This window comes from Grus americana, chromosome 4 (genome assembly GCF_028858705.1).
Source record: "Grus americana isolate bGruAme1 chromosome 4, bGruAme1.mat, whole genome shotgun sequence".
Taxonomy (NCBI): Eukaryota; Metazoa; Chordata; class Aves; order Gruiformes; family Gruidae; genus Grus; species Grus americana.
This window is the reverse complement of record NC_072855.1, coordinates 35,504,380-35,574,527: the sequence shown is the minus strand read 5'-3', so window position 1 is coordinate 35,574,527 and position 70,148 is coordinate 35,504,380. Positions and strand designations below refer to the sequence as shown.

The 70,148-nt window shown below is 39.5% G+C and overlaps 5 protein-coding genes across 22 annotated transcripts in view; 3 read left to right on the top strand and 2 right to left on the bottom strand.

Annotated features, from left to right (window-relative positions):
- Positions 1-15,075, top strand: part of SNX25 (sorting nexin 25) — an 89,327-nt gene extending 74,252 nt beyond the window's left edge. Inside the window, exons 12-19 of the mRNA XM_054824497.1 lie at positions 2,489-2,629; positions 2,858-2,971; positions 3,521-3,685; positions 8,517-8,634; positions 9,846-9,912; positions 11,428-11,609; positions 13,125-13,225; positions 14,070-15,075. Of these exons, the coding sequence (XP_054680472.1) occupies positions 2,489-2,629; positions 2,858-2,971; positions 3,521-3,685; positions 8,517-8,634; positions 9,846-9,912; positions 11,428-11,609; positions 13,125-13,225; positions 14,070-14,144 (963 nt within the window). The 3' untranslated portion in view covers positions 14,145-15,075. The remainder of the gene's footprint in view (positions 1-2,488; positions 2,630-2,857; positions 2,972-3,520; positions 3,686-8,516; positions 8,635-9,845; positions 9,913-11,427; positions 11,610-13,124; positions 13,226-14,069) is intronic.
- A 144-nt stretch (positions 15,076-15,219) lies between these two features.
- On the bottom strand, positions 15,220-25,667 carry LRP2BP (LRP2 binding protein). 2 transcript variants are annotated; one of them, XM_054824498.1, is made up of 8 exons: positions 25,426-25,667; positions 25,064-25,179; positions 23,432-23,545; positions 21,773-21,915; positions 21,590-21,695; positions 20,907-21,130; positions 17,722-17,887; positions 15,220-16,250 (listed from the first exon to the last, which is right to left on the bottom strand). In XM_054824498.1, exons 1-8 carry the CDS (start codon positions 25,613-25,615, stop codon positions 16,185-16,187), a joined length of 1,125 nt encoding a protein of 374 aa, XP_054680473.1. In that variant the 5' UTR covers positions 25,616-25,667; the 3' UTR covers positions 15,220-16,184. The 2 variants fall into 2 exon arrangements, with proteins under 2 accessions (XP_054680473.1, XP_054680474.1); XM_054824499.1 differs by having other exon boundaries at positions 25,064-25,176.
- Positions 25,668-30,565: 4,898 nt separating this feature from the next.
- ANKRD37 (ankyrin repeat domain 37) lies at positions 30,566-33,448 on the top strand. Its single transcript, XM_054824414.1, has 5 exons — positions 30,566-30,899; positions 31,243-31,395; positions 32,111-32,202; positions 32,754-32,983; positions 33,311-33,448. The coding sequence occupies exons 1-5, from the start codon at positions 30,870-30,872 to the stop codon at positions 33,328-33,330; spliced, it is 525 nt and encodes a 174-aa protein (XP_054680389.1). The 5' UTR covers positions 30,566-30,869; the 3' UTR covers positions 33,331-33,448.
- On the bottom strand, positions 31,927-49,926 carry UFSP2 (UFM1 specific peptidase 2). Of its 15 annotated transcripts, none has more exons than XM_054824399.1 (12): positions 49,290-49,441; positions 47,697-47,775; positions 44,584-44,764; positions 44,438-44,504; positions 43,959-44,116; positions 42,970-43,162; positions 41,353-41,499; positions 40,731-40,895; positions 39,269-39,393; positions 37,123-37,199; positions 35,541-35,665; positions 31,927-34,125 (listed from the first exon to the last, which is right to left on the bottom strand). In XM_054824399.1, the coding sequence occupies exons 1-12, from the start codon at positions 49,329-49,331 to the stop codon at positions 34,039-34,041; spliced, it is 1,446 nt and encodes a 481-aa protein (XP_054680374.1). In that variant the 5' UTR covers positions 49,332-49,441; the 3' UTR covers positions 31,927-34,038. The 15 variants fall into 15 exon arrangements, 9 of the variants coding, with proteins under 9 accessions (XP_054680374.1, XP_054680377.1, XP_054680372.1 ...); XM_054824402.1 differs by lacking the exon at positions 49,290-49,441 and adding an exon at positions 49,808-49,926 and having other exon boundaries at positions 33,753-34,125; XM_054824397.1 differs by having other exon boundaries at positions 33,753-34,125; positions 49,260-49,437.
- C4H4orf47 (chromosome 4 C4orf47 homolog) lies at positions 48,879-63,766 on the top strand. 3 transcript variants are annotated; one of them, XM_054824413.1, is made up of 9 exons: positions 49,609-49,743; positions 51,649-51,836; positions 52,887-53,106; positions 55,212-55,349; positions 55,438-55,513; positions 56,741-56,920; positions 60,716-60,888; positions 62,726-62,774; positions 63,729-63,748. In XM_054824413.1, the coding sequence occupies exons 2-8, from the start codon at positions 51,740-51,742 to the stop codon at positions 62,772-62,774; spliced, it is 933 nt and encodes a 310-aa protein (XP_054680388.1). In that variant the 5' UTR covers positions 49,609-49,743; positions 51,649-51,739; the 3' UTR covers positions 63,729-63,748. The 3 variants fall into 3 exon arrangements, with proteins under 3 accessions (XP_054680387.1, XP_054680388.1, XP_054680386.1); XM_054824412.1 differs by lacking the exon at positions 49,609-49,743 and adding an exon at positions 48,879-49,168 and having other exon boundaries at positions 62,726-63,766; XM_054824411.1 differs by lacking the exon at positions 49,609-49,743 and adding an exon at positions 50,006-50,105 and having other exon boundaries at positions 62,726-63,766.
- Positions 63,767-70,148: the final 6,382 nt, after the last annotated feature.

Here is a 70,148-nt window from a genome sequence, read left to right as displayed (position 1 = left end):
CCCTCCCTGGAAGTGTTCAAGGCCAGGCTGGATGGGGCTTTGGGCAATGTGGTCTAGGGGAGGGTGTCCCTGCCCATGGCAGGGGGGTTGGAACTAGATGATCTTTAAGGTCCCTTCCAACCCAAACCATTCTATGAGTCTATGGTTACAGTCGTTCTGCAGGTGCTGGGCCATTGTGTTTGAGAAGGATGGAATCGAACGGATTAAATGAGGAACTTCTCCCATGAGAAGTGATTGTGAAAGCACTTTCGTTTGCTTAGCTTAGCAAAAGGGAGACTCAGAGGAATAAGACTGTCTATAAAAACACATCAATAAGGGTAAGCATAAGGGAGGGGTGAAGAGGTGGTGGAACAAATGGGAAATGAGTTTGGAAATTGAAAGGAAACTTCCAATGACCAGGGTGAGGGTCTAGAGCAGACTTCTAGTTTAACAGGGAGGGGAAAAAAAATTGTTTCACAAGTTTGAATTCATTCATGGTAGCAGTTGTATGAGATGGTACCTGTTACAGCAAAGGACGAGATCTCCTCATTTAGAAGACACCCTAAGATCCCATTTTTCTGTGTGTTTTCCAGTTGGCTCATTGATTGCGAAAAACAAATGCACAAGCACTTAAGTTGGTCAAAAATTTTGCTTTCTTAAGAAGATCCTGAAGACTTTCAGGTATTTTTATGAGGGTATTTGAAGGAAGTTGTGATGCATCTCCATCTAGTAATTAGAATTTAAATGATTTTGCCCATGGATCCTAACTTGAAAGCAGGAGGAGTACTAAGTCCTCCCATTTGAAAAAGTCCTTCCAGAGGGATGACTCTCTCCTGACAATTACAGTTCAGATGACCCTACACACGTGCAAATCCCTGCCCTGGGGACAAATGTGTACTGGAGAATGATAGGCATGACTCAAATCAGCATTTTCAGCACTGATCTCCTAGTTTTCAAAAGCTGCTGCCGGGAGGTGTTTGTGAGTTGTCTACAAACAAGTCCAATCTAGCTCAGGGGTAGACAGGGCAGGGTCTGTCCCAGGAGATCCCAGTCCTTCTGTGCCAGCTCCCTCTGACCTACATTTTGGAGGCTATTCAAGCATCTCTTTCTGTAGTAGTCTGGCAAGAGCAAGGCAGTTCCCCAAATAGCTGTGCTGGGAACCAGGCACGTTTTCAGACGTTCAAGGTGGTGCTCTGTATTCTGTCCAGGTGCTGCTGCAGCTTTTTTGTACAGAGAGATGTGAAACCTAGGCCTCAGATTGGGTTTCCCAGTGGTCCATGTGCAGCTTTAGGAGTAGTGCATCACAGGGAATATTCTCCATGAACAGCTCTGAACAGCCGTAAAATACGAAGATATGTTTTAGGTGCATGTCTTTTACAGTGGTGATGTAGCTGCTCGTCAAATTATCTGTCGCTAACATTAAGTGTTGTCAGACTTTTTCAGGCTTCTCAGAAAATGTGTCATAATTATATGAATTTTAAAGTTTATTCTTATCCGAATTGGATTAGTTAAATATTCTTTAAAAAAAAGCCCAAAAAGCTTAAAAATTATTACTCTCCTCAAAAAGATTGTGTGAGAGTGGTATTTTATAATTACCTTTCTGTTATTTGCATGTATATTAAGACAAGCATTTGAGAGTTTGGCTTGGCCAAAAAAAGCTGTATATTTCATGCTTTTCCCTTATTTGCCTTTCATAATCTATTTAACTGTCTCCTAAAAATAAGTAAACAAAAATGTGTTACCATTAGGACATAAGGGTGAAATTCTGGATGGTTCATCAAATTAAGAAATAATATGGTCACGCTGCTGCTGTTTTCTCAAGAAAAATCATTTAACTTCTTTACTGTAGTTGTCCCATTTGCACAATGTGGTTAATCACTGCTCCTTCCTCTGGCTGTCGTACAGCTTGATTCATGAGTATTTTTGTCAAGTTGTGAGCCCTTTGGAAATAAACACCCGGATACCACATGTTCTATGCATGCAGAATAGCTCAAGTGAGCAGGGAAGTCGCCCTGAGACAGCACGAGTTGCCGCAGGGCCCAGCTGCGGAGCCGCTGTGTCTGGCGTGTGGGGGAGCCTTGGCATGAGCACTGGGAAAGAAGGGTGGGAATAATGGGAAAACAGTCAGGAAAACGCAGATGGAAGGGATGGAGTATTGGTAAGCTATCAGAAAGCCTTGTGGTAGGTACCTTAAAAACTGAACTAATACATGCAGCTCTTTGAAGACGACATTTCGGGGAGATTTGATTGCTGATGGACAGCATTGCAAAGCTGTATGTGAAGTATAATAATGGCTAGCTGGAGGACTGATTCAGGACTGACATAGCATTTTGGGTAAAGTTTAGTCCATTTCAGGGGATTGCTCCATGTGTAGCCTTCAAACTGCAAGAGAAGCAGTGATGGGGCAGTGATGACAACTGAATTTGCAAGCCAGTCATCTGGCAGCCCAGATGTTCCACTCTCTGCTTTCAAGGCAGTATACCTTATGTGTTGGTTTCCTCCCTGCAAGGTTTTAGAAGAGAATGGAGAACAAGTGCCCTGTTACTCTGTCATGGTGAGTTTACAAGAAGTTGGTGGAGCTGAAACTAAGAACTGGACTGTTCCCAGGAAGCTCAGTGAGTTTCAGAACCTACACCGGAAACTCAGTGAGGTATGAATCTCAGTTAGGGGAGGGAGAAGATGCAAATTGCTAAAATTTGTCAGAATGATGCTTGGAGGGGGGAAAACCAGATAAAAAATGTAATATTGCCAGTTTTTATGCCAGCCTTTTGGCTTTTAGCCTTTTAGAGCTAGTTTTTTATCTGCATATTTTCTGTTCTGAACCATCTGTGTTTTTCTGCACATATATGTTAAGTGAGCTCTCCTTTCTCCTGCACAGTGTTTTCCATCTTTAAAGAAAGTTCAGTTGCCTTCCCTCAGCAAGCTGCCCTTCAAATCTGTAGACCAGAAATTCATGGAGAAATCCAAGAACCAGCTTAATAACTTTCTGCAGGTAAGAAAACAAAGACAAAACCAACAGATGTCTAAGCAGGAGAATTGAATCCTGCCTCTGGAGTGGATGTTGCCTCTCTATTGACTAAAGAGAGAGCCTAGAACAAATAGGTCAGATGTAAAGTTTGACGCTGTAAATGTCAAAGTTGTCTAAAATGCCTGAAGTTGAGATGAGTTTGGCTGATAGTCACCATTCCTGTAGTGGTAAGTTAATTTAAACTTTGATTAATTAAGAAATAGTAAATAATGAATCCTGTAATTGCCACTTTTAACTAAAACATTCCACAACAAATTTCTTACAAATTAGAACATTTTTTTATTTAAAAAGAATGAAAGTTGTAAGATTAAAAACTTCAATCTTACTAGTTCTAATCCGTTAGAACTAGCTTCTTCAGGTGTCTTTGAAGTATCTTTGTGAGGCATGGATTTTTTTCTCACTCTACCTCTGAGCCATGTCTTAATCAGTCTTATTGGATGGCCTGGCATATCTTGTTCTTAACAAGAAATATTTAATTGATGTGTTGTTTCTGTCATTAATTTTCTTTCATAGAAATTGCTCTCTGATGAAAGACTCTGCCAGAGTGAAGCACTTTACGCCTTCTTGAGCCCTTCCCCAGAGCACCTCAAAGTTATTGATGTGCAAGGAAAGAAGTCATCTTTTTCACTCTCCTCGTTTCTAGAACGACTTCCTGGTGATTTGTTTTCTCATCAGGAGGTAAGTGGTAGAAAAGTAATCTTCCCAAATTTAATTACTTATCCAAAGTAAACAGGGAGAGCCATTAATATAGTGCATTTGAATGGCAGGTAATATTGGAATGCATATCCAAAGGTCATTTTTTAATTTACCGTAAGTGAGCAAAGAGTCAAAAATATATATATATATATATATATATAGGCATACATGTAACCTATCCCAAATAAACAGATTGCAGTCCATGTGGGATTGTTTATTTTTTATAGCAGAATTTTCCACTTTTGTGCTCTTGACATGCATATGTCAGAGGGGTTTTGACAGGTTAAAATAATTCTCTGTTAGGAAGCTTCTCTTGGCAGGGAACAGCTGTGTGTCCTTAATAATTTCTGGACAACTTCTGAAGCAAAGCTAGTTTTGACAAAGAATTTTGGCAAATGGTACAGGCTCACTGAGTGAATTTGCAAATAGAGGCGGGAGCCCATGTGTGCAAACCAGTTGGAGAATTTGATACTAAGCCATAAAAACCCCATTGTCTTTCAAAATGCAATGAAGAATAGATTAGTGACTAAAATAGCTCGCTCGTTGACTAAAATGACCGTAATTCCATGGCACTGTATTCTGGGTGGTTCATGTTGCAGATATGCAGCCTCCAAGGAGCTGTTTCTATTCCCCTTTTCACTTATATGAAATAACTCTTCCCTTACGTGCTGTAGTTGTCTGCAGTGGATGGACCTTCTGCAGGATAAATAGAGGTTTGGGGAACTTGTCCAGTTCTAGCCTGTTAATAGGCAAAAAGGTGGTCTTGCATCTCTCAGGTGTAAGAAAATTCTATGTATTTTCATTTTTCAAAATTGCACTGTATTTGCACCTAGATGCTGAACGCCTATGTCTTGTTTCAGAGTAATAAATATAAAGAAAAATTGAGAAACTAATTTTATACTTCGATAGAAGTACTGCAGTTCTAAAAAAACCAAAAGTGTGTTCACTGAAATGACTGTTAGGTAGAGGTAGCATAAAAGCATAGAAGCATGAAGCTATTTGTATTTCACTATTTAATTTAAAAACGTCCTCAAGAAAAAAGCCAGACTGCACGTATATTGTATTACGTGAGTGTGTAGGAGGAGATAGTTAGGAAATATGGGAGAAGGAAAGGGAGTTTGTAATGAGAGTGTGTGAGAGAGGAGAGAGAACAAAGAAATGAAGGAACTGGTTCGGAAAAACTGAAGTAGAGCAAAAAATGCCCAGAGAATGTGGCAACAGAGGAGTTGGAACATAACTTCTTACTCAGTTTAAATTTAATACTATTTCTTACTTGCCGGACTAGGAGCTTATATTTGGCTGGACTGTATTATGCCAGGCACTCTGCAAATGCAGACGAAGACCATCTCGCTTCACATCCACCTTCCCTCTCCTCTCCTTTCCTAAGCCTAAATATAAGATGAGACAACAGGATACAGATAGAGGGAGTATAGGAAACTGTTAGACTCTGAATCAGTATGGCAAACATTTGTCCTAGTTTAAAAATAATGATAAAATTAAGTGGAGGGAGGGGAATTGTGAAGCTCTAATTTTTCTTGGACACCCCTGTTTCTCAGTGTGAGCTTTAGATCAGCTCAGTCTTGTCCAGTGATAGCATTTTGAATAATTTACTAAAGCAGTTAAACTGGGGTTAAATCATTTGGTACAAAGTCATTAATGAAGTTAGTTGTGTTAAACCACACATGACAAAGCTGTTACAGTTGTGTTCTCTTTGTAATTAAAAATCCTGGTTTAGTTTGTATTTTGGGCTTTGTAGAAGAGAATGCTCTCATACAGTTCTCTGCCTTTTACATTTTGTCTCACATTTTTCAAGTATGTGTTACAGCAACAATATTACCTCTTGAGTGTTGTTTTCAGGATTAGATATTGCAGCAATTTCAGGTCTTTTATATATATAGCTCCTTGGACAGGGCTAGCTTTAGAGTGTGTTTCTTAGCTCTCAAGAACAAAACAAAACTAGAGGGAAAAAATGCAGTTGATATCTTCTAGAAGAAGGGCTTTTAGGTTTATGAAGGGTTAATGGATAGAAAATGCACTGTGGTATAAGAATTTACACTTCTCATTGCGTTTTTCTAAATGATAGGGGAGTCTGAACAGCAGAAAAACAAAGCAGAGACCTGGGGGAGGTGATCAGGTTTACCCTCCTGCTCCAAGCACACTCAACTGTACTGGCAAAATTCTGGGCACGTGTTTGTGTAACATATTTTTAAACCTCTGATAACTGATGTTCTCTAGCCAAGCAAGGCAGCTTATCCCAGTTCTCATCTCTCTTCATGGTTAGAAACCTTGTTTTTTTCTTCACTGTCTAACCTAAATCTCCTGTCTTTAGCCAACTAGCTCTTGTCCTGTGTGCAGCAAACACAGAACACTTTAGGTTAGGATCATCTCAGTTATCAGGAGTTACTACTTTTCTTTTGTCTTTTATTCTTTTATTTCTTAGACTGAGCAGCCCCAATTTCACCTAGTTTTTGCTAGGTTATGTTTTATTTAGTTCCTGTGGTTTTGCTCTGGACTTATCCGATTATTTTTCTTGGAAATGTGGTGACTAAAATTTGAAACACAATGCTCAAAAATAATTTTTATGTCTATGTGTGTATGTATGTCATACAAACGATGTTTAAGCTTAAACATCATGGTATCACACTTGCCTTTTCCAGAGCAGTATGGCCCTGGGATCTTTTTCTGTAGTCTTATCAATGTCAATTGTTTTGTTTTCCTGCATTAACACAGTGAGTTATTGCTGCTTTGCATCTGTCTTTATCAAACTGCACCCTGTGGGCTCAGCTACCAATTCAGTAAGCTCACCTGCAAATTCAGTAAGCTTATTTGCTGTTCTGTTGCCCAAGTGCTTAATGAAAATATGGAATGATGTCTACTATGAAAAATTAAATAAAACATAATTTCTTGAATAATTAAAATAACAAGGGGCCAAGAAGCCTGTTGACCAGAGGAAGATAGTGAGCAGGACTGGAGTTTGCTCCAGATTGTGTCCCTGGAGAAAATGCTGTTCATCATCAGTGAGTTTGTGTGCGTGTGTGGTAAGATGGGTAATGATTTGTGGTTTCCTTGTGTGGCATTTCTTGTTCCTTGCCCTCAGTCACAGCTTGGCCTAACGTTAGCAGAAAGCTTTAAAAGCTTGGGACTCCTCAAGCTGTAGAAGTCCATAAACGGGGGAGTCCTCGTGGACATTTACAGTGCACTTCATTGACAGTTCTGTGGGGTTTTTTCTTTTTCTGGTTATGCGGAGAGAAGCAGCATCTCCAGCAGTGCTAGAGAAAATGCCAAATGTGACACAGGAAGTGAAGGGTCCAGGATATATTGGAATACGCATCACTGGAGTTGTTACAGACTACTCTGCAGTGCCATACCTGGAGAAGGTTCAGAGACTGGAAATGTACCTGAAGTCAATGATGGGCTTTAGATGGGATTTGAAGGGTGTGAGGAAGGAGTAAGACAAACTGATATACAGCTGAGACAAGATAGGATACTCTCGGTATAGCAGGGTTCAAATGACAGGCAAGGGATGACTGAAAAATTGTGACGATAAGAATAAGGCCAAGAAGTACACCAAAATAATGCAAGAGAAATAGAGCCATGAAGCAGGTTTTCCAGACTAGATGGTGGCAGGGAGCAGTATTAGATGATGGAATGGTAAGGAAGAAAGGAAGGCAGAGGAAGAGATGACAGATTTCTTTGAAAACCAGGGCTGAAGAAAGTTTGTCAGCACACCATGCAGACCAGTCCTGAACCAGAGACTGGGGCACTGCACCAGCCTCCGTGGGGGTCGGGTCTACCTCCCTGTGGCTTTGCTCCAAGCATAGGTGGGCAGGGGAAGATCTAGCAAAGCAAAGGGATGTGCCGGCTGCCACGAGTAATGGTACGTGGTGTACTCCTGATGCTGAAGCAGATCTTCATAACACTGAGAAACCACCTGCTGTCTGCTCTGCATTCTTGAATAAATGTACTGCCTAAACCGAGGTGGTTGAATCCATGCTTCTCCTGCAAGTCTGTTCTGAATAACTCAACCGCCTTTGATACCCTGAGCTTGGGTATCCTCAGGCTCAGGTCACTAAGTATCACCATATTACATTTCTGCCTGGGACTGGTACTTGTTAATGGTGCTTGTCTTTGCAGTGGCCAGTTCCTCTTCCACTGCCAGGTTTGGTTCCCCGCTTGCTGCAAGGACAACTTGCAGGTGCTTGATCCCACTGAGTAGCTTCAGCTGTGCAAGGTGCTGCCTGCTCTCCAGAGGAGCCAGCTACCTGCTGCTCTCTGGGCAATAACGAGATTCTCCCCCTTTCTTCCTATCTGCTTGCCTTGCAAACAACTGCAGCTGGCTAGCTCCCCATCCTGGATGTCCTTCTTGGGTGTTGTGTCAGAGGGGGCTTTGCAATCACAAACACCTGAGTGGATCTCCTCCTGACACCTCTCACCTGCTTCTTAGCAGTACATGGCGCTCACATCACCTGCTTTCTCTTAGCCAGCTAGTGACCCTGCAAATCTGGGCAGGTTCACCCAACATGGGGGTGCTCACTGGGGCAAGGCTGCAGGCAGAAGACCTAGCAGTGGTGATGATTGCAGCAGTGCAGAGTGTCCTCATCACTCTTGACTGGTGGGAAGTGCAACCCCTTTTCAAACTCCCTGGTGAGGTTCCTGTTTGCCAGAATCTGCCAGCGGCAGAGTTGGCGGCTCTAATGCCCTTTCTTAGGAGAGCTGGCTGTGCTTCTTCCCCAGAGTGTGGCCGAAACCAAATCCATTTGGGAAGAAGGATGGGGATCTGCAGTGCATCCCCATATTGTGTCTCTCTTCCTAGGAAGAAACAGAAGAGGATAGTGACCTGTCGGACTACGGAGAGGAGATCGATGGGAAAAGGGACTCTCTTGCTGAGCCATGTTTCATGCTGATTGGAGAGATTTTCGAGCTGCGAGGAAGTAAGCTGTAAACCTGCTTATTTGCTAGAGGAATCTGTTGGCCAAGAAATCTGGCGCACTTTGTAATTTGGATTTTTTTGCTGTTTCAATAAGTGGAAATGTTCTTGCAATCTATGTAGCCAGTTTGGGAACAGAGCTGATCTCCAGTAGTTCATAACTTTGGTGCTTTCATTCAAAAGTGAAATTCCAGTATAACTTGACAGTAAAAATGTAACTGGTAGGGGAGAGCATTTGCATTCAATATTAAGTTTTTCATTTAAAAAAAAAAAAATCTGGAAAAGACAGAAAAGTACAAAAGTGTGTTTTCTGCATATTAGAATGTATAAATTACGAGGAGGGAAAGATGCCTTTATTACAGAACATGTCACTGACAAAACAACATAATTTTAATGTTCATTTTAAGTATACTATGTGTGCGTTTTAGTTCTACAATTTGTATAGTGGAAAAGATGCTAGAATTGTGGCATCTTTCAGTACCAGATTTTTTGGTCCTCCTTTATGTAACTGAATGATGGTAATAAAGAAAACTACTTCTGTTTCTATTTGAATGTACAGCCATACTTGAGGCTCTATAAAATTATTTATGGAGTAACTATTACAAAATGCAGCACCTTCCAAAAATGGCAGATGTACCTTCCAAATATAGACTTTCTTGTACTGATGGTGAACAGCACGAAAGAAAGATTAACCAGTAATTACTAGGAAGCACTCACATTTTTTTCCTTTATTTGTAATGAAAAGCTAACTGCTTGGTTTATGTGAGTGAAAATGTTTTCAGCATTCTAATGCTGCTGCTGTGTGTACAACATTATTCAAGCAGATATGAAAAGGGTGTGAATTTTGAGGGATTTTCCTTTTTCTAGTAGAAAAAAGGGTTTGGATAGTTGTATGGCTCAATAAACTTGAAATATTCTTAAACATAAAAGTTTATGGTATAAGGTACAAATGCATATTACAGATATGTTCATGTAATCTGCAAGATTTAAAAACCGTATAGCAAACAGTACAGGGAAAGCAGTCAAGAAAAATGAGACCCATGTACAACTAGTGAAACCTTATAAAGGATTGTAACAGATGAGTTTACTTTAGGGGTGAGTTTTTGGTTTTTGGGAGTGGGGAGAGGCAAGGGGGAAGGCTTTGGACATGGTCTTGGGTTCCCTAATGTTACTCACTTCTTGATCTTTATTTTCTGTTATTTTTCATTCTTCTAGTGTTCAAGTGGGTCAGAAAAACATTAATTGCACTAGTACAAGTCACTTTTGGAAGAACTATCAACAAGTAAGTAGCTGTTACTTTAACTGAACCTGCATCATTGTTCCAGGAAAAAAAATCTGAGAGCAGAATTGTTAAAAAAAAAAAAAATCTGGACATTATGTTGTATATGATAATCTGCATTTGTTTTCCACAGCTCAATTTACAAATATGTTATGTTGATTAGAGAAGACAGATTTTTTTCCCCTACACAGGGTTTTGCTTTTAGTAAAACAGTATTTCATGGGATTTCAGCTCTGAATGGCTTTTATTAGTTTGTGCTTTATCTTAGTCCCATGAAGATTTTTGCCAGATCTGAAACCAGGTTTCGATTTTAAATAATTTCTTTCAAATCACGTATTTCTCTGAAGTGACTGAAACAATGTTTATACATGATGAGAACCATTAATTTATAATATGAAACCTGTACACCTGCAACAGTGATGTGTGTCCATTTTTCTGTATCATTTGAAGACATGTCTGCCAAGTGAGGCCTGGGCGAGGCTATGAAGTAAGCGTGTGTGTCTGTACACACCTTTCATGTGGAAAGCTATATCATTGGTCAGAAAAAATGTGGAAGATAATTCCTTTTCTTGTCAGATACAAAGGCCTAGAGTACAACTTGATTCCATAGAGTGGGTGATTGATACAAACACATTTTCCATGATTCCTTTGATCAGTACTGACGCCCTTACGCATGATGGATTTTCTTGTGAAAGTCTGTGAATCTGTGATTTCTGTAGGACATTCACATGGGCAAAGGGCCACTGGGAATCTGATGAAATGCATTGTTTTGCTTTGGTGTAGCAGTGGGGCTGTTACTCAGGTTAAGCGTCACAGCCCAGAAATCTACCAGCAGAACAGGCGGTTCCTTCGTCCAGTCAGTGACTAAATTTGCACGTGCCAGCATGGCTTTTAAAACCTCTCACGTATGTTATGTAGCAGTAAATTGGAGAAGTGATGGGAAGTCACGCAGTTGACTCCCTCTGAACTGGTCTCTGACAGTATCCATTCACTGAGTTTTCAGTTGATCGGTTCATTTCTTCACACACTGCTGATAACTAGCGTGAAAGACACCTGAGAGAGGACAGAGAGAGAGTGTGTGTGAGCACAGCATGCATGCAAAGTTGCTGTATGTCTGTTTTTATCCCACCAGGCACGTCTGTGCATGCAACTCGTTTGGATTTTGCTACAATTATTTAGCTGATTTTTATGTCTTTACCCAGTGGAGCCTTTGTACTGCCCATCCTTGAAATATATACACATTTCAGTGTAGTACTTGTAAGTTGTAATACATGTTTGTGGATGACATTGAAATGTAGCCTTCTCCACATCTCAGTCAAGTATCTGGAGTGATCTAGATCCGAGAGCACCCAGAGCTGAATACAACTTGCTGTGTTGCTGGTGAAATCAGCTCTGATAAATTGGGATAATTACATGAAAATGAGCATTGCTTCCACTACTTTTGGGAGTACAAATAATAAATCTGCATAAAACGTGAGAGACCAACTCTGATGTGCTCCCTTCTACACTTCTTTACAGGCAAATCCGTGACACTGTACACTGGATGTTCAGTGAACCAATGCTTGTTTACTACATTGGTGTGTTTCGAGATGCTTTTTGGCCAAATGGAAAGTTAGCGCCACCACCGAGAGCCAAGAGTGATGAACAAAAGCAAGAGACAAAACAGAGAGCACAGCAAAAACTACTAGAAAACATTCCAGGTGAGATCACTTCCATTCTGCTTGATCACGGATTTAATAACTAGTAAGGAAACTGGTTAATCAAATACTGTTCTGCTGCATTTTAGTTTTTTTTTCCTGTAGAGTTGTAAGTTATGGTTATTTGCATAAATAACGATAATTTTGGCCTTACTTTTTGTCTGGTAAAGGGCATGGATTCGGGTATTACTGGTGGATGCAAAATCTAGTATCTCCGCACTTCGGTATGTAATATTCATCAAGGAACCTAAGTTATGTCAAGGCTTTCTCCACTGGTCCTCTATGAGCAAATACCAGGTGGTTCTTGACAAACAGGGAGAGTGGCACCACCCACCCCACTTACTACTTCCTCTATTTCAAAATTGAAGTGGGAGATCTACCCATGCTGTTAGTGTTGTGTGTTGCTGTCTATTTCTGATAAGAGGTTTCCAGGCACTGAACGTCAGAGGGACCTGCAGCCTGGACAGAAGCAGCCTAGACTGAGTGGGGCTTCTGGTACTTTCCTTTGCCTGCCCTTACCTGCCAAGCCCAGGCACGTTTCTGGGGCACCGTTCTGAGATGCTCCATCCCGCCCCGTTCACAGGACAGGGAGTCCACTTACATAATTCTGACTCTTCAGAGATCACGTAAAGCCAAAGGTACCTAACTGGGAAGAGCCGAAATCATTCCATTTCGCCCTTGGAAATGCACTTAAACATAGCTTGAATGCTTTTTATCTCCCCTCCATATGAATGTACTTTGAGCTGGTTTATGGCTTCACTGAGATATCTCATATAGCCCCTTGCATTAGGTTGTGTAATCAACTTTTATTGCAAAAATAGCAGCAGGTATGCATGCAAAATATTTGTCATTTGATGTGTAAACAACCCTCCATTTACTCTCTCTGTTATATATTCACCTACTTGCCTAGAATAGCCTTCCATAGTTGGCTTGTGATTTTGTTTCTTTCTGAGTTTGGAGAGAGATGTCAGGACATAGCTGGATGCACTTTAAATTAATGATGAAGCACTGGATCACTATTTATTCTCTAATTTAATCCAAAATGTAAATAATTGTCTTGAAATTCTCTTACCTGCTTACTTGTGGGAAGTATTTTCTGTGAAGGTTGAGAGGCAATTAAAGTGCTAAATCTGTTTTAACTGTTGTAGGAATTCTGTCTTTGTGGCGGAAGGTGCATTTAAATGAATGGTTTAATGATGTATGAGATTAGACTTGACTCTGTTAGGTGAACTACCTGAAAGGCATACTATATATCATGTTAAAACACTTAAAACATTGTCATTGAGATGCATACGCTATTATTTAACTTGGATACTTGAGAATAAGGGTATGATTTCGACCTGGGATGCTGTTACCTGTGTGTTTTTAAAAGGTTGGTGAATAGGGACTAGGTATCTTGTAACCGAGGGCCATGAAGTGTGGGGGTTTTGTTTCCCCTCCTTCGTGGGCAGTAGTGTTAGCTGGAGGGTTTGCCTAGCATGAGTGGAACAATGTAAGCTGAAATAACATTTGTTGCAGATACTCTGCAGAGTCTTGTTGGACAACAAAATGCCCGTCACGGTGTAGTGAAAGTGTTCAATGCATTGCAAGAAAGGAAGGCTAACAAGCATCTACTCTATGTGAGTAACCAGAGAAGTAGCCTTTTAACTTTATAATCCTGTCAATTGCTGAGCTCTGCTCACTCAGTATTAAAGCCTGGAGTGTGTGTTTTTGCAGAAATGTTGGACTATTGTTCCGTGTGCAAGTAACTTTTTTTGTTGTTAAGTCAGAAAAGATGTACTTGGTTCCATCATTTGACTAATTTTGAATAATAAAAAGCTGTTTAAAACCAATATTACTTTTGTCTAAAAGAGATTCTCTACCACATCCAACTTGCCTAACTTCATAAGGTGCAAACTAATTTCTTCATATAGCTGAGAAAAATAAACATACCGTGGAGAATCCTGGGGAAGAAGAGCTCCAGGACTGTTTCCCAGTTAGGACATGATAACCCTCCAGAAGTCCCACTCTTCTACTGTTGGTTGGGACTGGACGGAGTATGCAGCTGGATCCAAGAATACCACCTTCACTCTCAGTCTTTTCTGGCTCATTTCCTTCAGCAGCCCATCACATAGCGCAGCCTCAGCACTGGAGCTGGCGCAGCCTGCTCAGGAGGTGCACGCCCTGGTGCTTGCTTAGCTAGCTACTGCAGCTTCCACAGAACAGCCCCAGTTTGTACAGGGTGGGGAATCCTCATCTGAAAGCTGCTGCCCGTGGCACTTGCCTTCTTTCACCCTTAAGACATTTCCCATATTATCTGTAGGGTGCGTGCTAGCTTCAGGATGAGAGAAAAGTAGTTGCATGAATGATGAGTGGAATGACCCTACATGCTTCTGTTATCTGTCATGCTCTGAACATGTCAGAAATGAAAAAGACATTCTCATTTGGCACCTGTGCTCATCTTAACTCTTTTCTGTTTTTCAGGTTTTGCTGGAACTGCTGCTAACTGAACTGTGTCCTGAGCTAAGAGCTCATGTAGAGCAGCTTAATGCCACTTAGGTTTGAATCTGCACAATTGGACCACTAGAGAAATGTCTATGTCCAATAATAGACATGAAACTTATTTTCCTCTTTTCCATAGAGGGCTGAGGACTATGATTATTTTTAGCGTTTTTCTTTCCTCTTGAGTTTTTTGTGAAGTAAAGACTTGAAAAGATCTGATGCTGTAGTAGGGTAGACAACAAAATGCTGTATAGTTGCCAATTTTTATTTAAATTGTTCTATTTGACTACTCTTCTGTTTCAAGTATAGATTGAAAAATAAATGTTCATATAAGCTGAAAGAAACCAGAAAATATTTTAAACATTTATGAAAAGAAATTTTGCTTATAGTGGTTAACTAATGAATGTTGTACAGTTCTAATCTCCTCACTGAGGATTTGAGCATTCCTTTTTCCTTGTGTATTGAAAAAGCCTTGTCGTGCAATACTACATGTAAAGCTATTGTGAAAATTTTATCAATTTTGTTTTTACCAAAGATTTCCCTTAGTTTGAAGCATTTGTAAGCAATAAATAACACAACTGGATTGCAGTACTTGATAATGAGGCTGTACTGACAACAATGAATGAGTTTGACAGCACTAGTTTTGTAAGGAATATTTACGTTACTTTGAAGTCTGTGTCAAAAATATGTATTGTAAACTGGTATGTCCTAACAGAATGCCTGTGTTAAATGTTAGTTCAGAGATTAGCGCTTATGAATTGCTTCTATGAATGATTAAGTAGACATTTAATTAAACCATTCTAATAACTTCCCTGATACTACTCAGGGCTGTTTTATTCAAATACCCCAATTTCAAACAACCTTCAAATCTTTCCCGTATTTTATACAAGGAAAGAAAATTATGTCTTCAGTGTCTTTTTTAATTTATGTAAAAACATGTAAATATGGTCTTAATGCACATCTAAATAATTAAACATCATCAAAAATCCCTAGGTGACACTCATTACTTTCTTTCAAATTCAGTACAGTTGTGCTCTTAGAAAAACCACTTGCAGTTAAGACTGGCTATAGTTCAAGGTACACAAAGTCTGTATGCTATATTTAAATCAATATTTTAAGTAACATCTAACCTTCTGTTCCAGCAGTTTCAAAAAAGTTTTCAAGTCATGACAGTCCTAAGAAGGCAGCCAAATTCTGCACATACAAAGTTTTACAAATAAATAGGTATTTAGAAATGTGCACGCTTACCATAGCAATCAGTAACATTTACTAGTGTTTAATCAAAGTATCTTTTGGTAAAAGATTCAGCATAACATCGCTCAGGCAGACATGCTCCCAGCCAAAAGGCTTTTGACTATTTCTAATACAAACACAGGCAGCGTAAATGCAATATGAAGAAGGATTGAGGAGAACAAGCCTCGTGCAGAGGACACGTATATTGAATGTTTTCATACTAATGGTTTTTTTGATAGCTCTGTAAGTAATGTTTTCTAGTTTTAGAAGTTTACATGGTTTGAACTGTAAAGCTTCGTGTCATACAGGCCAATTTCCAACTTCGAATCTCTGCAGTCTAAGAGTGTAACGTGGTGAGACACATAAGTAGATCTAGATGTATTAGAAGAGCCTGTGAAAGAAAGTATATACACCACTAGCAAAGGTAAGAGTTAAGAATGGTCACGACCTGTGAATGGGTTGTATGTGAAAACTAGACAAGTTCAAGTTTTTCAGAATATTAAAACTTAATGTTTAAATACTAAAAATGCAGAAAAGGAAACAACCGTTTTCATCTGGTTTTGGTTTGATTCATGTGCTATATAGCAGTATGACATTAAGAAAACACAGGACACTTGTCCCAGTAAAATGTCCTTGATAAACCTTATGTCTTCAATGCCATTTTTGAAAAGTCTGCCTTTGCCTCATCTCAGTTAAAGAGTGTGAGCTTTTTGCTTTCTCTTTTCTTAGATAAAAAAGAATTGCTAAATTGCTTTAAGTAATAATTTATAGAAAGTTGCAAGCAGTAAATGACAAGCAGTCTATAATTTACTATAGTTTACTGTAGGAAATACATTTATGTACCAGTCACAGCTAAAGGAAACACTAAATTCTCCCAAGATTAGCTGCCAGTTCAAGGTCAGAAGCCATAGCAGGATCCAGAAGGCATGCCTTTGAAAACAAAGAATATGAGTTCTAGTTTATAGCTAAAACAAAATTGTATGTTGTCAATATAACATTAATAAGGTCTTTAAGTTTGGGTGACATAATCTGAGGTAATCATCTTGTTAAAATATTAAAGAATTAATATATTCAGCTTTAAATCCCTGTTTCTGATGCCATGCAAGAAAAATTCAGTATTTAAAATGAGCATTCTTGACTACAGTGTTAGGCTTGGTTTTATTTTTTTTATTGTTTGTTGGTATGGCATGTGCTGGTACCACAGTCAGCTACATAAATCTGCTTACAGATTCTACGGGTTTCGTTCACTTCCATCATCTATTTCAGTACCCTCTGGGATGCCCACCTTCTCTTCCTTGCCTCTTTCAAAACTGACTGGGTCAAGAAGGCTAGGCCAAAAATGTAGCTGAACAGTTAATTAAAAATGCAGACATGATTTTCATTTTAAGTGGATATAATTGTACAGTTATCAGAATTATTTTCCAGGTACAAAAGAAACTGAACGTACCCAGAAGTCTTGTCTTTTACTTGCTCTAAAGTTACTGCTTCTGGTAACTTCCTCATTTATTTTCTGTCCCTTCTCTTGTTGATGTAGAGGTGTGTGGCACCAGTCAATAGAAATAATCTCTTTTTATACTAGGATGCTAGTGAGGTTCCTAGGTCAGTCTCAGATGTGCAGCTAGTGAACGATGAGTGAAAGTTGTAATTTTCAGTTGTGGTGGTTACACTAGGCCTGATGGGAGACAGCGGGAAGGGCTATCCTCTCACAAAGCCATGCAGCAGTGCAATCCTGATGGGCCTCTTCCATGCCTTAAGACTTTTCTAGGACTACTGGCTACTGATATTATTTAGCAGATTCATCTTCTAGAAGCTATTATTGATCTTTTTCCTCAAGCAATAAACCTTACTTCAACTTTAGAACTTTCAAAAAAATGTGACCTGTTTTCCCCCCCATGTATCAGTAAGAGTAGATCCTCAGCTATCGGTAACAATGTAAACATAAAAATAGCATGACAACCAGTTATGACTGATTTAAATACCATTAATGAATGTTGTAACTGTTAGGGAATCTAAAGTAGAGGAAAAGTCATGGGTTTTCAGTTTGAGATAATGACAGACAGCAAATCAATTGGGGATAAAATTATTTGAATCATATAGCTGATTTATCTTGCAAGTTACTGAGCTCTTTGCTGTGGTGATTATCACAGATTGTTTTTTAGTTTGGCAAAATGCGTTGTTTGCTTAAACAAGCGGGCAGACAGTAACCCTTCAAGACTATTTTTAGTAGTTTTCAATGTACTTTCGTCACTCCTCATTTGCACAGATGGTTTTTGGTTTGGGGGATTTTTTTACATAAATAATGTTGGAATCTTTAACCAAACAGCAAGTTTAAAGCCTCAAATCCAAGGTATCACTCAATTTCATGAGATATAAATTAGTCTGTAAGACTTTCCCAACTTACCTTAGAATAGTATTTTTTAGCAGCAGCTTGGTCTTGCTGTACACCTAGGCCAAGCTGGAGGCACCTAGCCAAGTAGAAAGCAGCCATAGCCACCCCCTTGGCTATGTATGTAGGAAGGCAATCAGTTGTCTTTGCTAGCATATCGATGTCATCATTTTCTGTAATCCTGTGGTGGAATTTACAGGGTTAGGTTAGATAATGCTATTTCAAGCCATAATTTTTGTCGACCATATATGACTTGACAAAGCCTCCTTTCCATTTACATCGTTAGCCAAAAGAAGCTGCAATTTGCATCTACTCAGCAGCCTGATAAGGATTCTTCTGTTCAGTATTTGATTTGAAGTTACGTCTTAGTTGAATATTGTGATATTAAATAGCAAAGAAATATGTAACTTTTGCAGTCACTTTCACTGTAGTCACACTAATTATAAATGGCAGCATATTTTACACTAATTGTTCCTATTAAAGTATTTCATGGAAATTAATATATATATGTGGAAGAAAGGCAAAGCTCTTACTTCATGTAATTGAGCAACCTCACCTAGTGGAAGATGTCCCTGCCCACAGCAGGAGGGTGGAAGCAGATGATCTTTAAAGGGCCAACCTAATCGATTCCATGATTCCATCATTCTAAAATTCCAAGTTCTTCCTAGTATATTGACAAATCATAGTGATCTGAAGATCTTGGACATACTCAAGAGCCTCAAGTTATAAGACCCAGTATGATGACCATTTATGACTGTTTCAGCTCAATTATTTTCTTTCTTCTACATGCATCTGTCTGCTTGCTGTCCCCTTATTTTCAGCATGTTGTTTTTACTAGGAACCATTTTAAGAATCAGAGGGACAAAGTCAACATTGTTTTAACTATCAGGCTATAATTACCTACTATTGTTATTATAATGTTAGGTACAACATTTTCTAAGTGGGAATTGATTTTTTTCTAAGTGTTGTCTTAAGACAGAAACCCCCAAGACCCATGTCCTTTCCAGATACCAAACAGTAATTGTATGCTTCTTCACACATCATTTTAGTTGTTGTTTGTGTTAAATAGTCACAGACTTGATAGAAAAAAGAAAACAAAGTGCAGGTTATTTCAGTTTATAGCTGCTCCCTATAAATCGGCGTTTATGAAAGATTATTCTGAAGTAATCCTCTGCAAGTCAGTGCCTGCTAAATCACTTGAATGTGTTGAGAGCAATGTTCTCCCACCTAATTTGGTCCCATTAACAAATACAGTAACAAAACAGAAAAAAGCCAACAAAAACCCCAAAGACGTATTAGCAAGAGCATTCAAATATAGTAACAGTAACCTATTTCCTCTTTTATCTTTCCTGATATACAGCAATTTTGCCTTCTTTTCCAAAGATACACAATAGGATGCTGATGCAAATGACAATACCCAGTCAAGTCAGGCAAAAATTCTAGTTCAGCACAGTTGACTTCAAGAACATACCATAGCAATGGGTAAGTAAAACTGTATAAGATAGCAGCATTGGTATTTGAAGTATCAGTAGCTAATCTAGGCTCCAAATATTAGGCATGGCTATACTGTACATAATCACATATTGTTTGTATGTACATAATGTGACAAACTGCGTAGTTGGTATGAACATAGGGCAAACAAATTTTAAGAGAAAAGGTATTGATGCTTCATCCAACTGGTTGAACTGCTATAAAATTTTTGCCCTCAAGGCCAACTGCAATCCCAATTAAGCGGAACTCTTTCAAGTATGGTGGCAGTATCTTTTGGTTCAGAAATTGTCGTTTCTGGCTGCAGTACAGGATATCATTGCTATTTTCTGCAATCACAATTGCAGCTGATGAAGTACACTTTTTACTTGTCAGAATAATCTGTGCAGCACTGGCTGGAGGGGCTGCATTCCAAGCCACACAAGCTAGACTGGACTGGATAGCTGTCAGTCTATTTGCAGTGCAAGAGAAAGAAAAGCAGCAGTTTGGAGAGAAAACAATCCTTTTTCAGCAATGAGTATAGCAAACAGCATTCATCACTGACCTACTGAATTACCAGAGCTGCTGCTATGCAGTGGCATATACAGGGTGCAGCTTCAGAAAAATGGTAAGTTGTGTTTATTGCTGGGCAGCAGCAGCTTCATAAACATACCACAAAAAGCACAAATGCTGTTGTGTGCAGCTTCTATAACTAGTCAGTCTGTCTGCATCTTATTTCCAGCAAATTAATAATCTGATTGACAGATGAACTTTTAACATATACTGGCCAGCTCTAGAGGTTTGTCACAGAAATGTGCTGTTTATCAGCTCCAGAACTGGCACTAACATTGCTTTTCTCCTCCATGACTATTTCAAGATACAGAAACTTGATCCAGACTGGCTATTTTAAATATTGCAGCCTATAACAGAAGTCGCTATCTCTGCAATACACGCGTATGTAGGTAGAGCATCGAGCCCCGCAGTGACTGCCTGTGAAAAGGCCAATTGGTGCTGCCTGTGGCTCAGACCAGTACCTCTAGGCGAGCAGATCATCACCAGAACCCACTTGTGTGCTGATGCCTATTTTGTGGTCCAGGCTTAAAAATGCATATGGGGTATGCATCCCCATAAGCAGCAACTGATGAAAAGCTAAAGGGTGGTAACTTGGCACTGTGTGTGGTCCCTACTTCTAGGTCCCAGGCCGTGCTGCTCAGAGTAGCTTACTGGAGGATCCCACCCAGTATCAATGCTTGCATTTCCTGTAGAGGACACAGAAACTGGACCAAAGCACACTGAGCCACAGAGCAGGGAAATGATGGAGTGGAAGACAGTGGGTAGAAATGACGTTATGATGTGAGAGATGGAAAGTGGAAGAGTTTAAAGTATGAAAGGGGTTTAAAAGGGAACAGTGTAGGCAGGAGCCTAGAGGAGATTGTGGACTGAGAAGACAGGAAGGCAGGGTTGCATGTGGGCTTGTACTTAGGATTCTAGTTCAAGGCTGTTCTGCTTCACAGAAAGAAAAGTTAAACTCTACTAAGTAATTGAGAACCTCATAGTATTAATTTTGGCTGTGATTTGTTACTCCCTCTTTAAAGATGAGGTTTTGCAATTCGTTAGCTCAAATGTCTCTTGAATTTGAGAGACAAGAGCATGAACTTATTAATCCTTTTAATTGGAGTTACATGGTCTTACATGAAGAACCATAATAAAAAATAAAACAAAATTAACTTCACCTTTTGGCTACTGCAGCAGCTGTTGAGTAAAATTTTCTATTGTAATAATATTCCACAAGATGGCCTTGAGCATAGATGTTTCCACGTTCTGCTGCTTCTCTCATACACTCCAAAGCAGCTTTAGTGTTTTGACATATACCTTGTCCATAGAGATACATAACACCAAGTGCACCCTGTGATTCCAGATTTCCATTGCCACATGCTTCTGAATGCCAGAAAAAGGCCTAAACAAGAGGCACAGAGTTGGAGGATATATTTACTTTAGCTGCTTTTCTCACATATTGTTTCCATAAAAGCTTTTACATCAACCATCCTGTAAGAAGTGCTTACACATAAAAGAAAGCAGAATCCTTGTAAGGCTTTTAAACCTGCTTCATTTACTGTCAGTGCTGTCAATCAGTGGCACCTGCTTGAGTTCTGAAGGTTACCAAAGCTCACAAAACTTAAATCCATTCTATCATTCTCCCCAATTCTCCCACCAAAAAAAAAAAAATAATCTGGGCTAGCAGTGTCAAGTCAAAATGAGGGATTCCGGCCATCTGTTCATATAGGCTTATATGGATGACAATGCCTAGCTATATTTAAAACACAGCTTTCAGAGTCAAATGTATCACTGTAACCTTTCTGTGAAATTCAAAATTAATTGGGACTCAAGAAACTCAAAAGGTACAAGTGGGCTTTACCTTCTTCAGATCTTTTAGAACTGACACAGAATAAAGCATTCCTAAAGTACTCTGGGCCTTTACGCTTGCTTTTGGATTTCCGTGGTCTGCAGCAATAAGCCACAACCTAAGAAAATGGGGACACAGAAAGTTTAAGTAACACAGAATCTTATATTTGTCAGGAAAATTACTGATTGCTGTTACCTTTCAGCCTCTTCAGTTGACTGCTTAACACCACATCCTTCATAATACGCTCTGCCAAGGTTGTATGCAGCTGCAAACTTCAAGTGTCTTGCTTTTGGGGAATCAGAGTAGAGTATTTTCTTCATATATTCCACTCCTCTTTCCTAAAATTGAGACATTTTAGTTATTACATTCAGGCTGTGAAGAGGCTGGAATAAAGTACCTGAGAATCCACTAACTTCTGTAAGGTCATTTTTCTGCTTTGAAGAAAGGCTGAGTGAGGCATACTGGTAGGATGGTCTGGAGAACAGTGTCATGTCATGCCAAAGCAGAACTGATCTTTGGTTATGAGACAGCCCCTAGATTTTTGACATATTTTTAATGTGAAACATTTCTTTATAAAAGTTCCTGATATTATGTCACTCTTGATTGATAAAAATTTTCTCAAAAATATTCTTTAGCTTACATAAGTGGATGTCACATCCTAAACTTGCTACATTTTCAATTTTAGACTTCTGTAAGCTTTTTCATATTGCATAATGTATCTGAAATCATTAAACAACCTTAACACAAGGCAAAGTGATACTCTGAAGTCCCTCCATTAAAAATACCTTAGATTCATAATGGACAAAAGAAAAGATAATGTTAAATAAGTGAATGGAAAATGTTAAATAAGAGCAGCTGTGTGGTATAGCATCCAAGGACCTCAAAAATATTTTGGAAACAAGATTTACACTGTTAGGATTTAGCATGGACACCCTGCTTAAATACACTAGAAACAGTCTTTTTATAAAAGGTTCCTCTTTTATTCACTTAGATTGTAATACACAAAAAAGAAAGAAACCTTACTAAAATGTTTATTTACAAGTAAACCAGTGTGGTAATTATACAGGCATACGGCATACAGAAAAAATGAACCACCTCTAAAACCCAGCAGAATATTTTCTGCTCTGCTGACAATCCCCTAAGCACCAAACAAGAGTCTGATTTGTTAATATACTGTTTGGTTCAATTTTTTTTTTGCCTGCCCATCTTGTTATCTACCCTTTCTTTCATCCTATTTGTATTCTTTCCTCATACTACGCTTTAAGATCATGTTCTCCAATAAATTAACTCTCTTCTTATTGTAGAAATTCATTCCTTTGTCTTCCTTTTTTGGTAATGTAATTCTTCAATTTGATTCTTTGAATTCTTCAAATTCTTCAAATGTAACTCTTCATTTGTCTAATTTAAAAAGATTACTGTCAGAAGCACAATGTTCTTTAGCATCCGTGCTAAGAGAATAGAAAGTACCTTAAAAAGCATATTTGTGCAACAGGTGTTTTATACTTTGAAATGTAGTTGTTTGATTTCCATTTTTACACATTTTTTCATTTATATACACTGCTTATTAAAAAGTAAGAAATTAATAGCAATTTTTAAACATAGCTTCCACACAAAGTACAACCAAACTCTTAGAAGTTATATTTTAAAATACAAGTTTATTATAGCTATTTTTGAGAACTTCCTCAGCCCAGAACCCTCTCTCTTCAATGATGCTTTATAAACATCTGTACTTTATGAAACTCATTCTAAATCAAAGACCTGCTTATTTTAAACTAAATAATCAAGCTTACAAAGAAGCTTTTAGTAATTGTCAGCTAATATTAAAAGTAAAAAGTCTACAGCTAGATTACTCACAGGGTCTTCTTTAGTGCCTAGTCCATCGTAATACATTACACCAAGCTGATACATTGCTTGAAAATCTGTATCCTTGATTTTTTCAAATTGTATTAATGCTTCTTCATACAACCCCTGGGAAAGACAGAATAAACAATGATGTACACAGAACGAAGAGTACCTGTGGCAGCTTAACTCTCCAACAGATACCCTCTTGCAGTTTTTCAACCTGGAGCATTGCAACAATTGTAGAAGTGGCAGAAAACAGAAATAGAGTAAGTCAACAACCGCAAGAAAGTTGGATAGGGTGGAAGCACTTAGGAGTTTCAAACAAGTTTTCATTGGTTTTATATGTATTTTTAAAAACTCTAAATATAAGTACTGGTATACAAACTGACTATATACTATACTTTTCCTTCAAATTTTCTGTATGTTTTGATAAAATAATACCAGACTGCAAAAGCTTAGAACTGAGCGATAGTTCGACAGTCAAACATCCTCACAATGACAAAATCCCCCTTGTTAATATTGCCCAAACTATTAATTGTCTAAACTACTGATTGTCTCAGAAGCTTAACCATTATGACTGTGTAGGCTTTGTATTTTTTTTACGAACTCTGGAAAAAACCCAGCGCCTTTTTACAACCAGCTGTCATGAGTATCAGAAAAAGAAGTACGGGAGGCACCTGTACTCTCACCTTTCCTGAGAATTTAGTGCTATAAGAAGGAGTCCTATGGCTCTGATCAGGCAGTGATTTTCTCTAACATCTGAAATTGCGGTACTACGAGAACATGCATTTTTAGGCAATACAGACATATGTCCAAAAATCTGGAAATTAAAACCTGCTCAAAGAATAAATTTAGGGATGGACAGCAATATATAACATGGGCATCCAAGCCAGCTCATCAAGAAACAGGCAGGTCTTCAGCTCCATGGGGTCAGTCTTGATCATGCCAAAATCAGGCAATTCATTAACAAAAAACATAAAGGACAGGGCCCAGAAAGCACAAACCCTGAGTGAGTTAATTCTGTTCCTGCTGGAAACTCTGAGACTGATTTACACTGTGCCACTAGTTTCACTATAAACAGACTGAATCCATGCACATCACATTTGAAAACACATGAATCAGTACTTGTACTGGGTTCTTTTCCATCTTCCTGAACTGACTTATTCTAGTGTTCACAAGAAACTGAGGTTTAAGTTCACCTGCCAGCCAGCCTTACACTGAGCATTGACTTCCAAATACATGGGTGACCAATTTCAGCCAAAGTGGGCAGGGACAGAAATTTCAAAGATAACATGTTTCAAACAAGTTTCATCAAAACTGGTGGGTAGGTAGGGAACAAAGCTGTGTCTTGGGTCAGGGACGGTCAGCTGGCCAAAAAACAACTCAGCTTGCAAGTTAGCTGTAGGGGTAGGCTGCCGCTTACTTACCTGGTCCTTAGGACACCTGGGAGGAAACTGGAAGACACCACTAGATGCTTGGGGAAAGTGTAGGAAAAACATTTAGGGGGAACACCTGGTGATTTTCACGTGAAAAAAACAGGCATAGGCATCTCTTGCAGTTTTTTTAAGGTGTCTCTTTTTCCACTGAAATGGTATTGAAAATTGTCAGCTTTATAATGTATACTTAAAAGAAGGAAACCACAACCTCTTCGTAGTAGAGCTGTCCTTTCAGAAAGCGTGCCAGCGGGTCTCCACCTGCCGTTCTCTTCGCCAACAGCTCCTCTGCTTTTGCAAATAAAGCAGCACGGCTGCAGTTCTCTGCTTAAAAATAGACACACATTTGGGTTTTTTTTCCCAAAACAGATGGAACAGCATCAGTAAGCGCACTAAAGGTCTGAAACTGGTGGTGTCCCATTTTTATTACATTTTCTAAAATAAGATGAAAGAGAGGGGTAGTTGATAAAAAGGAAAAGTTCAGGGAAGACAACCTGACCCTCGTGAACGTTAAGTTCGCCATGGAAGAGCTTAAAAGCCAGCCTGTACTAAAGAGGGGCCTTCACAAAGTACCTTCCAGTGTCGGCTGGGAAGCAGCAAGGCTGCGGGCCCCTTCCAGGCCCGGCTCCAGCCCGGCCCGCGGGGCCCTGCCGGGGCGGCTGAGGTGCGGCGAGGCGGCTCTGCAGGCCGGTCCCGTACCTGCCGCCCCGGGGCCGCGCTGGCCGCTGCAAGCCCAGGGCAGGCGCTCGCTGCGCAGCTTCATCCCGCCCCGGCGGCGAGCGGCCTCCCGGGAAGCCAGCGGCCGGGAGGGGGCGAAGGCCGGAACCCGGGCCCGCCCCGCCGGGTAACGGACGCTCGGAGCTCCACAGCGGCCCTTGCCGGTGGCGGTTGGCAGTTGTCCCTCTTGCTGTCTCGCAGCCCCCCGCAGCCCAGCCTGCTCCATAGCCGGTCCTTGGGGCCCACGGCCTTCGCCAAGGCAGAAAGAAGATGGGGAAAGTAACGTTTGTATTTTCCCTTTGGGTTTTGGTCCATTTTCCAAAAGAAAGAGTAACGGTGCTGTGTAGGCCAGGCGTCTGTGCAAGTAACATTTCTGGCTGGTGGCCAGTGCCAAACTGTGAAAATACATGACAGGATAGGGCAGGCTGCCGTTTGGGCATCTACTGGACCTTTCCTGCTACCTGCCAAACCTGTCGCAAATTAAACACAGAAGCCCAAAATGCTCTGCAGAAAGTGATTATAGGCAAAAATAACAGAAACTTGGAATGCAATTCAGTTAAAAGGACACTAGGCCATGAAACTTAAGACCAGCAAATGGGAGTTCACTACTTGCAGTGATCAGAGACTATTCCATGTAATGTAGCTTGTTTTCCTCATATAGATACTATAACTAACTTAAGGATGATAATTGATGGAAAATGCTGTTTTAAGCTGATTTCTCCTGAAATCATGAAACCATAGAATGGTTTGGGTTGGAAGGGACCTTAAAGATCATCTAGTTCCAACCCCCCCTGCCATGGGCAGGGACACCCTCCACTAGACCACGTTGCCCAAAGCCCCATCCAACCTGGCCTTGAACACTTCCTGGGAGGGGGCATCCACAGCTTCTCTGGGCAACCTGTTCCAGTGCCTCACCACTCTCATAGTAAAGAATTCCTTCCTTATATCTAATCTAAATCTACACTCTTTCAGCTTAAGGCCATTACCCCTTGTCCTATCACTACATACCCTTGTAAACAGTCCCTCACCATCTTTCCTACAGGCCCCTTCAGGTACTGGAAGGCTGCTTTAAGGTCTCCCTGGAGCCTTCTCTTCTCCAGGCTGAACAATCCCAACTCTCTCAGCCTGCTTTCATAGAAAAGGTGTTCCAGCCCTCTGAGCATCTTTGTGGCCCTCCTCCGGACTCACTTCAACAGGTTCATGTCTTTATTCTGTTAGGGACCTCAGAGCTGGACACAGTACTCCAGGTGGGGTCTCAGGAATGCTGAGTAGAGGGGCAGAATCACCTCCCTCGACCTGCTGGTCATGCTTCTTTTGATGCAGCTCAGGATACGTTGGCTTTCTGGGCTGCAAGCGCACATTGCTGGCTCATGTGGAGCTTCTCATCCACCCACACCCCCAAGTCTTTCTCCTCAGGGCTGCTCTCAGTCCATTCTCTGCCCAGCCTGTAGTTGTGCTTGGGATTGCCCTGACCCGTGTGCAGGACCTTATACTTGGCCTTGTTGAATTTCATGAGATTTGCATGGGCCCACCTCTCAAGCCTGTCAAGGTCCCTCTGGATGGCATCCGTTCTCTCCAGCGTGTTGACCACACCACACAGCTTGGTGTCATTGGGAAACTTGCTGAGCATGCAATCGATCCCACTGTTCATGTCGCTGACAAAGATGTTGAACAGTGCTGGTCCCAATAGCAACCCCTGAGGAACGCCACTTGCCACTGTTCTTCACTTGGACATCAAGCTGTTGACCTCAACTCTTTGAGTGCAACCATCCAGCCAATTTCTTATTCACCAAGTGGTCCATATGTTAAATCCACGTCTCTCTGATTTAGAGACAAGGATGTTGTGTGGGACAGTGACAAATGCTTTGCACAAGTCCAGGTAGATGATGTCAGTTGCTCTTCCCTTATCCACCAACACTGTAGAAGGCCACCAAATTTGTCAGGCAGGATTTGCCCTTAGTGAAGCCACGTTGGCCGTCACCAATCACCTCCTTATTTTCCATGTGCCTGAGTATAGTTTCCAGGAGGATCTGCTCCGTGATCTTGCTGGGCACACAGGCGAGATTGACCGGCCTTAGTTCCCAGGGTCTTCCTTTTTTCCCTTTTTAAAAGTGGGGGTTATGTTTCCCCTTTCCCAGTCAGTAGGAACTTGGCTGCACTGCCACAGCTTCTCAAATATGATGGAGAGTGGCCTGGCAACTTCATCCGCCAGTTCCCTCAGGACCCGCAGATGCCTCTCATCAGGTCCCATGGACTTGTGGACCTTCAGGTTCCTTAGATGGTCTTGAACCTGATCTTCTCCTACAGTGGGTAGTTCTGCATTCTCTCAGTCCCTGCCTTTGCCTTCTGCGACTTGGGTCGTGTGGCTACAGCACTTGCTGGTGAAGACTGAGGCAAAAAAGTCCTTGAGTACCTCAGCCTTCTCCATATCCCCGGTAGCCAGGGAGGTAAGGCGTTGTTTCCCCTTCTGTTGATAGCTTCTGGCTGTCTCCCTTATAAAAAGGGATATAATACCAAAATGCTACGAGAGGGCTTCTAAATCTTCAGCTGCATTCTCAGCTTTTTTTTTTTTTTCTTCCCCCAGATGATTACCATCCTTCCACTTTTGGCTGTGCAATCTGTTTCTATAGCAACAGGGACAGAAGCAACAGTCAAAACAGGAGAGTAATGCTTGCGGATTTGTGTGGTTAAACCACATGTTTTCCAATAGTCCCAACTGACTTTAAGTGCCAAAGAACTGCTAAAACTCATCCTGATTCATTTTCTGTAGATGATACAGCCTAAGAAGTCTACAGGAAAATAAACTTTCTTTTAAAGCATCAGTGAATTACTTGATTTAACAGGTAGAGTGAAGAAGCGTGTGTGAAAGCAACAATACCCTGCAGCAAAGGCAATTAGGACTGGGCTGCATCACTGCTTTTGATGCTGCAGGGCGTGAGATTCAACAGCACACCTTGGTTTATCCGATTGCTCACACACATTTATTAGGACCAGTTTCTCCAATTTTGTTTTCTTGATACCTATGCAAGATGTGTAGTCTGAGATACGAAGCGCAGAGGCATTTTTAGTGAGTCAGCTGTTCCAGCTGTTCCAGGACAGCTGTACCCCAGAAGCCTTGTCCTTAAGTGGCACTGCAGCTGGGCCATACAAAATAGATCAGAACTGTTACATCTGTGTTTATAATCAATACAAGTATCAGTTATTCAGAGGCAGAAGAGTTTTGCAGGCATTAATGAGGCAAGCAAAACGTGGGGCGAAGCTCAAGAACTAATTGACAGCAAGAATTTGAAGAGTTGTGGCTGGCAGGATGCAAGAGTTTGTGTAGGTGGTTAGGCTGGAAAGATGGGATTCCTCGGGTGCAGCTTGAAACCTGTGAATTGCTGAGGTAATGTAGGGGAGGGAAGGTCTTTAAAAAAACCCTCTTGGGCCATCCAAGACTATTTACTCTTCAGCTACTTCCGGATATGCATGTTTTCAGAAGAGTCTTTATAGTTGCATAAATAATGGCTGTGGATTTCTGGCATCTGTGCAGAGATATTTCATCCCTCACAATGCATGGGTAGAAGTGTAGGGATTTTGTTTGTTAACTAATTTGCTTGGCTAGCTGTTCAGGAAAAAAACATTTGGTAATTACACAGGTGTATTTTTTTCCATATGAAAGGAGAGGTGAAAGCTGTCACTTCCTGAAATAATTCTGCTGAATTGATACATTGCCTATTTACCTGGATTTCTGCACCTTTAAAAATGATACTATATATCTTCATATTCCACTACTTCAATAATTTATATTTGATTTCCCATAGGAGAAGCAGGAGGTAATTGTCATAATGTTTGTGCATTTATTTCAGAACTATATATACCCTAAAGGAACCTTTTTAAGCTTCTTTTGCCTTAACTCTGTTTATCAAAACCATGAATTTTTTTTTTTTTAACACATGACTCTTGATTTCCAGGGTTTTTTTAAATGATGGTAGTGATTATAATTAACTTCTGTAAGACATATGTAGGCATCTGACACAGAAGGAAATACCGTAGTGCTAAGGAAACAGAATTGTGTATACCTTGGACACTGGGTTAAGATGCTCTTCTCTTCAGGCTTTTCAACTATGAAGCATGATTAGTGGTAACTGAATCCTCTGTCAGATTGGATTTTACAGCATGGAGAGGACAGGCAGTTGCTTTTAAACATAATCTGAGCAAAGATTGTGCCCTTTAAAATGAAGTTATGCAGTTATTTTTGAAAACTTCAGCAGTCGGTGACGAGGCAAGGACACCGAGTACTAACGCTGTGCAGGGGGAAAGCAGGTTTCACCATGAAATGTCGCTGTCACCATGTTCAAAATAGATTTCAAGCAATTCTTGTTGATGGTAACCGTCTTTGAGTGTGGCTGTGGCTGGTCTATAGGTGGAAAGCTCGTTTGTGAGCTTGGCGCGTACGGTACGTCTGACCCTCTCTGGGATATCCACTGCTCAAGTGAAAATGAAAATTCTGTTTTTGCAGATGTGTTTTGAACAGCGATGTAACAGGCAGCTACCCTGACCACTGCAATTGCCACCACATGCAGTGCCACCCAGACAGGCAATGAACTTGCTGTAACGCATACGCAAAGTGGGAGCCGTGGGTTTGACAGACGGCTCCGTTTGTCATGCCTTGGCGTCTGGGCAGAGCTGGGGCAGAAGACAGCAGGGGTTTCTTTATGCTGACTTACGCTTTTTTGGGAGAAAAGTCAGTGAAGTGGCAGAACCACTTTGGAAGTTGTGCTTGGCAAGAGCAAACAAGCTGATAAAATGATTAATATACAGCATGGTTAACTGGAAGGGCTGGGGTTTCGGGTGAAACCACGCGTCCCTTGATGACAAGGTCGGGAGAAGTTTCCAGAGGCCCCTTCTCACGGGTGGGTGCGTGGGGCAGCCGGAGCTGTGCTCTCTGTGGAAGGAGGGACAGCCGCCCTTCCTTCCCGCCCCTCCCGCGGCTGAGGGACCGCGCGTGCGAGTGTGTGAGGGACGTGCCGCGCCGCCCCGCGCGCCATGGCCGCCCCACCTGCCGCAAGCCCTGCTTCCCGGCGCCGCGCCGGCGGCCCCGCAGCGCCCCCGGGGAGGCCAATCGGGGCCAGCCCGGCGGTTTTCCGCCCGTGTGCTCGTGTTTGTGTACGTGCCGCAGCCGGCTCCCGGCAGTGGGCGGGGGTTGTGGCCAGGGGTTCCCCTTGTGTTGCTGCTGGCGAGGCGCGGCGGAGAGGGACAGCTTCCTGACGGGCCGGCCCGGAGCCGTGAGAGCCAGGCGTGCTCAGCAAAGGGAGGCGATGGTGATGATGCTGGATTGCAGTTCGGAGGTGAGGTCTGGGGAAGGTGCGTCCGTTGTTTCTGCCTTAACAGGGGGGCCCGGCCACGCAGCTGTACGAACTGGTTTGCCTGGGGTTGCTGCAGAGTTGGGGCACTGCCGATGTCCATCAGTATTTCTGGCTAAGAGATTAAAAGCCAAGAAAGTCATGCTTGGATGCCCTTTTTTTTTTTTCCTGTTTTACAAAGGGGCATTCTCAAGAAACATAGAGGTCCGGTGATTTGTGAGGGGGATGTTTTCTGCTACAATACGGTGTTCTTAAGACTTGCGTGGCTTAGACTGGCAATAACATTGTGTGGGGTTGGGTTTTTTTTTTTGTATCTTGTTTATTTTAGGCTGGTAGCTTCAGCAATCTGTTTGAGGCAGGAACCAGTGTGAACGCACCTGCAGATGCCTTTGGTCAGTCTCCTGCTCACTTGGCTGCTTGTGGCGGTGAAGCTTTTTTCCTACTTTGGCAACTGCAGACAGGAGCAAATTTGAACCAACAGGTAGAAATACTAAAGTTTTGTTTCTCTCACTTCTAATCTGGCATGTCAGTAAATCCAATTTATATTATTTACTTAATTTTTTTTTAATCTAAGAGAGGTTTCATATACACAGTTGTATTGCATGAGGTATCTGGGGTTGCTTAGAGTAACCTTATTCTAGCATGAACCAGAAATCCTATCTATATCGCATCAGCTATTTCATTTGTTACATATAATGCAATTTTCACACTTACAGCACTGCATGCAGATGTCAAAAGAACTTAATTCTTTTACACAAATAAGTATTCCTTTTTTCCTCTGAATTTCTGCCCCTACTTCCAGTAAACATAAGGATTCTTCCTCTAGTTGCAAAGTTTTATTTGCTTACACCTCTGAGCTGGTAGCAGCAAGCCGTTTGTCACAGCAACCCCTCAACAGTGCTGAAAGATGCTGTTAATCAGCATACAGAGTTTATTCTGTGTAAATAATCTTTTAGAAGGTAAAGGTTAAACAAGGAGCATTGCAAAGGACAGTATTTCTACTTCGCCGTGATGAATATACTGAACATTTAATGGCAGTTACTGAGTATGCTTTACTAGCTATATTCCTTTAATCTCAGCTCACAACAAACTGGTATACAGAGTAACACTCCATTAACAGTCATGTTGGAGAAGATGATAGCTTCATCCTATTCCCCTTTCTTCAAATGACTGCTATATGTACACTGTGGTTTTAGGATTGCCTTGGAGAAGCCCCGATTCATAAAGCAGCAAAAGTTGGGAGTTTGGAATGTCTTGCTCTTCTTGTTGCCGGTGATGCCAAAATTGAGTAAGTTGAGATACTGAAATGATTGCATGTAACAATGTCAAAGGATATGCGTATTTTACACAGCCCTTTTTCTCATTCAGAGTGTGCGTGCCAAGAGTGTAAACGTAGCATGACTACAGTCATACAAGCAGTATTAAAAACTGCCACAGACATAAACACCAAAGTAGCAGAGCATACGCTACTGTTTAGTTCCATGTTAAAAACCTCTGTAGTAACTGCTAAGAGAATATTCCTGATCCTAAGTTCTCCTTGTTAGTTTTCCATTCTGACTAATGCTGTGCTCACCTTCCCCTTGCCTTTCTGATATGCTAAGCCAGGCATTATTGGGTGACAAATTTATTTTAAAATAATTCTTCCTTGTTGCATTTAATAGCAGCCCTCTGTATGAGTAGAGCCCCATGCTATCCTTGACATGCCTTCCTGCTATTCATTCTCCTGTACTTATTTTTATACTTCTGCCTAAAGTTACCACTTAATTAATCTTGATCAGTGCTTGCTCATAACATATATTCCAATTTAGTGGAATGGTTATTATTAATTCTGTGTTTCAGCTTGTGCAACAACAGTGGACAAACAGCAGCAGACCTCGCAATGGCTTATGGTTTTCTGGAATGTGCCAAGTTCCTCACAACAGTTCAGCACACTCAGAGGATGAAACTGAGAGGACAGTCTGGCTACTCACTCAGTGACAGACGTGGCTGGCCAAGAGAGGATCCAGCTTCACAGAAGCAAGAAAGTGAAACTAGCAGAGCCATAAGCAGGAAGAGGAGAAGATCAGATGGTGTGTAATAACCAGTGGCTTATTACAATCCAGAATATTTTTCCTTTTTTTAATGCTTTTGGCATTAAAGTAAATCTGGTGTTAGATAACAGTTGGATTTAGAAGCCTCCTAGTAAAGATCAACTTGCATAGGTATTTAAGGTTATGGTCTTGTCACAAATGGATAGTATATTTAACATGGGGGAGCGGGGGGGAAGAAAGCCTAGATACTTTTACTGATGTACTGATGGAGTAGCTCACAAGCAGTATCTTTTACACCACCACACCTGTATCCTAATGTTTTGATGGCATTAGATACAGACTTATTCTTGTTTGTTCATACGACAGATATCTTGTCTCCTAGCTGACAAAAGAAACACCTTGTAATCCCAAAATGAAATCAAGGGGAAGGCGAAGGCTGAAGAAACATGACTGGACTGTGCATTAAGCAGCCAGGTGGATGCTGGTACATCATCTCCTTCTGAGAAGGAGGAAAGCTCATTTATTTTTACTTCTTAGAGAAGACTACTGGGTTGTGGTTATTTCCCCCCCCCCCCACAATAGTTGTATTGTATTCATACAGCTGTAAATAAATGAGCATGTAACAATTAATTCTCTCATAGTGTTTATAAAATTCAGTACATATAGCCATTTTTCTCCCACTCCTCTTCTAAAATGCTGTTATTGACAGCACCAGCAGCAAATGCTGCCTTTGAACAGATTCATAGCACACTAGACAGCTGGCTATACAGAACCTGAAAGGTTTCTGGCAAGAAAGAATTCCATAAAATAAAAGGATTGGACATTTAATCTGTAAAGATTCTAGCATAACAAACAATGCTATATAAACACAAAGTTGTCCTAGCCAAAAGAGTATTAGTTATCTAATAAGTGTATAACTCTTATTTTTAGAGGTCTCATTTAAAAAAAATAATTCTTAATTTAAATTACTCAAGCAACATTTCTATTTCAACAGGTTTCGATGGAATTAAAGCATTATTTTGATAAATAACAAGACAGTTGTATCTAGATCACCTAGTATTCTGGCTTAGCATGTTCCAGCATTAGAGTGGAATTTAAATAGTTTTTGGTCGTTGAGGTAGGCACAGATTATAATAGGCATCCTTGTTCCAAAACTCTGGGCCCTTCCATCCACACCAGCCCTGTCCAAGAAAAAGCGAGATAGTCAATTTAAACGCTACGAATTCTGTTTTTCCTATCTACTACTATTGGATCTACTTTATTTTACTAATTTTACTCTAAACTGTATGAATTCTATAGAATGCAGTGACACGCAATTTTTAGAAAGTTCTCTACAAGCTTGGAAACACATTAATGGCAAACACTTTACAGAGCCTCTCTCTCCCCCTTCCTCCCTCCCCACCCCAGCTCAGTTCCTAAAAAGTAGCATCTCTTTCCCCCCTTCCCACTACCTTTTGCTGCTCCAGAGAGACTACTATTGTTCTGAAACTCTATCACACTCACAGTTTCCATTTCTCTTGTCTTGACGAATCCTTACTAGCTTTGGTAACGGTATTTCAGAGCCAGAGCTCTTGATATCAGGAGGTGTGCTGGTAATCACGATTTACCAGAAAAACAGTCTAACAAAGCTCTTAAAGTTTGCAGAGTACCACATCATTCTATAAGGTGTTTTTGAAGAAGAGAGCTACAAACTTACAGTCCACCTCCATTCCTCCTCTCCCCTGCCACTTTTGATGAGGAAGTGAGTTCTATTTTATCCTCTGGGACCATTTGTGAACACCTCATCGCTGTTAACAGCCTTTGGTTCTACACGTTCCTTGGAAATTGTTTCTTTCTGGATTCATGTCAAGTTTGACCTTTTACAGGGCTCTTCAACAGCTCTTTTAGTTGCACCCAAACCAAGGGTATCAAATTAAGGATATGAAATAAAAGTTGGTATTTGCAACTTAACATGAAGAACAGAAATTGATTACTTACACCAACAAGATGATTTAGCCACTTTCACAGTTTATGTTTCTGACAGTATGTTTACAGTATTGTAATGTGCCATGTCATTCCTTTTAATAGCTTTAAATATGGAAATAACATTACACACCCTTCAGTTCTTTAGTGTTTTCCCAGATTTTCAAAACAGCTCAGTACCTGTTCTTTAAACTTAGTTTAAGGCCTGATCTGAGAATGCCTACTGTTGCATTAAATATAAAATTTTTAAATAAATGGTTATCTTTTCTGCTTCAGTAACAGCATTTGACACACTAAACAGATTTTTCTGTTCCATTCAAAATACCAAACATTTATTATATACATTACTGGGTAAAAGGGGAGATGGTTTAAGTCAGAGAAAGTAAAGAACATTGCTTTGTACTATAGTAACTTTATGTAGTTGCTGACCCAATATGTCTTCCCCAAAGACACAGTTTCAGAAACTAGCAAGTAGCAGCATATATGCAGGTTAACTGGGATCAGCACTTCCACTGTAAGGAATGGAGAAGCCATAGAACAGCCAGTTTGTATTTGGCTGTACATTATTTGTTTATATACGTATACACATACGTGTGTGTGTGTGTATATATATTGTGTGTGCATCGAGCCTCACCTTTTCCAAAATAACATGCAAATCTTCTCCTCCAGTGTAATGTGGGTCTAGAATCAAGTATTTTATGTGCCCTGTAATCTCATTCCAAGCCACTCCTAATATTGTGTGAGCCAAAACACCTCCACCTAAAATATGAGGAACACAAATTGCTGAAAATTTTTCACTGATATTTTAGGCTTGCGCATTTAGCCAAAGTACATCAACACTTTCTGTTAACAGATTAACTTGGTTATCAAAATGATTCTGAAACTGTCCTACATAAGATTCTTCACATTATTAAACAACGTATCTTTACTACAACTAGGGAAGATTACTATTTTACTTTACTTACTACAACTAAAGAATTTACTTTCCAAATATCTTCAATGTCAGCAAGGTGGGTTAAATCCTCAGCACTTCCACCAGATGAAGTCAAGAATATTTCAAACATCTGCTTTGTTCACTTTTTCTTTAAAGAAACTTAACCGTAGAAAGGGAATCTGGAAAACTTCCTGGTTATAAAAGGACTAAAATCAGAACAGAAATCAGAATCTCCAGATAAGGGTTGTCTGCTGCTTTCTGCTAAGTGCCATCAGTGGATATTAGGGGCAGAGTAGTAATTTCTGACTCCCCTTTCTCTAGCCTGCAAACAGGGAAAGGGGCTGTTTCGATGAGCTGGCCATAGGTCAACTCTTGCATGTTCCTTCCAGACAGCAGGAGGCATTTACATCCTTAGGATACTGTAGTAATGCCTCCACACAACAGACAGGAATTGCAAAAACCCCAAAAGAACACAAGCAAAAAAAAAAAAAAATCCCCCAAACCCACCCCAAAAAGTCAACCTCTGCCCCTCCAACAACAAAAATTAAACCAATCTACAAGAGAGCATAACAGGGAAGGATAAGTAACAAACTAAAAGACTTCTCAATTTGGGAGTCTAAATTCTTGAAATTCAGAAAAAAAGGCTGCTGAAAAGCCAAGAATACCAAAATCTGGACTTCCAGCACCTCTAATTTTAGACGGTAACACTATATGGAGTGCCAGACACAGGTTGCAAAAATGGCTAAAATTAAAATTTTATTAAAGCTGAAAATGGTATTTTCAATATTCTTCATTTTCTAAACCACAGCTTTTTTGGAAACAGTTCAATTAAAGTTACAGTGTTCTTATGAATGGCATTTCTTAGGCTACCAACATTTCAGATTATTAAAACTGGTCTTAAGAATTTGGATAACACCTTCAAAGCCAGATAAACACTGCTCCTCTGTGACGGGAAGTTTTGGGGAACTGTATGAACTTCTGCTCCTCTAGAGAGCCAAAGTTAGCTCTCAAGTTCTGACTTTAACAGCAGTTTTTAAGAACACCATTTAGATTGACTTTTGTTACCAGGTTTAATACTGAGCTATAGAGGAATACTGAGTGAAAAGATACCAGCCAGACTAAATTGTGTCGTTTTCCAGGCTCCCATGGGGAAAGCGTAATTTTTAATTCATGTAGAGTTTTGATTAAGTCTTGTACAGTAAACTGAGTTCTAACTGAAATGAAATTTGGCACAGGGAGGCCGCACACTTTCACTGGCATTCTTCACTACTCAAGCACTTACCAATCATAATGGGAGTGCCTTCAGTCTTGAAATGATTAGCGAGCTCTCTTCCCTGTAATGCTAGTTCAGAACCCTGGCTAGGTAAGAAAAACAACAGGTTTGTCATCCTCACTAGGCTTAATTCTCTAATTATCCGTTATACTCATTAACTGCATAAGTAACCGATTAGAAAGTGGCTTAGAGTTTTTCTGTGTAAGCATCCTGGGGCAATCTGAAAAAGGTTTTTAATGCAACTTACAGATTCTGGTTGGACCAATGAATTTGCTGTAAGCCTAGTTAGCCCTGGAGCACCTGGAGTCACCCAGCTTCTCTAATGTGTCTGCTGCTTGTCTCCCACAGCAAGGGAACAGCTGGTAAACCCCAACACGTCCCTCCAAGCAGCTGAGAAACAGCCTGGCTACAGCTGTCAGCAAGGGGGAGTCTGAAGTAACAGAACTTCAGCAGAAACATAACAAAAATAAGGTGTTGATGAAGGTTTTTATAACAACATCTCTTAAGATAGGTTTCCCCCGTAATTGCACAAGCAATTGCAGTACTCATACCGCAGCTGGCTTTAAAAACCAAATCTCAAACAACATTAGTAATCTGTCCAAAGCAACACTCAGTTGAGCTTTGCTATAATCTCCCTGCTTTCCTTTTCAACCATGGGGACCAGACAAAAGAAGTCTCCATGGAAGCGAGAGGCACACACACAACACGTGCACGTACTCCAGGATTCGGAGCTGAAGCCATACATCTGATGGAGACTTATATTCCCCTTAGAATGCTGACAGCACTCTCAAAAGTGGTGACAGAAGCTCGGCAAGGAAATTACACAGATTTTTTAATATCTTGTCTTTGTATTTCTTCATACAGTTCTGAAAGGTTAACCTTTTAAAAAGCCAAAGAAAGCCTGCGTGCCTGCTTCTCAAGTTCCTGGAGAGATGGATTAAGTGCAGACAGAATACAAAACCGGTACTCTGGGCAATGGTGTATTTATGAGAACAGATTCAGTACCAGTTGTGCTGGTGCAGCTCTGAAGTCTTATTTCCATAGAGTTAGAGGTGCTGGCTGGAAATAAGCCCAAGACATAAATGCTATCCACTGCCAGTGACCAGCTGAAAAAGATGCGACACTTCTCAGCGTGGTAGTGATGTTGGCTTTTCGTAATCCTGAAAAACATTTGTGCTCCCTTGTAGCAGCTCTATGAGCAATTCTACCCAGTTCACAAAGGAATCTATTCTATATTCTTACATGCAGGAATAAAAACCTTCATACTGGCTGGGCCTGTCACAGCTGCTATAAATAATAGGTGGATCATCTGCAAATATAAGCTCTGGAACAAAAAAGATTAAAATTGGCTGTATAAAGCTTTACAAAATACTGAAGAACTAAACTACTTTCCTCCCACATTAAGAATCACAACGGTCACATGCTCTTTTAGAATATTTACAGTAGAATTTATGCTAAATAAACATAACTCATGAGTAGTATTTCATTTGACTAGAATTTTCATACATGCTAAGGCAGCATATATTCTTTATTTCATGATTGTATCTATCCTCAAACGTTCAGTGATTTGTTAGTCTGCTTAGTACTGCCTAAATGATAAAAATCCAGCCATTTTACTTTTGATAAATGCTGAACATTATTTCTCCCAAATATATTTGTAGGGTTCTTTATTGTGTATGAGTGTCAGATTGTCAGAATGGAAAAAAATCCCTCGTTTTATCTGTCACACTATTTCCAAGCTGCTCAGCAATTTGCCTCAATCCTGAACTGATAGGTTAGGTCTGTGGACGAAGTAATAATTTACTGTCAGTGTGCAGTCAGTTCATTATGGCCGCCAGACTGCGTACCTGCTTCAAAAATTATGTTTGTGGTGCAAAGGACTAGGCTGAATTCCACAGTTTGGATATCATTAAGTAATTTATACCAATCGCAAACTGGAACCCCAAGCCCACAAGAAATTTAGCAACACCTTCATTTGTAAGCACTTAGCACAACCAAAGGCAGAAATACAGGGTTTATAAACAAGGAACCCTTAAAAGATTTATTATCTCTTTTATTATGCCTATTATCCTATGTATTGTAATGGTAATTTGCATTTTAAGGCATTCAGTCTTTTTAATAATTACTGAGCTATTAACCACATATTGATTCTTACCTGACAAATAATATTTTTGATGTTATTCCAAAAAGCTGATTCAAAACAAGCTGTACCTCAATCGAGCCAATCCATTGCCATGACCCAACAAATGCTGCGGGCTTGTCTCCAGCATCAACCAGTGCCTTTGCAACATCACGATGAAAGAGAAAAAACAAATGTCAACAACATATACTAGGCAATTCCACCACTTTTTGTGAACAAAGCTGGTTTATATATGTGGAAATGTGTTTTGAACCTAGCTGGTCAAAAGCAGACAAGTGGTTGTTGAACTCATTCATTGTGGTACTGTTTTGGAAACGTCACTCAAACACTAATACAGAACAGGGCTTATAAACACAGAATACAACCCCAGGTCCACAGGCAGACTTCAAGCTGGGATGGTGAGCACTGAGCTGTGTAGTATTGGAGTGCATCATTTGTACCGCAGAATTCACAGACTTAAGTACCTGGATTTCCATTCAAAGCATCTCAGAACACAACCCATAAAATAGTGCTCTGAGGAAGAGGCCACTGAAATATGCTGAAGGTTGTGGTTCATTTTAAATTCTTCTCCACTCTGAGGCTTTTATGTTACATGCAGCACTTGAGAGGTACCTTTTCCGCCCAGGATACAAAGCCCACAAAATCTTCCAGAAGAGGGCAGTAGACTTCAGAGCTCTAAAAAATACTTCAGGGGTGTATAGTCTTCAATTGCTTTTAGGTTGAGGTGGGGGCTGAGAAACGTTCAGGAAATGCAGTTTTAACTTTAGTGCTCACATCCCTGTTACATATGATGAAAGTCATTTTATGAACTGAATCAAACTTTGCTAAAAATGTTCAGTAAATAAAGAACTATTTTTAGAAGACTGAAGATAACTGCAGTATTTCTTGCTAGGCATACCATATTAACCACCCAAGCCTACAGTTTTTCTTCAGTGTGTTAACAGAAACGAACACATCCAGGTACGCACTCGAATTCACAATAGAAAAAGAAGTGAAGGAGAGTTCAAAAACCAGGAAAAGCCCACTACTCTCAAAGACAAAATTGCAAAAGAAAGCAGTAAATCAGTGCATAGCATCTGGGGACTAATCCAGCTGTCACTGAAGACAAAAGTCAGTTTTAAAACTGATTTTAATATGGCACACCGGGTTCTTTGTTGGCAAAAACAGTGAAAGTGTCATAATCTGAGCTTCTAATAGAACATTAATCCAAGGAAACATTTCAAAGACTATTTTAATGAGCCTTATTTGTACAGATAATGTCACCTGACACTGACAAACATTTGGAGACAGATTCCTATAATAAAACTTGTTAAAAAGAGTAATTCAGAACTACTACAATTCAATTTAAGAGGTAAATTAAAAATATCACACAAATCTGAAGTCTAAAATATATGAATTTGGTATTTTAAAAATAATCCATACAAACTTTTCTAAAGAAATATGCATAAGACAATTAATCTGCCTGAATGTTTGGTACCTGTTGAATTTCCTTGTGTGTTGGTATAGGCGTATCAATGTAACCCTGGTGCTTGAACCAAGAACAGATTGTCTGCAAAGACCGATAGGCACAGCCCCAACCACTGTCATCAATCCGATCCTGCATGTAGTGGTGATAACTATATATTCCATGTACCAAATAAACCTGCACAGAAAGAGATAAAACCGATGCAACTGTGATCAGATTAATTTGTACTGAGAGAAGTCATATGACTTGTCACTTGCACTGTAAAAGCTTTCAGCTGGGGATTGCAATCTTTGGAAGAACTGAAGGGTTGTTATTCATGCATAATTACTCCTCCTTTTTTTGTCTCCTAAACATCTCCATTCATAGCTTTAGTTTCTTGTCCTGGTTCTGAGAAACTTTCAAAATACGTGCTAAAAATGTGTACATCCTTTTCCAAGAAAATGCAATTTCTTTGGGACAAATATAGTTAAAGCAATGCCATTTTGTGCAGAGAAGCCCTTTTGCTTAAAAGGTCAATTCTGTTACTTCACTCTCTCTCACCTATACAATATTGACTGTCTAAATTACGTCTTTTAACAACAAATCTTCAGAAAAATAAAAATACTTTCTTACAAATGCTTCATTTTAAACTTACCATACCAGACTCTGTACCAGGTGAATTAAGATGTAAGTGTGGATTTCTGAGATATCCATCTTTATATGGTTCATCTGGAAAATGATAAGCATTTGCTCTCTTGAAATATGGTCTGTCACAAGGCAGATTGAATAACCCATGTAATTCCTACATGCAAGTTAGAATAAAAATAAAGAGCACAATTCAAATTTTCAATCAAGAGAAACACCACATTGTAAGTAACAATAGAGACATGAACAATTTTAAGAGAACAGTTTAGTAAATTTAATTAAGCAGATTAATGTATTAATATTCAGCATGTATGTTTACTACTAGATCTCACCTCTCAAAGGAAGCTCACACAGGCTTACCTCCTTATCTGAAGGGCCCGCTATTTTATGCGGTCCTGTTAGATAACACCTGCTGCTGAAGCCCCACTCAAGATATCATGACTGATAAGTGTCTTATGAAAGTATGGTAAAATACACCATAACAGAAAAGGATTACAGTTTTACCCATGCAGTAGTGTAGATATAAACACTCTGAATTATAATATTAACTAATATTGAAGACGTACAAATACCACATACTGAGACAGAGTAAAGATACTGAGCTTATGGTTTAAGCAGATTCAGTCTATTTTTTAAAATCTCTTAAGCACATTTAACCACATTTAAATAGATATATTGTCTTATTTCACAGAGCTTAAGAGCGAAAGGAATGATGAGATCATCTAGGATAACGTGTGTAACACAGGCAACACATTTTACGCAGATGACCCAACACTGAACTCATTAGCTACAGTAACCTGTAGCAATCAGTGGATAAAGGTGAACAGAAGACAGCGAGCAGTAAAGACTTATGTGCCACCAGTGCCTGAGGCCTCTGCAAATGCAAGGCAGAGATTAAGTTTTATATAAATGTTTCACATGGAAGAAGAAAAATGAAAAATCCCCATGGCTTCTACACCTTTAAGACAGCAGAAGATTCTTTCTCCACTCTCAGTATGGGTAACTGTGTGACCTGAACTGGTATCCGCCAAGTACATATCTCAATCCGAAACCATCACAATATTTTTCCACCTCATCCATATTCCTTTTTCTACATGTGCCAATCCAGAAGGCAAAACCCAACCAAACAAAAGCTAGCTAAGGCTGGTCAGCTGTAAGCCACAGAAAGCAGCTCCCGCTCCCGTCCCCCCCATCCCCCCCCCCAAACAAAAGAACAGCCAACCTCAAGAAAGAAACCAAAACAAACAAAAAAACCCCAACCCTAACTCTTTCAGGACACATGTTAAAGCCTGAAAGCGATAACAGGCTACAAGTAATCTGATATTCTACTATGGAAGTGAAGAAATTCAGAGAATACAGTACCAGAAGTATAATTTAGATAAAACCTATGTAGTTAAAGTTTCAATTTTGCAAGGGAACAACAGAGATCTGATACATTTTATAAAATAACTGCTAATAAATCAAGCTTCCATATTCAGTATACTACTTCAGTTATAATAAAATTAAAAAATAGTAGTATCTGTTACTATTTATTCTATGTTGGCTAAATGAAAAGCTTTACCACTGCTTCGCTTACAATAATAATAATAAATGATGATGATGTTCCATTAGTATTTGTTGCCTTTACCTTTCTGTAACTTTCCAATTGATCATCTGAAATACCTGTAGGATACGAGATTGTTACAAGATGATTTTTTCCTGGTAACATGAAGTGAAATTGTTCTGGTACCACAATTGATGTTCCCTTCATATATTTCATGATACATCTTTCCATGTCAGTTAATTGCCTGTGAATTGCTTTCACTAGGAGATTTTGTACCCTGCAAAGTAAAAGGGAGAATATTTAAGAACAGTGATGGTGGATCATTTTCTCTCATAGCTCTGATAGTTATACAATACTTATATGCATACTTGGACCTGGTCTGATGAACTTACTGCTTCCGTGCTTCCACTCCCACAGAGAAAGACAGAACCTCACCATGCTTTACTCAAAGCATGTCTGCAAACAGAAACTACTTCCTAGTGATTCAACCCTCCAAAGTGCAGGTACCCTGGTCTCATATCAGAAACACAATCATTATGAGTATTTGCCAAAAGAAAAGTTACCTATATGACTATTTGCATTTTATCCACCCCACTTAGCATCCTTCAGAGTCAAATCCTATGGAAAAAATGCAAGGAAAAAACCAGAGGAAGACCCTAATGTTTTCCACCTTCACCTAACCAGCTGCAGCCCCTTACATAGTACTGATATTACAAAGACTCAAACACACTCCAACTCTCACTTTTATGCACACTCATGTACTTAAAGAGTTTTTAGAACATTTTCCTGACTTTCTCAATTCCTTGCTATGCAATGGTCACAAGTTATCAGGTCTATCAGACACTGACAAGCTGCATTTTTCTAGACAGCAAAAGGATTGTCTCTCCAGTTTATTAAAGCTAACAGCTGTCTACAGGAGCTTTTATTATTTACACAGTTAAATTCCATTACAAAAATACTATATGCTACTTTATTAAACTGATTAATGATATGACATGATAGCTTTGCTTCATTATCCTAATAAAAAGCAGAAATGAAGCTGGAAAAAATCACAAGTTCAGGATAACACTTACTTTCCCCATGTTTCTTCTGGAGAAACAGATACAACAACATCAACTGGTAACGTCATATTAATGTAGTGGTGCTCCTTATTTTCCCTTTCAATGACTGGAGCCAAAGCAGCTAACGAAGACGTCATTTCCAACATGAGGTCTATATTGACTATCTGCTGCTGCAGAGAACACAGACACCAATAGTACAGCACATGCCCCAAGAAGGCAAAAGTAAGATTGCAGATATTTGGCATCAAACTCAGAAATGAAATAATCTGGTTTAAAAAAAAAAAAGCTAGTAATGTTAAAGACAAACTTCTGTGTGCTGACCTACTGTAGATGGATCTCTGCACTCATGCTGGGTCTCAATGACTTTAAAAGGATTCTTTTAAGTCATATCAATGTCTATTTGTGTACAGAAAAGCCTGACGAGGGCAAGTCTAAAAACGTTTAAATGATAGGCTGTCTGATATAATTTATTAGTATGGTGAGACACATACCGTATCTTGTAACTTTTTATCCTTTTTTTTGCCAAGCTTTCGTTTGGTCTCATCATCTTGATCAGATCTGAAGTACCAACAGAAAAAGAAATGTCTATAATATGAAATTAATCTATTAAAAATTATGTATTTTGAAGTATACTCACTGTATAAATCGTCTTATCTCCTTACAAGCAGAATCATCAGTCAGCTCTGGAACAGTGTTCATACCATTGTTAGGCCACACATAGACTGAACTGTGGCAAATTCTTAACACAAGAACATCTGAGGACAGTTTGTTTGCAAGATCACTGAAAACATATCCTAACGCCTTTTTTGTTGATGCCTCTGAAACACAATAAGGATATGATTAGCCTAGAAAATTCCCTAACTTTTATAGCTGCTAGACATACATTAAAAAAATTAATATGTTTTGACTTGGAATAAAAACCATAAGTGCTATTATAATCACAAAAAATGGCTATGTAAACAAAAACTGGAAAAATATTTCACTTAGCAGGTCTCCAACATTCACACTCACACCTCACTGAACAAAAGTGTACTGTTTCTCTCAGATGCTGTTAAGTACAAAGAGCTGAATGAATTACAGAAGAATAACTTGCACAGTAGTTGATTCTCACATCAGTAACTCTTAAACAAGCTTACAGTTGCAAACAAACTCCCACATATGGTTATATTTAGTCTTTTGAGTAAATACAGGAAAGATTCAATCTGAGTCACATGTTTCTGACTTTATATCATTATCCAGAAATACAAACCAAAAACCTACTAAGTTTTTGGAAAAGCAGGGCCTACGCTCCAGCTGCAGAACAAATGTTGGCCAATGTACACCTGTAAGCCACACCCTGGTCAGCCTGAATCTTATTACTGGTAACAACATCTGTCTTTCAGAGCTTGACTTGACTTTTTCAGTTTCATCCAGACCTTACAACCTGGACCAATACTGGGTATGACAGAGCAACTTTTGCACATTATCAGCATTGTTTTCCTCACTAAGAAGAGGAATTAACAACCAATTACTTAGCTTGTTAGGCTTTGTATAACTTGTGGCATTCTATCAAAGACTATGTTGAATTGTATTTCTTTAACACATTAACTTAAGACTTGGCCGCTATTAGTTGACTTTTGCACTGGAAATCTATAAAAGCTACAGTATTAGAAAAATCAAACCCCAACATATTTAGCTAAATCTCCTCCAGAAAAACCCGCCTCATTGCCTTCAAAGGAGTGGTCTGCCATAGTCGCATACTAATTATTTATCTGTAGAATATTATGCTGCACTTGGACAATCTCAGTATCACTCTGCTTCGCCATGGTTAAAATTCACTGCACTGTAAACAAACTCAAATAAATAGTCTTTAATCTGAGGATGCAATTCACAAAAAGTTGCTATGCATTAGGCCAACCTATTCAACTCTTCTATTCCACACTGTGAACTGAACGGAGGCAAAGTTCCCTTTCAAGGTTCACTAGCACTGAATTCAGAGTTTCTAGTACAGACATATCCTTTTAAAATGCAGAATGAGCTACAGCTGAGCTAAAGGCACCCTCATTCCACACTCAGCCCTGTGATAGCTCAATGGCCACTGATAGCCTTGAACAGACTTTTTGAAGTGAATTTCACATTACTGTAAGAACATGGGACTAGAGGAGCCTCTTCACACCATATAGTCTAGTCCCTTGTTATCACATGGAATTGCAGTAGCCAATCCCACCTGAGTTCAGTAGAGGAACTAGTTAGCTCGTTCATCCTCTCTACTGCTCTAGAAAGACTAGACCACAGTCTCAAAAGTGTATTATTAACATAATCCTGTGTGGTGGGTTGACCCTTGCTGGGGGCCAGGTGCCCACCAGAGCCGCTCTGTCACTCCCCTCATTCACCAGACAGGGGAGAAAAGGTATAACGAAAAGCTTGTGGGTCGAGATAAGGACAGGGAGAGATCACTCACTAATTATCGTCACGAGCAAAACAGACTGAACTTAGAGAGGGAATTCATCTAATTTATTACTAGGCAAACCACAGTAGAGGAATGAGAAATAAAATCAACTCTTAAAACACCTCCCCCCACCCCTCCCATCTTCCCAGGCTCAACTTCATTCCCAGCTTCGACCTCCGCCCCCCCTCAGCGGCACAGGGGGACGGGGAATGGGGGTTACGGTCAGTTCATCTCATGTTGTTTCTGCTGCTTATTCCTCCTCAGGGGGAGGACTCCTCTCATCATTCCACTGCTCCAGCATGCAGTCTCTCCCACGGGAGACAGTCCTTCACCAACTTCTCCAACATGGTCTCTTCCATGGGGTGCAGACCTTCAGGAGCAAACTGCTCCAGCGTGGGTCCCCCACAGGGTCACAAGTCCTGCCAGCAAACCTGCTCCAGCCTGGGCTCCTCTTTCCATGGGTCCACAGGTCCTGCCAGGAGCTTGCTCCAGCGTGGGCTTCCCATGGGCCACAGCCTCCTTCAGGTGCCTCCACCTGCTCTGGCATGGGGTCCTCCACGGGCTGCAGGTGGAATCTCTACACCCCCTCATCCTTCCTCCATGGGCTGCAGGGGGACAGCCTGCTTCACCATGGTCTTCTCCATGGGCTGCAGGGGGATCTCTGCTCCGGTGCCTGGAGCACCTCCTGCCCCTCCTTCTGCACTGACCTTGGTGTCTGCAGAGTTTCTTACATCTTCTCACTCCTCTCTCAGGCTGCAAAAGCTCTCCCTAACTTTTTTTTCCTTCTTAAATATGTTATCACAGAGGTGCTGATTGGCTTGGCCTTGGCCAGCGGCGGGTCCATCTTGGAGCTGGCTGGCATTGGCTCTGTCAGACACAGGGGGAGCTTCTAGCAGCTTCTCACAGAAGCCACCCCTGCTACCAAAACCTTGCCATGCAAACCCAACACATCCTGTTATAATCAAATTCATTGTCACTTAAGTTATTCTCTGTTTGCTTAGAATTTCAGAGTCAACTTCGGGATCACACTGAAAGCGATCTCAATACCATATTCATAAGCAGGAAAAATATGTAAGTAAAATGACCTAAAAATGGCACTTTAAACTTTACTTCAAATTAAAATAAAAAACACGCAGTGGAAAAGACTGCCAGAAAGTTAATGGAGATAAAAAATAACATTTTTTGACATAATCTTTAGAGGTTTGGGAAGAAGCAATTAACACCTAGTGAAATGCCATGAAAATAAACATCATAGCTAGTTAATTAACATTTATAGAAAATAACCTTTTATTATGAAATCTATTATAGTCTTATAGACCCACCATCAGTAGTTGCTAGCTGAAATGCAAGGTCCAAGCCTCCTCTTATTCTAAAGACTATGTCCATAGCTTCTAGAGTTACCTAAGAAGAAAAAAGAAGCAATGAAAATGAATAGCTCTTTCAACATGCTTTCTCTCAAGTTAAATTGACTGTTATTAGAGCAGAAAGGTAATTAAACACACTTGTAAGTGTGCATTCATCTTGGTTAGGAAATCACAGCTTCAGGGAAATGGAAAATAAAAAAGGGACACATATACAACTTCTAGAACCCACACTGAGCTTCACATTTAACAAGAGCTGCTTATGCCAGTACAGAAACCAGCCAGCTGTTTCTTTCCCCTTCCCAAGTCCCTGTTCTGTGTCCCCACAACTGCTGGTTGCAGACATTTTAATATGAACTTCATCAGAGAAGCCATCCAGATGGAAACTGCCCTTTTATTGAGAGAACATTTTTTCAGCCAGACCAATTCCCAGTCAAATCCAACATACCGCTACAAAAACAGTTGTGCCAGTACAGATAGTAACAAAAGGCGACAGCCCAGAAAAGGGTGGGTAATGCTCAATCTAAGTCCACAAAAATAAATTCTTCACAGCCTTAATTGCTCTTAAAAAAACCCCACCAAACACCTGTAATAATAATTACATTAAGACCCTTTGGAAATAATTATCACGTAACTTTTTGCTTACCAAGTATGGGAAACTTCCAGGTGCAATGCTATCATTACTCATGAAATAAAAGGACTAATTTTCTTTCCATTATTCTAAGCAGAAACATCTAAAGATATGCATGCCCGATGAAAAGATAAGCATCTACATTTTTAGCTTTAGGCAAAGGATTTTAAAGTTTCCGTGATTCTGGAGTGCCAAAGTTTACTTCAAGAAACAAAAAAGGCAAGATTACAATGTCTAACATTTTGGTTCCTGAAGCATAATCCTGAACTATTTTAGATAGCAGTTATCTACATTAAAAAGGTCTTAGAGCACGGGATCCGCGAGTGAAAAATCCACGCATGTGAAAAAAAGTTTGCCTGGGTTGGTATGAAAGGTGTATTTTATCTGAATGATTACAACGCGAGAATAACGTTCGTGAATGGAAAGCAGAGCTCTGCAAAAGGAGCAAGAGAAGATTTGGCCTTTTCGTAGTGGCTCATCACAGACAATGAGGCCTCCCGACAAATCCCCGACAAAAGCCACGCAGGCTGAGACCCCCAAGGTCCCCAAGGACGACGGGGAAAGGCTGCTGCGAGGGAGGGGCCGCCACCCCGCCTGACACAACCCGGGGCCTGCAGAAGGGCCTCGCACCCTGAGCTGCCCAAGGGGCCTCGACACCTCCCCCGAGGCGCGCCTGGAGGCCCAAACGCCGCCGCGGAGCACCCACCCGGGAGCGGGCAGGCGGACACCAGCAGCCCTCAGCCCGCCCCGTTCGCCACTGGACCGGGCAGCGCCGCAGACCGCTCCCCCGCGGCCGTTTCAGGTACGCAAGCCCCCGGCCCCGCTGCTAGCCCGGCCCGAGCGGGAGCCCAGCCCAGCCCGGCCCGGCCCTCCCCTCCCCGCTGAGGACGGACCCCCACGCGCGGTGCCCGGGGCGGGCTCACCACGTCCGTCAGCGCCGCAGCGGGGGCCCGGCCCGGACGCATCCTCCCCGCGCACGCGCGCTCCCGCCCGAGGGGAGGCACCGCGCGAGCCGAAGAGGCGAGGGGAGCAGTCTGCCCGTTCCCCGTTCCCCGCCCGGCACAAACGTTCGGCGGGAGTCACGTGACGGCTAGTACCCACCCCCCCCCCCACGCGCGCGTACATCCGCACTGCGGTGCTGCGCAGCCGCGGTAGCCTTGGGCTGTACCAATGCCGGAAGCGGGGGGGGGGGGAGGGAGAGACACGACACAGAATAGGCGAGACTTGCCCCCCGCTCTGCCTGTTGGACTTTCCCGCCTCCTAGGCAACCGGCAGCAACCGAGGGCGGGCGGCGGTCGCGGGCGGTCCTCGCCGCCGTGCCGCCACTCGGTCCTGTCCGTGCCGGTCTCATGCGAGTGAAGGTACCGGCTCCGGCAAGTAGGTGCCGCGGTGCCGCTCGGTTCCTTTTTGATTCCATACCCTGCGGTGCTGCCGCCCTTACCGGTGTGCCGGCGCGCTGTGGTGGTGTGCGTAGAGTTGAGCTTTCTTCAGCTTGGGCAATCAACCATAGCTGTCCTTAATCCACTGTATGTGGTGTCAACGCTCTGTGGCAAAATACTGGTATTTCCTCACCTTTCCTACACATTCCTTGGGAGAGGCTCCAGAATCCTGCTTGCCTGCCTGCTGCCTCTTCAAGGCCAGGCTCCTCCACCTCCTCACCTCCCCTCAGTCGCATCGAAGTGCTGGGCTCCGGAAGTCCTTCCCATTAATCCCTTGATCAACGATCTTTGCTTTACACGGTAGAATTTAATTTATTTTCGATAAATTACTCCTATCCTCCTTGTCAATAATGCCAACTAGCTTCATAACTGTGAACCCTTGTTTCCAAGGGTCACTTTTCTGTCATCTCTTCTTTCAGAGGTTCCTTACCCAATGTCTAGATCTACCAATAATCAAAGAATAGTACTGAGTTTATCTGATGAAACGATGGTGCATTTTACACTGCATGAACCTCCTCCACATGTTGAAAAAAAAAAATTACTTCAAACTTTTTAAAACTTCTGCATGCTGTCCATCCTGTGTGCTGAGCATAACCAAAACGTGGCTAGCTCTTCCATTGTACACTGTTCCAGCAGATAATTTTTTATTAAAAATATATGTATATAAATTCAATATTATTATTTAGAATCCCACTGCTGTGCTGCTTTTCTACTCTGCACCCACATGCCAGATACAGCTAATGTTGGACTTGATGATCTTAGAGGTCTTTTCCAACCTTAAAGATTCTATGATTCTATAATGTAGTGTGATATTAATCTCTCAGAGTTTTCTGCTGCCTGAGTTATTTTCATTCCTATCTTCCATCTTGCCTTTGCCTCCATAGTTAATACAAACATGAGACCTGATATACATTGTCTTTAATCTGTAGTCCACCCTAATGTCTTAACTTCCCTGCTCTCTTTCGAGCTGTATGGACACTTAAGCTATTTGTTTTCATATCCTTGATTTTTTTGGATAATTCTTATGTTTCATGATTTTCAAGAAACAGCTTTCCTAACACATTAACCAATTTCTTCTACCTTAATTTCCATTCCTGGTGAACTTACCGTATATTGTTGTCTTCCTCCTCAAGGGAGTTCTTCCTCTAGCTGATTCTGATTCCCATCTCTACTAGTTTTCACTCTGGGAATCAGATCCCTGGTAATCCCAGTGCTAAGCCTGCTCTCTATTCAAGCCCTTGAGTTCCTTACACTTGTTGACTAGGCATTTTCCTTAGTTCTGTCAGACTCCAATGAGCACGACGATGAGGAAAAACTAACATTTACTGTAAATCATTTGCATTGAAACCAAGAAAAAATTGGAGATATTTACCATGACCAGGTCTTGGATTAGTTAGAGGGCTTCCAAAATTCCATTTTTATATTTTACCCCAGATTTGTCCATACACTGACTTTCTATACTGTTATTAGAAAGTGACTGAAAACCATTGCTAGAGATAACCCACAAGATGAAGGACGCTGCTCAGTATGTTTTATTACTAGCTGTTAATGCCACCAAAACCTCTCATCTTAGTACTCTGAAGATACCTGTTACAAATTTTGACCCAAACTATGTAAGTTTAGTAAGAGTTGCACCAGTCGTATTACAAATGCATTGATTTTCTCTCTCTGCTCATGTTTTGAGTTTGTTTAACAGAGGATGTATAATGGTATCTAAATCTCACACCGTCCTATAAGCACCAAAGCTGTCAATCATGTTGTAGATTTATTTCTTCAGATTACATTTGTTGCTAATATTTTTAACCAAAACTTCTTGCATTTCACTTAAATAAACTCTTTACAGGTGTGCACTGCTTATAGACTTTTGCGGTAGAACAAGTAAACAAGGATACTTCAACCCTTCTAGTGCAGTGCACTGTCACACTGATCCAGCCATGCCTGCGGAAGGGAAAAGTGATATGGAGAGGATTGGCCTCTTCAGTGAAATGGGTTATGTTACCATTGGAGATAAATATGTATCACAATATATGCGTAAGTACATTTAATTTTAATCCCTGTTTAGTGATATGGGCCACCTCTAGTATCCATCTACATTCAGAATCACTATTTTCTAATTTTTTTTTTGTTAGAGGGAACGGCTTTTTCAAGCATATTCTTTGCTCAGGTCTGTATTATTGAGAGAAAGGCTTGATGTGTTGGAATGAATATATCAAAGAAAGGAAAAATCCAGTAAAACTGAAAAATATGTATGCATAATAGACTGATAAAATCTTTTCATGTATACATTTCTTTTTAATATTAATTATCTGCAAGTTACCAGTATTTTCCTGCTTTTGTGAAAAACAATAGTGTTTTTTGTGTGCAATTTTCAGCAGGTTTTTGTTATTGACAATTACATTGTCATTATTTTTAAATTAGTGTTGCAATTTTTTTTCTCTTCTGATCTGACTCATGTGTGTGAGATTCCCCATCCCATCTTTTTAAAGAATATTCTCCATTTCTTGTTGTTCAATGAGAATAGTCATTGAGAAAGGTAGTTTTTGTAATTAGTAAGGTTACAGAGGTTAACCATCAGTAGCTGCTTTGAAGTGATAATGCAAAATAATCCTGGCTTCTCAATACAGACATTTCTGCTGTGTTCTGGTGTCAGTGATGAACATGTCCACCAGAACCTTGGCTGATACACTTCTACCACACTGAGCTGCTGGGGATTCAAAACCCAACTGGAGGCACTTAAGCTATTCTACCTGGTCTGTAAATAGTGGGAGAGAGATGCTCCTCTGAAGTATTACTTGTAGTGTATAAATACACATCAGCTCTAGCTCTGAATTGTACTCTGGAGTAACCAGTCTCTTCATTGCCTGTAAAGCAGGTGCAGGGGTTAGAAAACTAAACCTAGGTGCTGTGAATACCTTCTAATAGCATTGTCTTTCAGATACAACCATTTACATGCATGATTTACAAGTTAAATGCACTGTAGTACATTCTTTGAGCCACCCAGATCTAGGCCTTAGTTTTTTAATGTAGACTAAGGGAAGCACTAACATCAAACAGTTATTTACAGTCCTTACTTTTTTAAAGGCCCTTTTAATGAAGCTGCGAGCAAGAACAGACAGATGTTACCTGGGGGGACCAAAACATTGTCAGCTCTGCAGGCAGGTTATTTTGAGCCTCAATTTGTGAGGATTTTCGATGGTGAAGCCTACTCAAACCCTGTTCAGCTAAGGAGACGCTATAGATTGGCAGAATCAAAGAAAAATTTGGGCAAAGCGTTCCTTCCCAGTAATGGAGACAAATTGCCGTAAGTGTTGTGAAAACATTTTAAATTGAGCTTTTTTCTTTTCTGTACGCTAAAGATGGTTTTCATAGATTATTTCTTATAAAACTTGTAATGAGAGTACAGTATTGTTGTTTCATGTAGTGTTAGTCAGTACTTAGAGAAGAATTTTGAGCAGCATCACAGGGAAGGCTGAATACAGGTAGGAATCAGGTCCTGATGCTTGCTCTTAACTACTGCTTTTTCTGTAAACAGTTTTCTTACCCTTTAGCTTTTTATTTTCAATGAAAATGAAGATCGCTATGGGAAAAGGGTGTGGATAATTAACAAAGGAATATTTCATTTTAATTTAGGAAGAAATCTGTTGGAACTTGTCAGAGACAATATCCTCTCCCTCCCATTTCTGAGCCTCCCAAAACAGAGATGGTATATATATTGTCTAAACAGTAGGAAGAGGGGCCATTATCCAGGTGCAATGTTTTCCTCTCAGTGAATCCATATCCATTATCTTTTTGCTAGAAAAAGTACCAATTATCCTATAGGATGATCAGAAGAAGTTACAGAGCTGAGGAATATACACAGAATATTAAAATAAATGCATCTTTGCTATTTGCACAACATTAATTGCATGACAAAATGACACCAATGCAAGTGGTGTCATATAACTACTATTATTATTCACATGTAAAAACAGATGGAACCTGGTTACTCATTTATCACTATACAATCTTGGTTTGTTCTTGTTGCTGCAATAAGAAACAGGAGAATTCAGGGCCTAGTTTTTACAGTCTCATGGTTTTATTTAGTCATATCTTTCTGCAGCTTTGCTTTTGGAAAGTTTGGAGAGTAACCTCTTGTTTATTTTATATATATATATATTTTAGGATGCAAGGATTAGCTTTTTTCTGTTGTATGTTACAGGAATGTCTTAGCTTTTAATAGGAGTGTAAGACATGGTGTGTTGGCTTTCTGTTGTATATATGTATGCTATTTCTGATGGGACAGACAATGCGTAAGCCCCATGTTTAAAACTTTCAACTGCAACTTGACTTTATAGCAACCAAATTATTTGTAAGGGTTTAGCTGTTAGAAATACCTAGGCACTGATTTCAAATCCATGTCAGTCAATGGGAGTCCTGTTCACTTACTTTCTGGGTTTTGAGTCCAACAGTAGGAGTCTTGCTTACAATGAAGACCTACTAATGTGCTGTCTTCCGTGTACTGCCTCCACAAATGGTCTTGGTGGCTGTGGGTGCAGCAGCTTGTGTTTTTAATCTTGTTGTAAGATTTTTGAATTCTTCTAGACATGAACTTACAGGTTCTTTATTGTCTTTATCGTCCCCTAAATCTGTACTGGCAGAGTAGTACAGAGCAGAGGCTAGAAAAGAGGTTAGGTTGTCTTTTATTGGAATCCTGAAGCAATTATGGAGAGTGATTATACATTTCTTATATCCAAAACTGATTCCCATCGTGACTAAGGAACTAGTGCAGAGCTCTGTTGCTGTTCATTGAGTTGTTATTCTTGTCTGCCTGAATGATAAGCAGCTTTTGGGAATCTTTCCTTTACATCGGAGCCACATTTGTTGTTGGCTGCAAATGGAAAGGTGGCAAAGATATCATATTCTGAAGATGTGACCGAAGCCTGAGCCTTTCTTCATGTGTCTGTTCTCTGTTATTTTGTTTCTGGCATATAAAAAGCCTACAAACAGAAGTGACATTTAAAGAATATGAAATAAAGAACTTAAGAGCTAGGAAACACCAAGATAAAGGTTGTCTGTGTATTGTCAGTTTGCCCATTTTTTTCTATATATGGGTTTGTGAACCTCCCTAAATAAAGGCAGGTTAGCGTTCTATGCAAAGATGACAAATGTTATCTTGGCATCCTAATCCTGTCAGTATTCTTTAATGGCCTTCTTAAGTAGGAACTCATTGAGACACTTTACTCTCTCCCCACAATAATTGCTGTAGTAGTAGATCCGTGGGCAGTGGATCTGATCTGGTTTTATATTTAACTCTTGAGATGTATATATAGTTTGGGGTTTCTACTTGCTGCTGTTTTAGCACACTAGATATGGAAAGCCTGAAATATTTGCAAAACATTAATTAATGTGTTCATTTGCTATTTTTAGATGTGGACTTGGCAGCTATTATGGAACCATAGGAGGTTCATATGCATACTTCAGTCCACAACTGAAAGCCAAAGAAAGATACATTCCTCCTGGAAAGAATTTTTATACTAATCCAGGAAAGAAAGGAACTGGATATGGGTAACTTCACAATATCACTTCTTCAAGAGTATTTTATTAAATGTTTCTTGAGTTTTGAACACTTAAGTTATTATTTTTGTTTTTACAGTTATGCAAACCTTACCATAGGTCAACAATATCCGCATGAACCTGATGGGTATGAAGTAGAAAGAATAAATGCAAAGGTATAAATATTTGTCTTTATTATATGTTAGTGTTATGATTATTTATTACAATTTACATGAACTTCTTGTTACCTGTGGTGTTTCCTTTAGCATGAAATCACTGATGTTTATTTACAACGTGAAGGAAGGAAAACAAATTAACGACCATGACCAGTATAAAAATGATTTAGGTATTGTTCATTTATTATTTTTTCTTTGAGACATCTGGCAGTATCCCACACAAGTTCTACCATTCAGTATTTGACCTTAATTTTTTTATTTGGAGACCTTAAGCTACAATGCAATAATGACCAAACAATGCCAATAGCAATAATAATAATACTTCTATGTTGTTGTCAGCAGAATGGGGCCTCGTTATCCTAGATGATATATATATATATATAAAAAAGTTCCTTTTTTCATATAAGTTCATAAATCTAAGAAAACTCATACATTTGCTTGCACTGATTTTAGTTATCCTGTATATTTTCATCACATGTAGTGAAAAATGGTAGCGGGAGGATGTTTTTTGGTCTAGGGTAAGAACAAGATTAGAAGAAACAATTCAGCTACCTGCAGTTGAGACAAATTCAGAGTCAAAACTAAGCATCCAGTACAGAAAATAAGAACAGAGAAAAGAGGGAGGTGAGATTGTTTCCACTGGATAGAAAAGAAGGAATTTGCTCTGAGTCATTAGCATGAATTACCAGGTGATACTGTGTTAGTGATGGTACATTTTATGCTTGTCTTTTAATGGTTCATAATGTTTTAACCTATTTTATTTTAAAATGGAATCTGGGAAGAATAGTCAACATCTCCCATGGTACAAAGAGCCAATTCCTAGAGAAGCTCAGCTTGGTAAGGTGCTCAGAATCTGGGAAACATATTGACCAGGGTTCACAGGTATGAGGAGCTGGGATGCATGCAGGTAGAATTTTCAAGTATGTATGCATACATGTATGCCCAAGATACAGGTATATAATACTGTTAGACACATCTTAAATGCACAGTCCTTTTCCTGACGTTTTTCTACCATACTTTCATAGTGATTGTTGTGCTTCCTGGTCAGTGAATCTATGTTATATTATACATGGTGGGTGTATAAAATACCTCGATCATCAAACAAGAGCAAAGAAAATTATAGTGAACATTCTCCAAGACTAAATTCACATGCTTTCCATTTTTCTCTTAGAAGCACATACAGTAAGAATCCTCAAGACTGTTTCTTTCAAAGTATTTGTTTTACAGAAAGTGCAAGAGGAACATAAACGGTTGGTTAAAGGAGGGCCTTTCAAGTTAAATCTATATCCCCAGGAGTATTTTGACATGAATCCCTATTTTACTGACAAACCTTTGCCACCTGTGAAAAAACCACCTCCAGAGAAGCCAATCGCACCACCTTTCAAACCAAGTTCTCCTGCTAAAAAGGTTAGTTTGTCTTATAGCTACTGGAGATGAAAGATAAATATTCAGGTATTTCCTGTTAAAAGCTTTGCTTACAGTACATAAAATAGAAATAAATGTTTGGTTTTGCTATGAATTTCTTATTTTTCTTGCAAAAGATATTATTTCATTTACTTTGTTTTCAATTTACAAAGCAGTGAAATCTTGTTTGACCCAACAACAACTACTAACTAGTTTCAAGTAACCTAAAAAGTGTTTCTCTTTAAAATCTGCATTGTGTTGTTAACATACAGTTAATTGACTGCATACACCACAAAAAGATACAAAGCAGAAGGTTATGCAATAAGTGACAGTAAGACTAGATTACTGTAGAAAAATGAAATACTCTCCTATTTTGGACTCTGTCACTCATATAATTTTTGAACCTGCTAATTACTCTCTGCCTATATAGACAAACATCTATAAGGTAATTCCTAGAAGTGTCATGGGAATGGATAGCTGGAAGGAGCAGAAAAACTCACGTTAGTCCCTCTGCTTGGGGAAAGGCTGCAGAATAAATGCAGGAGTTATCTGTTGCTTGTCCATCAGCAGACACATATTTGCAATCCACTTTAGAATTTGCCAACTCTTCACTAGTTAGGAGAAAAGGAGGAAAAGGATGGGAATAAATATATGTGGAGGGGCTTAGAAGGCGTAAGAAATAAAGCCTGGAGGTAGTATGAAGGATATATAGGAACATAGTTCATTAGTTCCAGTTGCTTAGTGTCATTATTTGACACTTTGACACTATGATATCTAAGGAATAACTGAAACGTGGTGGGACAACTCACATGACTGGAGGATCATGATGGATGGCTATAGGCCGTTTCGTAAAGACAGACAGGGAGGAGGTAGAGGAGTCGTGCTCTATGTTAAGGAGAACCTTGAATGTATAGAAGTCAACTACGGCGATCATGGAAGCTCTATCAAATGCCACTGGGTCAAGATCAGAGGCGTCATCTCCAAGGGGAATCTTACAGTAGACATCTGCTACTGACCTCCAAACCAAGATGATAAGGCCAAAGAATCAATATTTGGGTCACTTAAGCTTCGGGTCAACAGAACCTGCTTCTTATGGGTGACTTCAACTACCCAGACATTTGTTGGAAGAACAATACAGCAGCTCACGTGTTCCTGGAATACATAGAGGACCCATCAGTCTTATTTCAATCCCTGGGAAAGTTATGGACCGAATCCTCCTGGGGGCTATTACTAGTCAAGTGAAGCACGTGATTGAGAAAGGCAGCACGGATTCACCAAGGGCAAATCGTGCTTGACAAACCCGATCGCCTTCTATGACAAAATAACCTGCTCGGTTGATGTAGGGTGAGCAGTGGACGTTGTCTACCTGGATTTCTCCAAGGCTTTTGATATGGTTCCCCACAGCCTCCTCCTAGAGAAACTGATGCATTAGGGTCTAGACAAGTGGTCTGTGTGGTGGGTGGGGAACTGGCTGACAGGCTGCACCCAGAGGGTGGTGGTAAATAGCTGGCAACCTGTCACAAGTGAGGTCCCCTAGGGATTGGTATTGTGCCCAACACTGTTTAATATCTTCATAAGTGATCTGGATGATGGGATCAAGTGCACCCTGATGAAGTTTGCCAACGATACCAAACTGAGTGGGGAAGTGGATACTTCAGGAGAGCCACCCTACAGGAAGACCTGGGTAGACTGGAAGAATGGGCTAACAAGAACCTTGTGAAGGTTCAACAAAGACAAATGTGAGGTCTTGCACCTGGGAAAACATAATCCAGGAGTGCGGCACAGACTGGGATCCACCTGGCTGGAGAGCAGCTCTGTGGAAAGGGACCTGGGGGTCCTGGTGGACAGCAAGCTCAATATGAGTGAACAGTGTGCTGCTGTGGCAAACAAAGCCAACAGGATGCTGGGTTGCATCAACAAGGGCATCACCAGCAGATAAGAAGTCATTATCCCACTCTACTCAGCACTTGTCAGGCCACACTTGGAACACTCTCTTCAGTTTTGGTCCCTGCTATACAAGAAAGATGTGGACAGGCTCGAGAGGGTTCAGAGGAGGGCCACCAGGATGATCAAAGGACTGGGAAGCCTGCCGTATGAGGAAAGGCTGAGAGAACTGGGTTTGTTCAGCCTTGAGAAAAGAAGGCTTAGTGGAGACCTCATCACCATGTTCCTGTACTTAAAGGGTGGCTCCAAAGGAGATGGAGACTCCCTTTTTACTAGGAGCCACATGGAAAAGATGAGGGGTAATGGGTACAAGTTACTCCTGGGGAGATTCCAGTTAGACACAAGAAGGCATTTTTTCCCAATGAGAACAATCAGCCGTTGGAATAATCTCCCCAGGGAAGTGGTGGATTCCCCAACACTGGACAATTTTAAGATTCGGCTGAACAGGGCACTGAGCCATGTTGTCTAGACTGTGCTTTTATCTAAATGGAGCTTTTGCCAAGAAAGGTTGGACCAGGTGATCCTTGAGGTCCCTTCCAACCTGGTATTCTATGATTCTATGATTACTTCTTAAAATCTAAAAGGATATTTTTCCATTCCATAATGCATTCCATCTTGATATATTTTTTTGAGGTGAGATACTAAATTTATGCCATTCACCTTAGGCTAGACCTTAATTTCATTTTGAAATGGGTTTAAGATGCATAAATATCTCTCTCTTAAATGATTTCACATACCTAATACAGTAACATCCCTTAATCTGTCACTTTTTAGCTCTTCATTTTGGAGTTCCATTGTCAGTTATTTAATACTGTGCTCTGCTAACCACTATTTTCCTATTATTGTGTCCTTCACCCTTGACTTACTTGACTGACATTGATTCATCTGAGGAAGATGATGATAGCAAGGAAAATAGAACTATTCAGAAAGAGACAGCAAAAATGTTTACACATGAATAATTGCGTTGTGTGTTTGGCCTCATAGATGAGGCAGCTGAGATTTTTCAGAATGGAAATCTGTTCAGAAAAGTTAACTGCTAGAAAGTCAGCACCTCTTCTGGCTGACAGTGCTGGTGATCCTGCTCCAGGTTCCGCATCCTTCACACCATATATGCTTTCCCTGTATATATAAATTATGTGTACTTCCCAAGCTACTGCACACTTTCCCTCTCTGCTGTATAAATTCTGATGGGGAAAATTGCTTTATTGTTGATTGAATCACTTACTGCTGCACTTTTCAGGAATGCAGCCTCAGCAGACCGAGGGTTTAGCTGTACTAGTGGATTGCAAAGAATTAATCAGATCTCTGCATGGTTTTTAACTAAAATTTGCAACTCTTGTAGTACTACTGGACATAACAATTCAGGAAAAGCCAATGCCATATTCAGTCCTATATGTCAGAAAGCATATTGATAATAATGCCCAAGCCCTGTTGTACGTAACAATCCCTACACCAGTACTGGACATGGAGGTGTGCTAGTAAACTAATAGTCACATAGGAATTCCTTTTTTTTGCCACAACAGAGCTCATTTTAGTGAGTTATGCTTTTGCTTTTCCTGTCACATTTTAAAGATCCTTTCCTCAAAATCCAGACTTATAAAAGAACATTTAAAACTAAGAATTCATCAAAATAATGACTAAAATTTCTTTAGAGTTTTCATTGCAAATTTAAGGAATATTTGGGTGGGGTTTTTTGTTTTCTTGTGTGTTTTCAGGGGTTTTTTTAAGAATATATAATATTATGCAGTCTGCTAGTCAATATTCTTACCTGCTTTTGTATGAAAAATATTTTAACAAACAATTATATCGTAATTTAGCACTTTGAAAAGTGGTTTGTTTGGGGTTTTTTCCCAGTCAGGGGGCATGAAAGGAGGCACGTTTGATCCTTACCCAAGCCATTCTGCTGACCCTTATGTAATTACAAAATCTAAGGCTGTCACAACTAGTAAAGAACGACAGATTTTTCATCCTCCTCCTGGACCAAAAAGCAGACCTGTTACAAGCATAATAACTTTAAATGTCACAAGGTAAGCTCCTTTAATTTGAGTTCATGTTTCATGTATGCTATCTACCAAAAGTCATTAGCACAGCTGTTTATTACTGTCTAAAATAATTGAATAAATGAAGGAATGAATTATTAACAAAAGGATAAGAAATGTATAAGGAACTTGGCTTTCAAAATTTATTCCTACTCTCTTCTGTAAATTCAGGTTACTTTAAAAGGCTATACGTATCATAGAGACTTTCAAAATCATGCTATACAGATGTCACTGAAAAATTACTATTTTTTATCCTTTTCTGACTTGGTAAATGTAAAAAGGCCAGGAATGGTCCTGTTAAAAACAAAGTCTGTTTTTGCTTTCCCTTATGTTTATGGAATAAAATTGGCCCCCCCTGCTGGCAAATATAATATTAGGTAACCTAAGCCTGTGAAGCTTTTGAAACAATGGCTCTCAAATTGGATTCCTAACTACAAACATCTCACTGTGCAATGTTAGATTTCTAGTACACAGTCTATGTATATAGGTAAATAAGCACCTAATTCTTTACTTTTTTATCTTACTAATCTATCAGCCTTACATTTAAACAAATTTATTTTCTGGTTTTGGCTTTTGCTATTCAAGCAGAAAATCAAGACTGTTTTTTACAGTTATTTAGAGAAATAATTTTCAAGTGCAGACTTCTAAGCTTGCATGTAGAACAGTTAAGCATATTATTTTGCATACTCCATGAGTAACATGAAATGTTTTAGAAGTACTTGATTAAAATTTGAAAAACTGTCTTAGAAGAATCTGCTTCACATTTGTGATTTGTCTCTTGCATATCATATGTGAAGTCTAAGAAATACACCCCCCTTATTCACCCATTAGCTGTTCTATTTACTTTATTTCACCACATATTGGCATTTGCATATCAGTTTTTAAGTTGCAGGGATATTTGAAGTTATTTACACTGACAAAGCAGAACCAGAAGCTACATATTACTCCACATTGCTTTTCATTACTAATGGAAAGTAAGAAAGAATTGAAAGTAACTTTTTGGTACACCAAAAAAGCATGGTAACTACCAACACTGATGTAAGACAGTACAAACTTCCATGTATGCACTGGTGTTTTTAAACTAGTAAAAGGGAAAAAAAATGATATATTGGTCTGAGTAGCCTTCCTATCAGTGCAATTGTTTGTATTATTGTTTTATCAACAGAATAAAAATTCATGTTCCTAAATAAAATGGTTTTATTGGAAAAAAACCCTAATTGTATGTGAAGTAGGTTTCAAAACTGAAAGGGGGGAGACTGATTGTGAAGTATCACTATGTGCTTATAGGTACAGTTATGATGGACTCATTAAAAATATTTGTAAAGAGAAAAATTTCATATATCCTACAGAAATCCCAGAGAGAGAAATTAAAACTAGTATTCCAAATTCTCCACTACTGTTTCCCTCCTAAGAATTTTAAGGAATGTATATATTTTTGGTTCATTGTTCCGGGGTTTAATAGAATGAGAATTGTGAACTGAATTTGTTAAAAGTATGATGCTCATAGCTCATAGATTTTAAGAAATGTGGTAAGACATTTTTCAAATCATCTGCTTCCCCACTGAATTACAGTTCTTTATATATTTTCCAGTAGAAAGCTTATCTTCTGATATTTGGACTATAATCCTATAATTGGATTTGCTAGTGTAGATTCTTGGTCTCACGCAGAGCTCTATTGAAATAAATTTGACATCACAGGGATTCAAGTCATTAAATCTAATTACAGGACTGGGTGTACCGCAGTTTTTAATTTGTACAAAAACTTGTAATTTGTACAGTAATATTCTACAAAAGTCTAATAAGTTTCTCTTCATTTACATTTCAGATCATTAAATGTAAAGAACTACAAGACTGCACAGCTGACATCTTATTAGGTACAACAGGTGAAACGAAGGGTGCACTTTTTTTGACTCTCTAAACTGTTAGCAAATAAAAATGTGAAAAGTGGAATTCAAGTATATAGGGCAATTCAATCTGTTTAGTTATTGAGAATGCAATCTTTTGTTTCTAAATATAAAGCTATAATAAATAATTTAAGATCATTTATTTATTAAGTCCAAGGTTGTATTTTTATATAAATTTTCATCTTATTTCTTAACTGGACTTTTGAAACATACTTTTAGGAAACATGCATTCTAATGAGTAATTTGGATTGAAATTCGACTATATATTGCAGTGGAACAAAGTGCATATATTTTAAAGTGAGTATCAGTGTATGTATTAAGCAAGTTAGTCACATGTGGCCCACAGTGAAACTAAGGCCATTGTTTATTTTTAGTAGAATTACAACTTGTACCTTATTTCAACTATAGTTTTCTGTAAAAACTGTCTTAAAAATATCTAATTTTTAGTTTTGATGATCTTCTTAAAATGACCAATATCAAGCATTGTTCAAAACCAGACCACAAGTAGGCTGTTATGGAGGGGTGATCTCTATATACCAGCATCTATTTATCACTCTTCCTCAATTTCCTGACAACCGTAAGTGCTGCCATATTCTCCAAGAGCAGCTTAATTTCACTTTGTGTACATGGAAGGTTCCTAACAAATCTGATCCATCTTTCAAACTAGCTGCTTCTCAGATGGAACTGTGATTATAAATGTACACCTTACCTCCATCTTCATAATTTTTGTCAGGTTTTTGTATGTGGTCCAAGAAATTTGTTCATGTAAATCAAAGCTAATTTATTATAAAAAGTAAAAAAAATACTCAGCATTTATTTATCCAAATTATTACAGGAACACAAAATTTCTTTGTTCATTTTTATTAAAGATTTACTGTACACTGTAGAATATTCATGAAATGGTATCCTTACTGCTGTTTACAGGTTGATAGTTTGTAAAGAAATTCCAGACTGGATCTCACATTTCCTGGCATCAATGAAAATAAAAATAAAACCAAGAATTGTTGGTCAGGTCTTCCTGCATGTGTTGTGTTGAAGTATAAAACCCCTTACCTTGAGATCAATGGGACAATTTTTTAAAATATTAATTTATACAAGAATTTTTATGTTCTCTCTATCCAAAGACATATAACAGAATTCCTTCTTTCATTGTTTATATCTTGTATTAGATAATGGTACTGGTGCTGACCTTAGGTACCTTACTGTCATCTTTGTATGGAGTATGAGGAGTATTTGCCATGTTGTTCACTTGTGAAGTTTGCAGACACAGCATTCCTAGGTAGACTGAACTATACTGTACTTCCTCCTAACTGCTCTTCTGATGTAGTACAGCTGATGAAGACTGCTCTGAAGTTTTTCTTTATATCCTTCTGTCTCCTCTTCTTGCAATTCTTCCTTTTCTATTTTCTTCTGTATGTCAATAATTTTTTCATTCACTAATAAGATGGAAATACTAAAAGCTGATTAAAATGTATGGAGCTTAATTTTAAAAAAAAAATTCAATCCAGCTTGTTTGAGAAGATACTAGTGTATGTGGACTAGCCTCGCATGGCCATCATGGGAGCCAATAACTTCACCTGGTAAGTGCCCACCAAAAAATGTGTGGTCCCAAGGAGCTGACACCCAATTCTAGCGAGGGCCTCAGTACGCAAATACAAATGGTAATTGTGTCCCTTGGCTTCTTGGCAGTACCTTTGACTGTGATGGTGGAATGTAAAACTAATGACATTACTTACATTGTTTTCATAATTAACAGCACTCCTACATCCTTACAGTATAGGTACATCCAGTCACCTTTATAACTGATTCTGACCACAATTTAATAGTTACAATCTGAAGCAACTTCATGTTTGTGCAAGTGTTAAATGCAATTAAGCGCCTGACCATCTACTCAATAGCCCAAGTATTTACCATTTTAATGTGCTTATTGACTTTGGGTGTGCAATGCAAAATTCTGGCAAATACTTTTGCCTATCTCCAGTAAAAAGCTGCAACAAACTCTTTTGTATCTTTTAAACATTTTTTACAGGAAAAAGCATTAAGAACTAGACTTAGATATTTAATGTAGTTTTTAGTAATTCTACTGTATGTATCAGTCATGATACAAACCCATGCTCTATGACATTTAGAGTCTTGTGTTACAAACCAGATAAATAATTGTTAATTTGCTGCAATCAGTCTTCATGAATTATTGGAGAAATAGGGAGAAACTTCAACTTCGCAGAATAATATATGCAGTATTTTTGAGAAATTCTTCCTCCCCATGGTCCCTTGGCTGAGAAAATTATCTGAGAGGATAATTTTTGCACCTTTCATAGCTACGGCCATGTTTTCTGAATATGTTTATACTGAAAATGTTAAAATTCATGTTTTAACTAATAAGCTTTCTAAGTCAGTATCTAGTATAAATAGATAAAGGGTACCTTGTGTTGGTTAAACATAGACCAGAATTAGATGTCAACTAAAACATACATAAATAGAGATTAAACTTAATTTAGGACTTCTTGCAGAAATAACCGGTGAAATGTTGTGGCATGTACTAAGCTGTTCAGCTAAAAGGTCTTTAAGATTCCCTTCTGACTCTGAAATCCGAGGGACAGAATTCTGTACAAATTCTAGTGGAATATTCAGAGTAAGAGTTCTATTGCCCGATATGAGTACCATGGTACCTGGTAACCAGGTTTCCTTTGCCCACAGACTAGAGCTGTAGCTTGGTGTTGGAGATAAATATAATCCTTATGCAAATGGTAGAATTCAGACTGTAATACATCTCTCTCATTTTCGGTAGTCCAGAGGAGATTTACTAATAGTAAGCATTCTTTCATATTTGTCGCTTTCATATTTGGAAATGTCTTGTCTATATTCCTGCAGTTCTTTCTTAAGAAACTGATTTTCTTCTGTGACATTTGTTACTGCTCTGGATAACCTCTTGCATTCTCTTTAAAAGATCAATATCTACTTTTGCATTTCTGAGTTCAGTCATGAATTTATTTTCTGTATAAGCTTTATCTGATTGGAGTTTCTCAAAGTCTTTCTGCAGCATCTGTTTAGTATCAGAACATTCCTGCAGGGTCATTTCAAGGTTAAGATTTTTAGCTTCCAGTGTTTGCATTAACTGAAGATGAGTTTCCAGTTCAGATTTTGTTGCTTTTTCTTTTGTGTTGCATTTCACTCTGATTTCTTTCAAGCTCTTGCTCTAGGGAACTATTTTCTTTTGTAAGCTGGGATATTTCTATCTTGGGGGTTTTGTTTGTTTGTTTGTTTGTTTCTTGTAACTTGAAGCATTCATTTTGCAAGAACTTTAGGACTGCACTGAGCCTCTCTCACAGGTAACAGGAGTTATCTTTTCTTCTACTTTCTAGTTCCTAATTTGAAAATCATGTTGTGTCTGTATTGAATGTTGGTTTCCATTGAGGAGTTGATTCCTCTCTTCCACAAGGATGTTTTTCTGGTTTTGGAGTTCTTTACATTTTCTTAGGTTCTTTGCTTCCTTAATACATTCCTTGTTATCTTCTTGTGATTTAACCAACTGAATTTGCACATTTTTCTTCAGTTAAATCCTTAGTTTGCATATTACATTTTGATATTTTTTCTTTCCAAGACTGTGTGGTAACAGTAAGAGGTTCCATGTTGTTCTTGAGAGCTAAATTTTCATTTGGAAGACCATGTACTGTTTTTTGCAAATGCTCAGAATTTTTCAGGGACTTTTTCAATGCCTCAATTTTGCCATCATATTCACAATCTACTTTGATTTCACTGAACTTCTGATTTCCTTGCCTCAGTAACAGTCTGTTGTTGTTCTTGTAGGCCATTTTCTTTAACTGGTACTAAACCAATATGTGATTCATCAGAAGAGGTCACCACTTTCTTTTAAGTTATTTAATTTTTCTCTGGATAAAAAGCCAGATTTTTCTGTATTATCTGCTAACAAATCCAAATCATTATGAACTGAGTTGTAAAATTCTTGTTTCAGCAACTTGGTAGGATAGTTAGTATTATCTATTTTATGAAATTCTTTCCCAAATTTGGAAAAAGGTACATGGGGTTTAGATTCACTCACAACGACCTTCTCATGGGCAGCATTCAACCTTTCTGTCTCCAAATCAATGTCAGATAGAAAATGTCTACATTTATGTTAATTTTTCATTAACAAGTATCCTGTCATTTCCAAACAAATCTTCTGAATTTTCAACCTTTTCAGATGCTATAGTTTTAAGTAAAATCCTATGTGGAATATTTATATCACTGACGACATTTCCAGTATTGGAATTTGCTTCCATATGCTCATCTGAACAGGGTTGATCATGATGAATTTTTCTCTTAGAAGGCAGCGATTCAGGATTTTCCATAAGCTACCCCACCAAATTAAAAACAAATGTACAAAAACCTGTCATGCTGTAAAAATTGTGAAACATTGCAGTACTGGAAGCATAAGTCAACTAAATTGTTACCAAAGCCAGTTATCAATCAAGACTTGTACCGCTCACCTCTGCCAATGCCATTTACCTATTAAAAGAATGTCAACAATTATCGTAGGCCCCATTTGATTCAGTACTAGGCTTTGGAGCAGGCATAAAATACCAAGTGAGTGGTATTTTAAATCAATTAAGTATGTTTCCATCAGAGGAGAGATGACTTAAGGACACTATAGTTTGTCTTTGATTGTTTTTGTCAAATAGGGAATAGTATATGTAATCATGGCTAAAGTTCTGCTACCCAGAAAAATCTCACGGAGAAGATATTGGTTTGGCTTTTTTTGTTTTGTTTTGTGGTTTGTGTTTGGTTTTGGTTGTTTTTTTTTTTAAATCCAGAATACCCCTTGAGTTATTTTCCAAAAAACCCCACGTCACTGTCAAAACCCAAGGTCCAGCTAAAGACTAACTTGTTTGTAGGTAAAAATTGTTAAACATACCAGACACACATCACTTGGTGTGCAATTCATCAGAATCTTGGCTGAACTATATAGTGGAGTTTTCCTTTCAAATATATTTTTATTTAGTATCTCATGGGTTTTAGACTGTACCTGAAAAAGATTGAGATTATTTACAGAAAACATAAATGTAGAAATATTTCATTTTCCAAAAATATCCTATTACTCAAAACGTTATCTCTTAGGAAGGACAGACCAGATGCAAGTGGCATGTAGGAATATGGAATTGTTTATAACCAGCAAAGTGTAAAGCTAAATGTCCTTCCAGCATCAGATATTTAGCTTTTATATAAAGAACCAGATAAAATGATGGCAGAAAAATGCTCCTGCAAAGGTGGCTTAGCATTTTGTGAAATGTGGCGGTTTGCAACAATAGAACAGGTTCTGCTGACAGTGACATAATGTGGAATTAACTTCTTTGAAAACAACAGAGCTTCCTTGAGTTTACAGTGATAAAAATGAGAGAAGGATCTGGTCTTCCCCTCCCCCCCCCCCTTTTTTTTTCTAACTCAGTTTTGGTTTTCCTCTGTTTTTCTGAGGTTTTATAATAGTTTGTCTAAGTCCCCAAATAACACTGTGACTAAGAAGGAGCAAGAACCTAGAAGTGAGATTATTTTATCAACTATTTTGGGATGGAGAGATGATTAAATGTATACTTAATGTACACAATAGTCTAAGAATAGATCTTACTTAAAACACCTATGGTAGTATCTAAAAATGCAGCAGGTGGCTTTTGTATTTTAAGAGCATTTGTGTTCTACTTTTACCATGTTAATATTCTCCAGAATCTGTTGCCGAAATGTCGGAAATTATTCCAGCTGTTGCTGAAGAATCCAAAAGGTATAAAATAAATATCAGAAAATTGGTAGGTAGGATTTTTTTTTTTAATATTGAGAAGAGTTAGGATATTTTCTCAGTTGAAATTATGTTTCTTTTCCAGTCCCAAGATTGTTTTCACCCATCCTGAGTCAACGGGAGTTCTTCAAATGCTTCTTTCACTATTCAATAGCCATTTAGAAGCTTCTTTGCAGTATTGGAAGGATTTCAGCACAGTTCTTCACAGACAGTTGCTCACGTTACAGAAAGCACTGTCATATCTGGCATTACTTTGGATCTTAGTCTTTGCAGTGAAACCAAATATGCTTCTGTAGAATTCATACTCCAGTTCCAAAAATCATCTTTCTGGTTTAGACTGTGCTGTACTGGTTGGACAACATAAGAAAGTTGGACTGTCTCTGGGATTAGTAAAGGGAAGCCCTAGCATTCTGCATTAACAGCAGTAATACTGGCTCAGCTCTAATGACTTAGAAGTGCTTTAAAATAAATAGTGCAAATTCTTTACACAGATCAAAGGCTTTTTCCCTAAGTGAATCATTCTAAAGGAGTGAGCATGCACGTAGAGCAAAATTTGTCTAACTTTCCATGCATTCTGCTTTGGAAAATTCCCCAAAACAGAAAAGAGGAAGAAAAGAGGCAGGCAGAGAAGTACTGTATGTCATATACCTGACCTATGCAACTACACTGGTATTAAAAGCAAAACTCAAACATACTTTGCTAGTCATTATTCAAGTGGAAATTGTAGTTTGCAAGTAAAGCTCTCAATTTCAGAATACTTTGCCATGTTTGATTTCTTACTGCAAAACATCAGTAAAGAGTGACAGCTCCTATTGTACGGTCCTAGCACTGCATACAGTTAGAAATATATTGAAACAGTCAGTCACTGTATTTATATTCATATTAACCACTTTGCTTTTGTTGAGCAATGTAAGAGAGACTAGCTTTAGAAAAGCCTGTGCATACTGAGAATTATTACTTCACATAAGCAGCTCCTGAAATAAGGCACCTGTAATCAGTAGCTGGCCTGAGCTGCCCTTGCAGGGCAGTTTGTCAGCAGTGTTTTGGCAGTAGGCACACCCATATACTTAAATAAATATACAATGTGGAAATTCTGCTAGCTAAACTCTTTATGCCCAGTCACCCTTTTTATTGCAGCCTTCCGGTACCTGGAGGGGGCCTACAAGAAAGTTGGAGAGGGACTGTTTATAAGGGCATGTAGTGACAGGACAAGGGGTAATGGCTTTAAACTAAGAGGGTAAATTTACATTAGATATTAGGAAAAAATTCTTCACTGTAAGGGTGGTGAAGCACTGGAACAGGTTGCCCAGAGAGGCTGTGGATGCCCCCTCCCTGGAAGTGTTCAAGACCAGGTTGGATGGGGCTTTGGGCAACATGGTCTAGGGGAGGGTGTCCCTGCCCATGGCAGGGGGATTGGAACTAGATGGTCTTTAAGGTCCCTTCCAACCCAAACCATTCTATGGTTCTATGATGCTGTGATCCTGCTCCTGTCTGCAGTCAGAATCAGATCAGCTTACTTTCAATGTTGTTTGTGGGTCAGTTGGGTCTTCTGCTCCTAC

Bases quoted from the DNA above. Each gene is read 5' to 3' on its own strand.
- LRP2BP (XM_054824498.1), bottom strand. From the start codon at position 25,615: ATGAAGCTGCGCAGCGAGCGCCTGCCCTGGGCTTGCAGCGGCCAGCGC. The intron at 21,916-23,431 runs GTGAGTAATCTA...TCTCAATTTTAG, and splicing joins TAGGCACTAAAGAAGACCCT to GAAAGAGGAGTGGAATATAT. The intron at 21,696-21,772 runs GTAACAGCAATC...CCATTTTCTTAG, and splicing joins TCAACTGAAGAGGCTGAAAG to GTTGTGGCTTATTGCTGCAG.
- C4H4orf47 (XM_054824412.1), top strand. From the start codon at position 51,740: ATGCCTGCGGAAGGGAAAAGTGATATGGAGAGGATTGGCCTCTTCAGT. The intron at 56,921-60,715 runs GTTAGTTTGTCT...GTTTTTTCCCAG, and splicing joins CAAGTTCTCCTGCTAAAAAG to TCAGGGGGCATGAAAGGAGG. The intron at 60,889-62,725 runs GTAAGCTCCTTT...TTTACATTTCAG, and splicing joins ATAACTTTAAATGTCACAAG to ATCATTAAATGTAAAGAACT.
- ANKRD37 (XM_054824414.1), top strand. From the start codon at position 30,870: ATGGTGATGATGCTGGATTGCAGTTCGGAG. The intron at 30,900-31,242 runs GTGAGGTCTGGG...TGTTTATTTTAG, and splicing joins TGCTGGATTGCAGTTCGGAG to GCTGGTAGCTTCAGCAATCT. The intron at 32,984-33,310 runs GTGTGTAATAAC...TTCATACGACAG, and splicing joins GAAGAGGAGAAGATCAGATG to ATATCTTGTCTCCTAGCTGA.
- UFSP2 (XM_054824397.1), bottom strand. From the start codon at position 49,331: ATGCGTCCGGGCCGGGCCCCCGCTGCGGCGCTGACGGACGTGGTGAGC. The intron at 44,505-44,583 runs GTGAGTATACTT...TTGGTACTTCAG, and splicing joins GAGATAAGACGATTTATACA to ATCTGATCAAGATGATGAGA. The intron at 39,394-40,730 runs GTACCAAACATT...GATGTTGCAAAG, and splicing joins CACACAAGGAAATTCAACAG to GCACTGGTTGATGCTGGAGA.